The sequence below is a fragment of the Juglans microcarpa x Juglans regia genome, chromosome 1S, assembly GCF_004785595.1.
Source record: "Juglans microcarpa x Juglans regia isolate MS1-56 chromosome 1S, Jm3101_v1.0, whole genome shotgun sequence".
In the NCBI taxonomy this organism is placed as follows: Eukaryota; Viridiplantae; Streptophyta; class Magnoliopsida; order Fagales; family Juglandaceae; genus Juglans; species Juglans microcarpa x Juglans regia.
Genome location: NC_054595.1, coordinates 2,135,036 through 2,207,124, shown reverse-complemented (window position 1 = coordinate 2,207,124; position 72,089 = coordinate 2,135,036). Strand labels below are relative to the sequence as shown.

At 34.7% G+C, this 72,089-nt stretch overlaps 5 protein-coding genes and 1 non-coding gene across 9 annotated transcripts; 4 read left to right on the top strand and 2 right to left on the bottom strand.

Moving 5' to 3' along the window:
- Window positions 1–12,892: 12,892 nt before the first annotated feature.
- On the bottom strand, window positions 12,893–12,964 carry TRNAD-GUC. Its single transcript has one exon. It is a non-coding gene; the product is annotated as a tRNA-Asp (tRNA).
- Window positions 12,965–14,287: 1,323 nt separating this feature from the next.
- LOC121247052 (UPF0496 protein At2g18630-like) lies at window positions 14,288–16,626 on the top strand. Of its 2 annotated transcripts, none has more exons than XM_041145382.1 (2): window positions 14,288–14,801; window positions 15,194–16,626. In XM_041145382.1, exon 2 carries the CDS (start codon window positions 15,203–15,205, stop codon window positions 16,361–16,363), a length of 1,161 nt encoding a protein of 386 aa, XP_041001316.1. In that variant the 5' UTR covers window positions 14,288–14,801; window positions 15,194–15,202; the 3' UTR covers window positions 16,364–16,626. The 2 variants fall into 2 exon arrangements, with proteins under 2 accessions (XP_041001316.1, XP_041001315.1); XM_041145381.1 differs by having other exon boundaries at window positions 14,290–14,801; window positions 15,185–16,626.
- Window positions 16,627–22,853: 6,227 nt separating this feature from the next.
- Window positions 22,854–24,314, top strand: LOC121247069 (calcium uniporter protein 2, mitochondrial-like). The gene is made up of 2 exons (XM_041145403.1): window positions 22,854–23,472; window positions 23,794–24,314. The coding sequence occupies exons 1-2, from the start codon at window positions 22,924–22,926 to the stop codon at window positions 24,262–24,264; spliced, it is 1,020 nt and encodes a 339-aa protein (XP_041001337.1). The 5' UTR covers window positions 22,854–22,923; the 3' UTR covers window positions 24,265–24,314.
- A 6,555-nt stretch (window positions 24,315–30,869) lies between these two features.
- On the top strand, window positions 30,870–32,385 carry LOC121247070 (E3 ubiquitin-protein ligase RNF185-like). Its single transcript, XM_041145404.1, has 3 exons — window positions 30,870–30,985; window positions 31,023–31,041; window positions 31,492–32,385. Exon 3 carries the CDS (start codon window positions 31,528–31,530, stop codon window positions 32,218–32,220), a length of 693 nt encoding a protein of 230 aa, XP_041001338.1. The 5' UTR covers window positions 30,870–30,985; window positions 31,023–31,041; window positions 31,492–31,527; the 3' UTR covers window positions 32,221–32,385.
- Window positions 32,386–41,295: 8,910 nt separating this feature from the next.
- On the top strand, window positions 41,296–42,643 carry LOC121245452 (probable galacturonosyltransferase-like 1). Its single transcript, XM_041143530.1, has one exon. The coding sequence runs from the start codon at window positions 41,319–41,321 to the stop codon at window positions 42,372–42,374; it is 1,056 nt and encodes a 351-aa protein (XP_040999464.1). The 5' UTR covers window positions 41,296–41,318; the 3' UTR covers window positions 42,375–42,643.
- Window positions 42,644–64,637: 21,994 nt separating this feature from the next.
- On the bottom strand, window positions 64,638–69,224 carry LOC121247852 (probable vacuolar amino acid transporter YPQ1). Of its 3 annotated transcripts, XM_041146314.1 has the most exons (12): window positions 68,941–69,220; window positions 68,745–68,787; window positions 68,457–68,483; window positions 67,609–67,707; window positions 67,384–67,505; window positions 66,946–67,120; window positions 65,811–65,915; window positions 65,625–65,717; window positions 65,437–65,457; window positions 65,278–65,336; window positions 65,103–65,193; window positions 64,638–64,932 (listed from the first exon to the last, which is right to left on the bottom strand). In XM_041146314.1, the coding sequence occupies exons 1-12, from the start codon at window positions 69,162–69,164 to the stop codon at window positions 64,816–64,818; spliced, it is 1,176 nt and encodes a 391-aa protein (XP_041002248.1). In that variant the 5' UTR covers window positions 69,165–69,220; the 3' UTR covers window positions 64,638–64,815. The 3 variants fall into 3 exon arrangements, with proteins under 3 accessions (XP_041002248.1, XP_041002250.1, XP_041002249.1); XM_041146316.1 differs by lacking the exon at window positions 65,103–65,193 and having other exon boundaries at window positions 68,941–69,224; XM_041146315.1 differs by lacking the exon at window positions 68,457–68,483 and having other exon boundaries at window positions 68,941–69,221.
- Between the last annotated feature and the right edge of the window lie 2,865 nt (window positions 69,225–72,089).

Sequence of the window (72,089 nt, the reverse complement as noted above, 5' to 3'; positions counted from 1 at the left end):
TGACTGGATTTGAGGGTATGATCTCCATATCTAAGGTTCAAATTTTATTGGATGCAAATAATCTCTAGGAATCATTAGATTGAGAGGTTTTTTTCTTGAATTATCTGATGTGCACTTGTGAGAAACTCATTGCTGAGGACAAGTACATTCCAAAAATTAATCAAAACACTATTACCAGACATCCAATAAAAAAAATTATAGAGGATTGGGCATGTGCGTATCCAACTAAGTTTGGGCAACTAGAGAAACCATGAAAGGCAATAGTACCTGACACATGTGCATGGGCAGCTTGGAAGGGACTCAGGGGAGACACTCGTTGGTGCGGGGACCACCCTTCCCAACATTGCAAGCCCGGATTACTCAGTTTTCTTAGTAATTTAATAAAGCAAATTGTTTCATAACAGTGTTTTTTTTTCTCAATTTCACTATCGGCCACGGAGAGTGTGATCTACCCTTGCACTTGGTATGCGTTTATGCTCACTTTATCAACACATATACACATTAAGATGACTGAAAATATCGTGAGAGGTGGATGTGATATACACTCTCCACCGCGGCAAGTGAAATAGAAGCAAAACAACATCTAGAGCCAAAATGAAGCCCACACGCGTAGGAGGCACGTGGGGGCACGTGGGACGTCTTCTCATGTCCAATTTTTTACACGTATGGCACGTGTACTCTTGTGTTGGTGTCGAAAGTTGATTCATATATTTTTTTTGTTGACATAAAGAGTCAAAAAAATATTTTAAATCATTTTTTGAAAGATTTTTTTTTTATAATACTGAAAAATTATTTTTCAGACACTTTTCATACTTCCTCAAGTCTAATTTTTGTGTGTTATGTGTACATTTATATAGATTAGTTGTGGATGCATCTATTGAATTATTGCTAAATGCATGTTCATATTGAATATGTGCCCCTAGATTTGATGACCTATTAAACCCTTTTCATTAATTGAGAATGTGAGTTCGCTATCCATTGAACCATCATGCATACCACTATGATTGAATGTTTGAGTTCATTGGTATTTTTATTATAATGGATAGAGTTGGCATTGGTAATTTGTTGGGCTTATCTGTAATGTATGTATTTATTTTTATGTGAATGGATAAGGTGTAGCTTATAAGTATATCGATGACGTGGTATCCCTGTTTATTTATTATTTTACTAGAAAATTTGTAGTAGGGCTTTTTTTGGAAATCTAATATTGAGAATGTAATTTTATTATTGAAGTCATGTAAAGAGATGTGTTTTACGTCTATCGATATACTTTAAGATCACATTAACATAATGCACTAAATTATCAATGAGGCTTTCGGTGGAACCTATGCACAATGTGTTTAGCGCAATAATTATGGATTTTTCATATTTGGTGAATGGATTATATGTGTATAAGTTTTGAGTATTTTTTAAAAAAAAAAAAAAACTCCTCTATAAAATTTATTCAAAATTCAATAGATATAGTATTTGGACTTATATAGTGAGAGATAATTACTAGCTTTTTACAAAATTTTCGATCTCACTATGTAGGAAGAAATTCTATGGTCTAGTTAGATTTTGGAATAAAAGTAAATGTGTGCTAATGTCAATCTCACGCAATGAATGTAGTGATAATGGCTACTAAGAACGTAATTGCTTATCTTACTAAATGAGAGAAACTAGATAGAACTAACTATGACATGTGGCATAGAAAAATTCAATATCTACTTAATGAACAAGAGGTCTTTGAAAATCTGTCCCACCTTATAATACAACATGAGGAAGGGAATACTTCCCAACATTGTCGTGATATGGAAACCTGTCACACTTGTGCAAATAAAGATCGGTGTGCGCGCTTTACCATACTTAGCTGCATGCACAATGATCTCATTGGGGAGTTTGGGAACTACCCAACCGCCCAAGATATGTGGAATCGGTTGAAAATTGCTGATGAGGGGACATCGACTACTAGATTCCGTGCTCTCACTTTAAGGTTTGAGCAGTATGCTATCGACCCTAAACATACCATGCTGAGCATTTGAGGTCGATGTCTGCCTTGACTCGTGATCTAAAGGCTATTGACAATAATCTCACTTATTGCTGTGATACGAGTTTTGCCAGAGTCAACATGGGGCAAATGAAACTTATTTTGATGCACATTCAGAATATTAAAACTTTTGTTGATATATCTTGTCATTTGGAGCTAGAGGTGGAGCACATAGATGCGCACCTTAATACTCTTTTTGTTGCCCAAACTAGAAAGTGTAAGGCATTCAGACCTAAGCACAAATAACATGGGAGATCTACAGGAGCTAGAGGGTGAGCAAAAGCTCCAACCACTCCAACCCTGTCTGAGCTCCGACGGTACTCTGATTGCAACAAAGTCGGAGTTTTCGAAAATGGAGTCGAAATTACTCCGAACTCCGACACTTTTTTTAAAAAAATTGGCCTAACTAAAACAACGTCATTCAGTTTAAATGGAACGACGTCATTTTATTCACAAGAGAGTCCAAAACGCAGGACCCCTTTCGTTTCGTTCTTACTTCTCCCCCTCATTCTTGCACTGGAACTCTCTCTCCTCTTTGGTTCTCCTTTTCCAACATCTTCTCTCCCCATCGGCTGCACCGCGGCTAGCCACCCTAGAGGAAACTCCATCCGCCGTTCTTTCTTTGTAAGGCTTACATCTTATATTTAGTTATAAGGATTTTGATTGTTTGTTAATTAAATGATTTAGGATTCAAAATTTGTTGAAATTATTTGTGAAATTTGTTTTTTTTTTTGTAGTTTTGTTGTTGATTTATTGTTTGAATGGAGTGATTTCTATTTTTAGAGTTTCAGTCATGAGATTTGTGGGATTTTGTTTGAGAAATATCAAATGGTGCCCTTCAGACAACGTCTGCTCGACTGTGGCTTGAGCGAACATCACACAGATTGTTCGCTCGAGTGTGGCTTGAGCGAACGTCACACAGATTGCTCGCTTGAGACTTCACTCGAGTGTGGCTCAAGTGAACGTTCAGTTTTTGTATTTTATTTATTTTTAAAACCACAAACACGACTAGACACATATGTTTTTCCTTTTCAATGTGCTTCTAATGTGTAGATAATTTTCATAACATTTTAAATGATGAATGTTTGTTAATTGTTTCAGATTATTTTTATAGCAAATTATGGATGCTACACCATCTCGCCGCGATTCTCCAAGAGAGGATGACGCACAGCCATTGGTGTCACTAACAGGTACTTCGGGCTGTAGACCCCTATCTAGAGCAGCTACCTTCTATGCAAGTAGTCGAGTCCTAATAGATTTAAAAGATATTAATATGCTTAATGGGGAGGAGGAGTGATGCATGTTGAGATCAATCGACCAGCACGACCTAGTAAAAAAAGGTCATGGACAAGGGAACATTTCACCAAAGTTTTCAGTGATTGTGAGAACCCGCAGGCTTGATACCACTACTGTGGGCAACTATGTTGTTGTCATTCGAAGAAGAAGGACACGTTAGTATTAATAGCATATCTTACGAGCGATCAGCGGTATAATATACAAAAAGGGTTGGTGGAAATTGCTAAGATGAAGCTGAGTTATGAGACTTTTACAGCCACTGATGACACACAGATTAAGAAGCTTTTAATCCCTTAATACAGTGAGAATATGTTGAGGGATGTTCTTGCGAAGATGATCATCACTGATGGGATGCCTTTTACCATGCTTGACAAGGTAGGCTTCCGCAAATTTGTGCACACTTTACAGCCACGATTTTTCATGCCTTCACGGTATACGGTGATGCGTAATTGTTTGAAGAAGCATGCCAAAGAGAAGGTAGCGATGAAGAAAATGTTTGTAACCATTAGTCAAAGTGTTATTTACGACTTATTCATGAACCTCTGTACAAATTGTGGGCTACATGTGCATCACAACTCACTTTTTTGACAATAAGTAGATATGGCATAAGCGGATTATTAGGTTCAAAGAAATTGTTGATCACAATGGTTCATTCATTAGTAATGAAATGGACGATTGTATAAAAGATTGGGGGATCAAAAAAGTACTTTGTATCACTGTTGATAATGCTAGTGCGAATCACACTACTTCAAATGGAATATGATGGTAAAAGATGATATCATTCGTGAGCACCAATTTATCCATGTTTGATGTTGTACCCATATCATCAATCTCATAGTTTTTGAGGGGTTGAAGGAGGTTGATGATTTCATTATTAAAGCCCAAAACCTTATGAGATATGTGAGGGGTTCACCCAAACGACTCTACCAGTTTAAGGCAATAGCCAAACAACTTGAGATCTCATCTTCCAGTATGTTGAAACTGGATGTTCTGACTCGATAGAACTCTACATACATGATGTTGGATGTAGCTGGGAAGTACTAAAGAGAGTTCGAGTGGATGGATGTTGAGGATGGGGGCATGATGTATGCTTTGCTAGAGTCAATTGGGGGGAGAAGGGGGCTTGGTGCGCCGGAAAAAGTTTATTGGGCCAATATCAGGTATTTTGTTTAATCTTTGAAGTTATTTTATGAAATAACTATCTGGTATCTAAGAAAAAATACCCTACTACGAACATGTACTTCGAGGAGCTCTTGGGGCTTTATGAACACTTGCAATAGAGTTGTGTTAACAGTGTGAGTTTGTTGAATGCAATGACTATGAGGATTAAATACAAGTATAATAAATATTGGGGGATATGGATAAGATAAATAGATTATTATTTGTGACTGCGATCCTTGACCCCTATATAAGTTGGCGATTGTAGAATCTTCAATTAGGGACGTCCTCAATGATGAGGACGCTAATCAATTTATTACATTACTTAAATATGATATAGATTATTTATATAGCCATTAAAACAACAATGGTCATTCTTCAACCGAAGGTGGTAAATCCTCACGCTCGACCGACTCAACATTTTCCTGGGATGACACACATGCACAGAGTTTAGATATTTTAATGCTACGACGATTTCATCAAAACCGTATATCGAAGAATATTATGCAGTCTAAGTCTGAGGCTAAGCATTACTTTATAGAAGAGTTCGAGATACCTAGTGATACATTCCAGATATTAACTTGGTAGAATGTGAATACTGGCAAGTTTCCATTACTTTCTCGAATAGCCAAGGATGTGCTAGCCATTCCTATCACTACAATTGCCTCTGAGTCGGCGTTTAGCACTAAAGGTTGTGTCTTGGATGTTTATCGAAGTTCATTGTCTCCGACCACCGTCGAGTCCCTCGTTTGCACACAAAATTAGTTAAGTTCAACACCAATAGGAGTAGATACATTTGATGTCGAGAGCTATAGGCTTCAATCGGGTAACTTTATGATTTTAAATAATTATTTACATAATTTTAATTTTTTTATTATTTAATTTATAATTTATATGATTTTGTAGACCTAATTATAAATTCTAGACTAATTGTGGATGACTGAGACAGAAGTACCGTTGGATGGAGAACCCTGTGATCCTTTTATTGGTGAGAAACTCAATACCATTATGCAAAACTCGTCAGAGTTAGAGGTGGAGATGAGTTCATAATGTAAATGTGTTCTATTTATATCATGTATCACTTGACTGATGGTTTAGAAGTTTATAGTTAAATGACTATAGAAAAGATAGTACATCTGATTAGTAAAACTTCATGTGGGAAATCAGTGATAACTATCGAGTCATCAACTCAAATGTATGGACTATTGGGACTAATGTGGGATTGGGCTATTTAAATCAAATCCTGATTATTATTTATATTTTTGTTAGGGGTGTAACCGGTTACCCTACTAAACCGGTACCTCTAGTTTTACCGATTCCGGTCTGATTTTTTAGTTTTAATAGTATTAATATCATAGCATAAAATGTAATTAATATATTAATATACATTAGTATAGTAATGTATACTAAATAATTCAAGCGAAATGTAATTAATATACTAATGTATATTAGTATTACTAATGTATTATGTATTTATTAAAATGAATATGTTGAGAATTTATTAAGTCATAAAATGTTATTAATATATATATTATGATTAAAGCGTATGATCAAATAAATTTTCATGTCTAAGATTAAAATTTTATATTATAAATTATAATAATATTATCTTATATATAATTATAATTTATATTATTATATATATAAATTATATATAATATAAAAAACATTATATATAATATTAAAAAAATTAATTAAAAATATGTGATATAGTGAACCGGTCTGGTCCGATCCGGTCCTAAAAAGCATAGAACCAGACTGGTGCTGGCCAGTTTTGGAACTAAGGGATCCGGTCCTAAACATTCCACCGGTTCGAGCCGATCCAATCCGATTTTCTGGTTTTTCGATTATTTTTACACCCCTAATTTTGATGCTGTAAATTTAACTTTATTGCGAATTTTTAGTTGAGAATTTAAATTTATCATTTGCACTTTGCACACATTAAATCACCTATTTTTGTATTGTACATGATTTATCATTGTATTTAAATTTTAACTTGTTAAATTATTTTTTTACACTATTTTAGATTTTTTAATTATCTTTTTACATTATTTTATCTTTTTTAAAGAGTTTTAAACAGGGGTTAATTTCAGATTGGGTCGTTGGTCCAGGCCCAATCTGAGTAGGGCAAAGCCCATTCCAACTCCGATTGGAGCTTTGAACTCCGACTCCAGTCAAAGTCGAAAGACATTTTGACCTCCGCCCCCAATAGGAGCCCCCATTCTAACTTTTTCAGAGTTGGAGCCCACTCCTAACTAGAGCGACAAATAGTCTTGGCCTAGGGATGAAAAAGTAATATAGGGCTACAGAGGCAAGTATGCTAGCAAGGACAAGTCAAGTTGAAGTGTTATAAATGTGAAAAAGTGTGACACTTTGCTCGTGAGTGCACTGAAGCAAAGAAGGTATCCACTAAACATAACTCTCTCATTACTTATGTTTGTTCACATATTTTTGTAACTTACTCAATCCTTGTATGGATTGTAGACACAGGTTTAACTAAACATATATCTCGAGATTGAGTTAGGTTCATAGATTATAAAAGAATACTAATTGACAGAAAGTACGTTATATTGGGTAACATAACTAGGGAGGAAGTGCTTGGAGTTAGCGCCTACCAACTCAAGATGCGTCTGGGGCGCTTGTTACTTCTACATAATGTGCTATATGCACCTGGTGTTCTATGTAATCTATTTTTAGTTATTTCTATGTTGGAACTTGGTTTTACTTTTTACTTTAATGGCCCTCAGCTAGACTTTTATTTGGATAGGGTTTTGTATGGACATGATTTTCTTTCAAATGGTTTCTTTATATTAGATTTAGATAATTCCTTATTTTCTTTTATGGCTTCAAATGATGATGATGATGATTTCTAATTCATTGAAATGACATACTAGACTAGGCCACATAGAAAAAAATAAAATGACTAGACTAGCTAGAAAATGCCTGTTGGGGTCTCTCGCTAATGTAAGCCTACCTGTGTGTGGGCCTTGTTTAGCTGGTAAGGCCCGTAGGAAGCCTTTTGGAAAGCCTCCTAGAGCATTTTATCCTTTAGAGTTAGTCCATTCTGATATTTGTGGACGTATAAATGTGAAGATATGCCATGGCGCCTCTTATTTTCTCACATTTACAGACGATTACTCACGTTTCAGTTATGTCTATCTGATCTCGCATCGCTTTGAAGTATCAGACTGATTCAAGCGCTTTGTGGCCGAGGTTGAGAAGTAGAAAGAAATGAATTTAAAAATTCTACAAATTGATCGAGGTCGAGAGTACTTGTCTAAAGTTTTTCAAAGACTATGCAAGCAAAAAGGAATACACAGGCAATTAACGATTCCTGGCACACTACATCAACATGGTGTTGCAGAAAGGAGGAATCATACCTTATTGAAAAGGGTTTGATCAATGATGGCGCAAACTAACTCGCCAATATCATTTTTGGGGGATGCTCTTCTAGTTGCTGCCTACATTTTGAATCGCGTGCTTCTAAGACAGTTCCTTCAACCCATATGAAGTATGAAATGACAACCAAATTTGGAACATTTATGGCATTGGGGTTCTACAGGTCATATTCACACCACTTCCCATAAATATGGAAAACTTGGCCTTGTAAATAAGGATATCTTCATAAGATATTCAGAGAACTCGAAAGGCTATGTAATGTTTAGTGAACATCCTAATGGAGGGATAACAAAAATAGAGTCGCGTGATGTCACATTTATCGATAATGATTTTTCCAATATTGATAAAATAAAAAATGATCTTTTTGAGTTGCAAGAACTTGAGGGAGTTACACCATCTTTTGGCAAGGGTGGAGAATTATTACATTCTAGAATCGTAAAAGATAGTGGGAGTGACTTGTCTCCTAGTGGGAGTGACTTGTCTCCTAGTGGGAGTGTACCGCTAGAAAGTAACTGACAAGAGTCTCATTTACGTAGAAGCGAACGTGGAACCATTCCTCGTTGTAGTTTTGAGATTGAAGGAGAATCTTTCATGTGTGCTCCGTGTGACTTCGATGAACCTTCTTCTTTTGAGGAAGCACTAAGTTCACCTGTTTCAAATAAAGGGTTGGCTGCTATTAGAGATAAGATGAGTTCTACGGCAAACAACCAAGTTTGGAAGTTGGTTAATCTTCTACCTGGGCGCAAATCTATTGGAAACAAATGAATTTTAAAAATTAAGCTTCAGGCTAATGGATCAATTGACAAGTATAAGGCCTGACTTGTGGTGAAGGGCTATACCCAAAGAGAGGGTATAGGTTATAAGGAAACATTCTCCCCTGTGGTGAGATTTGTTTCCATTTACCTCATTCTACCTATAGTTGCACTTCTAGATTTAGAACTTTTTTAAATATATGTCAAAATTGCATTTCTCAATGAAGAACTAGACGAGGAGATCTATATGGATCAACTTGTTGGTTTTGAGGTTAAGGGACAAGAGCACAAAATATGCCAGTTGAAACGTTCTATTTATGGCCTTAAACAATCGTCTAGATAATGGGACTTCAAATTTCATGAGGCCATTACTTCAATTGGCTTTGAGATGTTAGAAGAAGACCATTGTGTGTATGTCAAATGTACAGGGAAGAGTTTTCTAATTTTGTCTTTGTACGTGGATGACATCTTATTAGCTAAAAATGATATAGAGATAATTGGCGCCACAAAAGAGTGGTTGTCCTCTACTTTTGAGATGAAGACCATGGGTGAAACAAATTATGTACTAAGAGTTAAAATTTTAAGGGATCGTTTCTTGGTTTGTCTCAAGAGACTTATATTAAGAAAATTTTAGAACGATTTCGTATGCACAACTCCAAACCCATTGACACTCCAATTGAGAATGGTTATACATTGAGCCTAGAACATTGCCTTAAGAATGATGAGGAAAAGAAACAAATGACCAGAGTTTTTTATGCAAGTGCAATTGGAAGTCTAATGTACGCTATGTTGTGTATACGACTTGACATTTGCTTTGCAATTGGATTGGTTAGTTGTTACCAGAGTAACCTAGGACCTGTTCATTGACAAGCAGTTAAGAGGATTTTTCAATACCTTCGTATGACAGCAGATCTTGTTCTTTGCTATCCAGGGTGGAGACATGAGATTGAAGGGTTATAGCGATGTTAATTGAGCTAGTGACAAAGATAAGCGAAAATTCACGACGAGTTACGCATTTATGCTTAGTGGGGTGGGTAGTAAGAAATAATCATGGATTGCTTTGTCTACGATGGAGTCAGAGTACGTTGCTTGTTTAGCAATTGTACAAGAGGCTGTTTAGTTGATGATATTTTTTCATCACCTAGATGTTACGGCTCTTGCAGATGAAGCCGTTAAGATATACAGTGATAGTATGGTAGCTTTGGCATATGCCAAGAATCCCAAATACCATGGCAAAACCAAACACATAGATATTCATTTTCACTACATTTGAGATGTTGTTACACGAGGTGAGATGATCCTACAACATATCTCTACAAGATGGTAGTTGATCCTCTTAAGGTTACTAGTAAAAATGTTTTCCAAACTCATGTTAGGAGTTTGAGATTTCATCGGATTTGATATATTTTGTATTGAAGATACCTTAGATTTTATTGTATATTTGGCACTGTTAGTATCTATTGCAGTGAGATTATTGTGTTTATTTCATATTATTAATTAACTGATACTAAGTGAAAAGTACACATTATAAAGATGTCACTAGGCAAAGATTAGTCCACTCCCATGGATGATCACCTTGGCGCTTAAATAGTGAGCAAGATGAGACAAATCAATTATTTTGACGCTTGGAAAGCGAGCAAGTAAACATCTTAATGCTTTTGGAGCATTCAAGATAAATTTAAAGAATGTTGCCTTAGCTTGGCTAAGATGAGACTTTCAAGAGTCGTATATGAAATATTTGCACAACTTTATGAAGCCTAATTAAAGCGGAATGTGAGATCTTAGGCAGGCGCTAGATTTGTGATTGTGCCAAGAAACTTAAGTTAAAGTGCCTTTGTGGTGACTAGAGTAATATTCCTACGGTGTTTAAATGTGACAAACCCAATTAAGTGAGAGTTCCATCGTATCATACATTTCATACTGTATGTACTATAGACGACCATATGAGGGAGTGATTGAATAGGCCCTTGCCATCAATATGTGAGCCCTAATGGATCAATAAATGATCTATTCCTGGGCCATTGAACCTGGAACTATGTCATGAGATGAAAACTTGATGTTTCTACTCTAGCATGTTTTCTTAAGGCCACGAATAATACAGTCTCGTAGAGCATGTCTAGAAAAGTAGTCAAGTTTAATTGAATTGACATGAGTGTCTAGGGAAGATAGTTTGGATTCATACTTGTTATGTGTCTCAAAGCTGATTATATTATTTTGACTTGATATAATCATGAGCATATTTATATATAATGTGAGATCAAGAATTGCTTTGAGTTATAAACCCGTGAAGGATTAAGGACCCTTGACCTAATGAGATCAAATAGTTTGGAGCATAGACAAGATGTTATGAGTGATGTATTGTGTTAGTAAGATGGTGACTTAATATAGTACTCATACCATTTGCTTTCTGGTCAAGTCGCACACTTCATTTTCTCTATAAGGGATAACCGGTTGAGAGATAAGGAGGAGATTGTTAATGGGCATTACACCCTTTGTACATAAGTGAGAGATATTGGTAGTAGATACCCCATGACCCAGGATGTGTCCACATGGGTGGGGGAGGTTATTAATTAACTCCCCACCACTATCACAACTTAGGGAAGTTAATTAACTTTCCATGTGAAAACTCTTTAAATAAGAGTTTACGTACATTAAAATTAAGTGTGGAAAAAGTCTACGTACCAAAAAAAAAAAAAAATACAAAAGCTCTCATCTCTCTCTATATTTCCTTATAGAAACCATCTAGATCTCTTGATCTTAAAGCGTATAATTTTTTAGGAAACTCTAGTTGCCTCTTTGGCGACATAGAGTTGCAAACAAAAAAGTGACATGAACTGTAAGACGAGCAAATATTTGGCACTGTGGGAATTCCTCTCCTTGAGGTAATTCGAATTAACCTCTTTTAACAGGTTGTTCCTTTACTCCATCTTACTTTTGCAGGATTTTATCATAATAGTATAGCTGATAGCAACTCTCCTAAAGGAATGGCTATTTCTTCACCTTTGTTGTTACTCTCCTTCCAATGGCCAAACCATCATCTGGAATGCCACTGCTGCAAATGACCCTATATATATATATATATATATATATATATATATATATATATATATATATATATATTTGCTGAGGCAGGAACGGACCTGATTTATCCGTTTGATTGTGCTTTTGAAGATTATTCTCTTCTTTTGCTGCTCCCTTGTTTGGTCTTCTTTTGTAGAAGATATATGGTTATATATGATTCAAAATCTGTGGATCCAGTTTCAGAGTCTGCAGCAAGGGAGGCTTTGGCATTGTCTAAGTCCTAATTCATGAGAATAGATATATATTACTGCAATCTTTTTAAATTTCCAAGATTTTGGGGACTTCTCTCGAGAAGAATTGGGATTGAAGGAAATCCTGAAGGATGATCCTTTCTTGGCTTTGATGAGAAACACACCTCATCCAGTGTTTGTCCAATTTGAACCATCTCCTACACAAGTGGGCCGTCGGTTATGTAGCAATGCAAACATACTAAAATGGACAAGTGAGAATTTACATCTAGAAAGCCTAGCTAGCTCGTTAAGGAACAATGAAGCTGCTAAACGTGCACATTCCTTGAGGCATTCTGCTCTGATGTTTCTGCACTTTAGGCTTATTCTGACAATTCTTCCCATGTAATGATCTGCATTTTGAATGCATTATTTCGGAAAACATGGTGGTACACTATATCATGATCATTCTGGTAAGCAAGAGTACGTTCTGCATGCATTGAATGAAAAAGTTGCTCACAAGATATTGCATGCTCTTGTAACTTACTATCTGCTAGATATAAAGTGATCTATATGGGCTGTATTCAAATATTTAAAGCACATTCAAATGTTCTTGAAAGCTGATTATATTCTTTGTGTATTGTACATCTTATTGGCAATAGGAAGATATATAGTGAGATCCCGGCTCACAATCAGGCAGTTTTTTCAAGATCTTCTTGACCTGAACTTCATCATTCTACTGATCTTGTCCACCATCTCCTTGCAATCTGATCCCTTGAGTCTCAGTTTCTTTGCGCTCGGGAATGTCAGCCAAGCCGATCTTCAAAAGTGACCCACAATGATTTCTTTCACACTCCTTTCCTTTACTTGATCGATCTCTCCTACTCTGCATATATAGTTTTGAGAAGCTTTTATTAGGATTTGAAAAGGGATCTCCGATATAGTTGCATCCAGATCGATAGCCGTATATTGAAGCATCCTCAAGCTAAAAAGAGATTGTCAAAATAAAAAAGCGCCGTTGCCGGGGATCGAACCCGGGTCACCCGCGTGACAGGCGGGAATACTTACCACTATACTACAACGACTTTGTTGGAATTTTTGCTCATAGAAATAATTAGTACTTCTTTTGTATCCGGCAGGAAATTGAAATCATGTTTGTCCTATCAGCATTGAACATTGGTTTTAATGATTAAGGTAAGATAGGATGTCACCAGGTTGGAAGAGTTTTAGGTGAGATTGAAAAATCAAGAATGAAAATTAGAATTGAGATTAGTGGTATTTTTTTTTTCTGAAAAAAATGAGAGTACAATTAGATTAGAGTTTGGTATTTTATTATGAAAAATATTTTAGCTACAAAAAGTGACGTGATTTGCTATTATACGTTAAATTATAAAATTATTTTTATCATAAAATATATCTAATAAATCACATAAAATCGCGTTAATTTATAAATTTATTTTTATATAATTTTTTTTTATGTCTGTAGTACTTGCTTTTTGTTACAAGCAACTTAACTATGGGGTCACCTTTATGAAAAATGATTTATATTGATGTTTTCATAAGACAATTGAAATCATAGGCTAGGTAAATTATAACCCTATTTTAATTTTATAATTTTTTTTCTTCATTTTTTTCCTCCTTTCTCAAAACTCTATAAAGATCTTAACTTAAATCATTTTACTATTATTAATAAATTATCTTACTATTATTTATAAATTTTTTATCTTATTTTATCTATGCAACTAAACAAGACCTAAGTCATAGCTCGATTCAAATGCATCAAGAGAATAAAATAGGAAAGACGATTAGAAAAATCAATAACATTAATGAGAGGAAAATGAAATGTATGGTATTTTATAGTTTAGATGAATAATTAAAGTTAATAATGATATTATGTAGCATTTATTATTGATAATAGGTTCAATCTCATAGAAACTTGTTAACGACTGGATTGACTTATTTGGATTGACTTATCGCAAGTTCAACATCCAAACGAAACTATGAAAATAAAAATTAGAAAACAGATATTTATAATTGTAATTTGTATAACTGTAATTTATGTAATTATTGCATAATATGAGATATACATTAAAAAAAAATAGTTCTTTTTCAAGTTCAAAATAGAGAAAAAAAATATAAAACCACATTCAAACTCAAAATGTGACATTTACATTGTTTTAAGGACTTCCGCAAAAGTGCATGGGAATCCAATGCAGGACAAACACATTGTGTCAAACCAGTTTTCGAGGTATCCGCACCACTTTCGTCGACTACTTTATAATTTGCGTTTTGTATTGCACTATTTATTGAATATATATAATAATATTCTCTAAACATTTATACGGAATTATAAATACTTCATTCGTATTGATTTTTTTTAACGTGAAATCTTAAAATTTCTGAAACTTAGAAACTTCTTCGAAATTTCTAAAACAGTATTCTTTTTTCCAATAACTACATTAAGTTCGAGTAGCTTGGCTTGATTTGCGAGTCAGAAACGGAATATCTCGATTGTAGCACTGCTGGAGTTTCTTGAAACTATGTAGAGAATGCACGGTTGACGACATTCGTCTTCCCTCTCTTTCCTCATCCTTTCCCGTGCTGAAAAACCCTCTCTACAAGCCGCCTCCGTGCTCTTTCGTTTTTCTTCCCCGCATAGCCCTCGTCGTTATTGCTTTTAAGAACCTGTTCTTTCTTGATAGTTTTGTCCTGTTTCAAAGCATTTCTTTAATTTACGGGCGTCTTTCCGTAATTGTTTGTTCATTTCCTAAATATTATTTCTTGAAGATCGTGTACTACTTCACAGAGATCTTAGTTTTTAAAATTATTACTGGGGTGGAGGATAGAAGTGAGAGAAGCCCGTCTAATTATTGTGATTTCAGCTGAAGTTCAGGTACCCAACACTCCATAAACAGAAAGCAGGTAAGATTTGCCCGGAAATTTGGCATTTTGATCTTGGAGCCTTGCATTTGTTTTCGTTTGGGTCTAGCTTGTGTCGCTATCTGAAGAGTAAGCTTTTGGGTTCTCAAATTCTTATCGAAAGGATTAGAATTTAGCTATTTTCTTCTTCCCCAAGCGCAATCGACACCTGATTTTGCTGAATTTAGTTAAACTTTAGTGTATTATTTCTTTGGATAGTGTGATCTGGTTAGCTGGATTACTGTGCTTTTCGTAGAGTTGAAATTGCTTCAATCTAATTGAAGTGAAAAAAAAAAAAACTGAATTTTCTTTTTCGGTTTACAATAAAGTGATCATTTGTATAGAAAGCACAGTTTTGGCTCTCCTGAGGTTTTTCTCGTTATTAGCTGTAAAAGCTGCATGTGATGGGAGGAAAATTTAGCAAAAAGACTGATGTTGATGTCCCACCAGCCCAATCCCTCCAAATACAAAACAATACCCAATTCACGCCCGATCTGAGCTCCTATGAGGCGGCGTGTATGCTTGATCCAGATTTGCAGTCCTTTGATGCCACCCTCCAAGAACGAACCGGCCGGGTCATCAGCTCGCTTGCTTCGGGGGTTGAGGTTCGGTCCTTATCTTTTGACTCACTCAGAGAGGTCACCAATAGTCTGCTTGAAATGAACCAGGAAGTTGTTAAAGTCATTCTAGAGTGTAAAAGAGATATATGGAACAATCAAGAATTGTTCTCATTGGTGGAAGATTTTTTTGAGAACAGTCTAAAGACATTGGACTTCTGTGCTGCCCTTGAGAACTGCCTGAAGCGCACACGTGATAAACAGTTGATAATTCAAGTTGCTGTTAAGCATTTTGAAGAAGTAGAAGATGGGATTGATGGGGTGAGGTATGCAAAGACATTGCAAGAACTAAGGAAATTTAAGGCTGCTGGGGACCCATTTACTGACGAGTTTTTTGCACTGTTTCAATCAGTTTATCAGCACCATGTATCAATGTTGGAAAAGTTGCAGCTTAGGAAACGAAAGCTAGATAAGAAATTGAAAAATCTAAAGACTTGGAGGAGAGTGTCCAATGTCCTTTTTGTGGCTGCTTTTGTTTCGGTGTTGGTTCTCTCGGTGGTAGCAGCTGCCATTGCAGCTCCTCCCGTTGTAACCGCTTTGGCAGGTGCATTGGTTGTTCCCATAGGTTCAGTGGGAAAATGGTGCAACGCTCTTTGGAAGCGCTATGAAAATGCAGTGAAAGGACAAAGGGAGGTAATCAGCTCAATGCTGGTTGGCACATACATTACCATGAAGGACTTGGAAACCATTCGGGTAATGGTCAACAAACTGGAAATTGAGATTGAGTCAATGTTGCAGAATGCTGATTTTGCCCTCAGAGAAGAGGAGGCAGTGAACCTGGCAATGGATGAGATCAAGAAGAAGCTGGAAGTGTTTATGGATACCATTGATAATTTAAGTAAGCATGCTGATAAGTGTAGCCGGGATATAAGGAGGGCAAGGACAGTGATTTTGCAGCGGATAATAAGACATCCGACAACTGAAAAGCCCTCTGGTATGTTGTTCTGATAAAGCTTCCCATGTTAGTGTTTATACTAATTTCATACAGCAGTTAAATAATTTCTGAGCTACACCTGGATTGATTGACGTTGTCTCAAAGAATCTAAAGAGAGAGTTTTTCTTGCTGAGCAGGCTTTTCTTTTCCTTTTTTCTTCTTTTCTTTTGGGGAAAGGGGGGAGGGAGGTGGCTTTGTAAGATGTCTATGTGTATGATTAATTTCTGTGTTACCTACTTGCTAATACAGATATATAAAACATAATTATGCAATCTTATAGCTGACTGTTGTACTATGAATTTGAATTGATGATAGATTAAAAATATATTATTATTATTTGGAGAAAAATAGATAGATCACTTCAACTACAATTGGAGTTACAATCTTCAACATTTTATGGGAAACTGCAAGATTGACATAGGAGCAAGATTGATGTGCGCTCTTCATCATTTTCTTTGGAAGAATTGCATTTATAATAGTAACAGGGTAAAGGAGAAGCAATCAGATTGTCATAATAGATTATCTTAAGTGACTAGAACCACCATACAAAGACTGAAAAAAGTAAATTACTCAAAACTATGTCTATTAAACGAGCCCGAGAGGTGGCTACTCTATCGATGTGGATCTGTAACATTCTTCCAGCATTGATTAACGGCCAAAATACCAAAGAGGTCCTTAGATTAACTTCCAAATAACATTCTTCTCACATCCAACGCACAAACAAGCAGGATTCTCTGTGGGCTGGTTATGGGAAAACCAACTGGCTCTCTACCTTCCCTGTTGCCTTTGTCTTTAAATGACAAAGGTAGAGGTCCATGGTTCAGGAATCATAGAGAATGGGAAACTTTTGGTTTTAGGTGATGCAAATTACTGATAGTTTTGGTTGGTTTTCTGCTACTAGCCTTTTTAATTTCATAATTATGTTTACTGTTTTTTATATTAAGCGTTGGCTTGTTTCCATTTCTCATAATTCTTCTCCTCTGCCGCAATTTCCCTTGACTATAAGGCTAAAGAGCACCACTGAATTTTCCATTCTGGGGCAGCTAAAAAGCATTTCAATCCTGTAAAGGTAGTAGAAAGCAGAGCAAACTAGAACACATTGGGACTTAAAGAGGCTTCCCAATAGAGATTGAGAGTTGGATCAACTTAGTTGGATACTATGACTTTGGATCGAATTAGTTGTGATCGCATGACTATATTTTATGATTGATGTTTAAGGGCCATGACCCATGAAAGGGGAATTGTTTCATTTATTCTCTGGCTGTTTCTTCACGGCTCAGAGCTCTGGTCATTCTCGTAGTAGATTTTCATGGCTCCCTCTTCACCTATGCCTTCAACTTCTTTTCCTCATCTTCCTCTTCTACACCCTTCTTGGTCATGAATATAAAGAATTTATGTCCCCATTAAACTCACTTATAGGGTCTGAATGTTTGCTGGGTCTGGTTGTTTGTTACACAACCAAATTCTAGGCATCCAAAACTCCCCTAGAAGCAGCCTAGTAAGAGTTCTTCTCATCCTCTTTGTTAGGGTGCTTCGGCCTCTTTAGGGTTTGGAATGCGGAGGCCAGATTGTGGGAGTGGAGAACCCGCCTGTCTGTCCAGTGGGGGCGGGTGGTTAGGTGATTGTGCAGGGCCAGGGACGTGGTGGAAAATTGCCTCCCAGTCGAGGTGGGGTTGGGGGCCAGGTGGGGGGTGCTAGCCCCCTACTGCAAAGGGAAGGGAAGTTTGAGTTTGTGGCTTGGGTTTAGGCTTATGGTTTGCCCAAAGTGGGTGAAGTGGTCTGAAGGGAGGAGGGTGGATGGGGGCCGGAGTTTGATTCTGGCCCCAAGTTGGTGGGAGTTAGGTTGAGGAAGGGTAATGTTGTTTGAGTGTGCGTATGGGTTGTTGGAAGAAAACGTAGGGCTAGGCCATGAGGAAGGGCGGGTTGGTTGGTTGGATTATTAGGGGCTAGTGTTGGGTTAAAAGGGTATGCATCAAATTTTATATGGATTGAGTCAGATCGATTAAAAATTTAAAAGAAGTTGGAATGGATTGAGTTTGAGGACCGAGCAAGATTGAGGTACTTGGACAAGAATTATATATAGGGGAAATTTAGAGCTTGGACACCTGAACATATATACCATCTGTTTTCATAACATACTCTTCAAACTCTCAACAGAACTGATGGCAGGTTATGAATCACTTGCATTCACTAGCTTGCTTGCTTCTTGTCATTCCACTTCCGTCTTCTGCTCCTAATCTGTGCTCGGAATACAAATAATGGCAGTAACCTCAAATCTTCCACCTAGCTAGAGAGAAAGATAATGATACTTTTTTAAGAAGTGAATGGTATTCCAATTTTTATAATAAGTTCTATTTTTGGAAAGAGCTTGGGGTTACTACATAACAATTTAATATTAAATAACTAAATCTATCCCTTTCTATTAATTTTGACTTTTAGATCAAGGAGTGATTATGAATGGTGTTGGACCTGATGACTTGAGTTCGAATACTATCTCTACACTTTATTCCATTAATTAAATATTTCATATATTGAGTCCGCTTATTTTGGAGGAGTTTGCCCTACACAACAACACCCCAAAATCAAGATCATATAAAAAACTATATAAAATCATTATTAATAAAACTCAAAGATCCAGTTACATGAGTAAGAGAAAGATGATAATAAGATATAGGAAACTGAATATGTAGGTTGAATACACGATAAGGATGGTTACTACGCCAACTTATGCCAGCTCACCAAGATGGTAGTGTTGGTTGGATGCTTGCTTAATGTCCCATAAAAAATAAGGAAAATGATAGGATCCCGCTGGGGGATCCGTTCATTTATTCCATTCTAATTTTTTTTATTTCTTAATTTTTTTTGTGGTGATTAAGAAAATATTATTTAATAATATTGTAAATTTTTTTTCTTTTTTTAAAAAAAAATATTTAAAAGTGTTAAAAAAATTATGTGAAAAAAATATTTAAAATTTTTTTTTTCACATTATTTTTTAACACTTCTAAATATTTTTAAAAATAGAAAAAATTCACAATATTATTAAACAATATTTTCTTAATCACTATGTAATAAAAACTAAAAAAAAAAAAAAAAGAAGCGGGATGCTTGAACGAGATCCCCAGCGGGATCCCTAGAAAAAATAAATGCCAACTCAATATTAATAAAGGAAAATGATAGGGATCCCCTTCATTTTTCCCGTTACAATTGTTTTTTAGTTTTTTTTTTGGTAGTGATTAAGAAAATATTGTTTAATAATATTATGAATTTTATTTTTTATTAAAAAAATATTTTAAAATGTTAAAAAATGATGTGAAAAAATATTTAAAAGTGTTTTTTTTTTCTCATGTCATTTTTTTAACACTTTTCAATATTTAAAAAAAAATAAAATTTATAATATTATTAAATAATATTTTCTTAATCATTAAAAAAAAATTATAACGGGATGCTTGAATGGGAACACCTAGCGAGATCCCTAACATTGCCCATTAATGAATGCCACGTGCTCCAATCATACTTTGAAGGATTACTAATATTTTGGACTTGGTACAGGAAACGTTATAGAATGAGATGCTGCATTACTTTTTAAAAGGAGAAATATTTGTGGCTTATAATAACGTAGCTATAATCTTAACATTTATTATTTTTGTTAGAATATAGGATAATAATAAACTTACTACCATCCTATTATACTTTTACTACTCTATATTGCATTTGAAATTTTTATTTTTTAAATATTTTTTAACATCCTTAATCAGTAAAAAAAAAAAATTTTAAAAATATATAATTTCACTAATAATCATTTTCTTAACTATTAAATAAAAAAAAGTACTAAATAAGTGATTGGAAATAGTAAACCTATCATTATCCTCAAATATAAGTCCGAAAGAGTGCTAGATAATTCACATTGTGCTCGTAGTGTAAGTGCTGAATTTCACATAGATTAGTATATAGATGAAACTGAACTTTATAAGTTGGATAATGCTGGAGTGACTATCAAATGTGCACACTAGTACAAATGAGTATTTTTTTTCTTTAATCATTTTTTAAACATCCTTAACTATTAAGAAAAAAATAAAAAAAATAAATATAAATCTACTAATAGTCACTTTCTTAATCATTAAAAAAAATAAAATAAAATAAAATAAAATGAAACATTTGGTAGGCATATTTGGTAGTCATACTATTATTTTCTTTAAAATAACTAAATTACCTACACTTGCCTGATATTGTCATTACTATTTTATTTTAATATTGAAAATTTGATCATTTCAGACCTCTAAAAACAAAAACCAAAAAACTAAGCCATATTATAACTGAAGTTTGAATGTTGATGTAAAATGCTAGAGGTTGATAGCATGAATGTCATAGTACAAAAAGATTGTAATTCTATTTGTAGATATATAATTCCGAAATGATTTGTACGGTTCTATAATATGTAACCATTGCACACTTCCTTTAAAAATGCGAGTAATTTTTGTTTTGTTTTATTTTATTACGAATTTCAGTATTTAAATCTTGGTAATTTCATTTCATTTTATTTTTTATTAGTGATACATAAATATATAAGAAATAAAATTTTGACAATGCTAGGGCATACCAAATATGCTTTCTAAATATGCACACCAATATAAATGATTTTTTCTCTTTTTCTAAAATATTTTTAAAACATCTTTAATTATTAAGAAAAAAAAATCATTGATAGTCTCACTTCTTTAACTATTAAAAAAAATATATGAACATATTTAATAGATATATTTAAAAGTCATACTATATTTTCAATAGAATTTATGCTATTTATTATCTCAAACTACATACTTTACATATTTTTTAAAAAAATTATTATTTTTTATTTTTATTAAGTTAATTGAGGGTACGTTTAGAAACTAAACTAAACTCAACTCATCATTACAATTTTTTTAAATTTTAATACAAAATATAATAAATAATTCAATGTTTTTAAATCTCAAAATAATAATAATATTAAAAAATAATATTTTAATAATATTTTATCATTTTAATTTAACTTAACTCAATTCAATTTAATTTAACACCTAAACATAATCTTAAAGTACATATTTGTTATAAAAAAAAAAAAAAGGAAAATATATAATGTATGAAATGACGAGTAGAATCTTTTTTCCATAAAATTTATCTGGACGGTGAGGAAACCTCGTGAAACAGCAACTACTTTGTCTTTTATTTAAAGAAAAGAATTCCAGATGCGCGTAGTGGTGATGGACAGTGAAAAGGCATATGTGGCGACACGTTTTCGCGTTTAAAAAAAAAAAAAAAAGAAAAAGAAAAAGAAACAACCAGGTTCTGAAATTATTCGTGTCAGGTTCTGTAACGACGGAGACCGGTCTATAAACCTCATCCATCCACGTATTCCGTTTTTATATTTCATGTTGCGCGCGCCACCCGTGATTAACACTTTTTTTTTTTAAATAATATTAAAAAAAATAACATTACACCCACCAAAAAAATTCCGAAAGTGCATTTTATTTTTTTATTTTTTTTATTTTTCATATATTTTTTTAATCATCATAAATATTTTTAAAAAAAATAAAAAATTCACAATATTATTAAAAAATATTTCTTTAATTAATAAGTAAAAATAAAATTATTTCGGGACACACTTTCTGATAAAGAAATTTATTACTAGACAACGTGTGGAAGATATATAGCTAATACGATTTGGATTGTGTAAAATTAGATTGAAATTTAAAGCACAAAGCAAATTAAAAGTTCATTAATTTATTTTATGAGTCTCATTTTTTATTCAACGATTTACATATTCAAAATGTGTATAAATTGTATTGTTGTTTAAAATCATACTATGAATATTATTTTTCATCCCGTATAATTAATTATATACGTAAAATTGTAAATATAAATTACATATTATTTATCTTATATCTTTTTATTAAAAGAGATATATATTTATCACACCTTCAAAAAACGCATTACAACTTTTTAATTTAGTGGGAAGAATTTCTTCCAAATTGAATTGAGGAAAACTATGTTTTAATTTAATTTGTAGAGGAAAAAGAAAACTTCTAGGCGTTCTCGCAATAGATTAAACAAGAATAAAGAGCAGTCATTCGGAAAATGTAATAATTTTTTTAGGCGGACTTAGGAGTGTGAGAAAAAATCGAAAATCGGTTGATACTACTTATATTATATTATTATAATTGAATATTAAAAAATTAATAATTAATAATAATAAATATTAAATTCTCACAATTAGGTTTAGCATTAAAAATTTCCTATTAAAAAAATTTAGTATTAAAAAAATTATAATATTAAATATATATATAATGTCATAAATGATAAACCGAAAAATTGGACTGAAATTAAAAAAATCGAAAATTTTAATTTTGATAATTAATCGATCCTTATCAATTTTTAAATTTAAAAACGGATATATATCGATTCGTTCCAAAATTTCTCCAAAACCCGTTAGGCCTAGGCGGAATCGTTGTCATCTCCCCGGATGCGCATATAAGAAGCCTCAGGAGCAGTTTCCCCTGTACGTCAGACGACACTTCAACTCTCCCTCACTTCTGTATGATCAATGGCGTTCAGGAAAGCTCGGCGTCTCTTCAATATAACCAAGGCCTCCGCCCAAACCCTCGCCAATTCCCGTGTCTCTTTGTCCTCTGTGGTCCGGAGGGTCCCACCCGATCCTAACGAAGCCTCCATCGCTCCCGACCCCTGTCACAACGGCATTATCCGGTGTTTCCTTCACAAGAGAGCGTCCTCCCAGCCGGAGCTACGACTGCTTCCTCTCGGGGAGAACCTGATGGAGAAGCTGAAGTCCATAGGCGTTGCCCAGAACCGGATCCAACTTGACGGCCTGATGCCTCTGGCGGAGAGTACTTCGGAAGCGACGGAAGGCCTGACGGTTGAAGATGCGAGGAAGTTGCTGAGGGTGGCGCAGCTGGAAAAGGTGAAGGAGAGGCTGAGAAAAATCCATAAAAACTGGATACCTTATTCGGACTTCATTCGGATCTGCACAGAAGTCTGCTCCGATCCTGATCAAGGTCTCGCCTTGGCCAAGATGCTCGATGAGTCCGGAACCGTAATCGTCTTGGGAAACGCTGTCTTCCTAAGGCCTGAGCAGGTAAAAATTTCTGCTTTCTTTTCCAATTTTCCATTTCTTCATTTCGGGAATCGAGGGAAAAGGGAGAATTTAGCCGCTGTAACTTAATTCAGGCTTGGTTTGATTATTTAGATGCGATGTCATGTTGGGTTGAAAATTAAATAATATATTATTAAGTAGTTTAATTTGATGTAATCAAACCAACAGTAGATGAATTTTGGGAACAGGAGGAGAGGCCAAGAAGGAGGATATATCTGATTCTCAAAATTAAAGCTATAAAAAAATCCCATATTTTCTCATCAAGGTTTTCAGTTAATGTATTTTCAAAACCTTTGATTGCAGATAACAAAAGCCATCCAAAGCCTTGTTCCTCTATTGGGAGCCAACCCGGGTTACAGGCAACAAAAGGAGCTGGAGGAGATGGAGAAGCAGAAGGTGGCCATCGACAAAGAGGCGGATGCCTTGGTGCGCCGGGAACTCTGGTGCGGGCTGGGATTGATGGTGGTCCAGACAGCAGGGTGCATGAGGCTAACGTTTTGGGAGCTGTCATGGGATGTGATGGAGCCAGTTTGCTTCTACGTAACGTCAATGTACTGTATGGCTGGCTATGCCTTCTTCCTTAGGACCTCCAAAGAGCCTTCTTTCCAAGGTTTCTATCTGGGCAGGTTTGAAGTAAAGCAGAAGCGTCTCATGGGGTTTCATGGTTTTGACATTGCTAGGTATAATGAGCTCCGGAGAGCATGTTATCCCAATTCATCTTCTTCACAACAAGCAGCTTCTTCAGGTGGTACTGCTCCAATGTTCAATCGATAGTTTAACATATAGCTACGGCTTTCAATGAACATAATCTTTGTGAGTCTTAATTGTAGGTTAATATTTAAAATTACCAAGTCATTAATATCATTCCGGATTGAAAAAATGCTTTAGTCACAAACAAATTTTATAAAAATAAATTTATAAATTGACGTAATTTTTTTATAATAAATTAGATTGTAAAATAATTTTTATTATAAAATAAATTTAATATTTTACATAAAATTATATTAATTTATAAATTTACTTTTATAGAATTAGAAAAACAAAACAATAGATTTGCGGATAGCAAAAGATGGGTATCAATTCTTCAAAAGTAGAAAAACATGGCAGGTATCAACTCCATTCCAATTTGGGCCCAAAACCCTAGTAGCATTTGAAAGGAGTAACAAGCAATATAACAATATCTTATTTGGAAGCATCACGCGAACAGTTATGAACATAAAAGTCTACTTTTCTTCAAACTAGATCAACTAACCCAAGAGACGAGTTATAACGGACGTAATTATAACGCAACATGTCTTTTTTTGATAAAATTATAACCCAACGTACGTTTGATGTGTACAAGTTTGCATCTTCTTGCTTCATCGGGAAGGAGTATGGGCCAGTCAGACAACAGCCGTGACGTCTACTAGGCTTGCAACCCGAGCTCAAAATATTGGATTTGTGCTCGATCCGACTTGAATACCTCAATTTGAAGTGGTAACCTGATCCGAACCGACAATTCAAAATAAAAATCGGGTCGAACTCGTATGATCCGACTGATCTTAAAAAAAAATTTTTTAAAAAAACAAAAGTTTTGGCTTAGATATTTCGAGACCACGTGTAGCTGAAATTATCGACTTATTGATGGATGGGCTCACGTAGCCGTTGATTTGACGCTGGCTCAGACTACTCTCGACCCTCCGATTACAATGATGTTCGCTACTACTGTCGCCAAAAAGTTTGAGTGAACGAACTAGGGATGGGTCTATGAGTTATCCTACCGGTCGGCAGTCGGTTTCGACCGATATAATACTTAGCAAACCCGTTGTTTCACTTGATCCGATGAACCCGACTTTTATCGGACGGGTCAATAGCAAGTCTTGTGGACGGATCAGTTTAGGGCTTTTTATGCACAGCCCTAACGTCTACCAAAAGTTAAAAAGTAGCCAAATTTCAAGTCCCACGCCCAATTAGCAGTTTCAATATCCCGCTTCATTTTGATAGTTCATTATTTAATTTTTTTAATTATTTTTTATTGAATGATTAAAAAAGTAATTTTTAGTATATTAGCGTATTTTTTTATTTTTAAAAAATATTTAAATATATTAAAAAAATATGAAAACAAAAAAAATAAAAAAATAAATTTATACTACGACACACAGCCGCGGTAATTGTTAAGCAGCAGCCTAACATTACTTTATTCAAATTGTACCTCCAATGACCCAAAAAAAGAAAAAAAAAAGTTCAAATTATAGGTAATACTTTCGAGCAGTTTTGCTTGAAAGGAAAGGTAAAGAATAAAGAATATGAAAGTACAATAGTTTAAATTTCACTAATTAACGAAGTTTTTCTTATTCCTTATCAAACTAGCTCCATTGTATATGATCATGAAATCTGAAACTTTCTATACGAATTAAACCCATAATTAGCACATTCACTGAAGGGAACGTCACAAGAATTATAAAACCCTCGAAATTATTGTCACAAAATGTAATAAGACTCGGACTACTTCAAGTGCTCTGCAACTGACCATGGCAATTAATGTCTATGGTATCTCCGATCTCGTACCCATGATACCATGATATGGGGCATCCTTATGTTTGGTATCCAGCGAGCTTTGAGATCATGTCTTCTACAAGTACTAATAGCAATTAGACCGATCAGGGGCATTCCTGTTAAGGGCTGAGCTAGTCTAGTGACTCTCTCAAACTTGTATTTGCAAGCCTAATTTTTGACATATTCAACCATCACTGAAGTGGGTCATAAAAATATTGGAATTTTAAATTTTTTTTTTTTTTTTTTAATACCCTACAATAAGTGGTGTCTCGACAGACCACGTTTCCAAAAAGCAAAACTCAAAGAAGAGTTTTTCCTTGAAAGCCCAAGACTCTATCATGTGTATCTCAAATCTTAATTACCCTTGTAATCCACCTCTCTCTAAATCCACCAACGATCTGTAAGGTAAAAGAATCGGCGCTTCAAAATGATGTACGCGTGTGCCTTGTGCACCACCCAACCTCACTTGCTGCCCGTCTCCATGGCTCATAAAAGCCACGCATGTTGCTCTATGATCAGATTCCTAGGCCTGAGATCCTCATATATTTCTCATCAGACGCCCATGAGACTGATCAAGTCCACCTTTTATTCCCATTTATTATACTACTTTCATTCACTAAAACACAAAATAGACGTACTCCCCTATATGTGAAACCAGGTTGTAGGCTTGAGACATTGTCGCCCATTTGCCACCATCACCCTCTAGACTATTTGGCAACTTCTACAGTTCTACTGGCCGCCTATTATACATTATATTATTATTAATAAAATAATTTGCTTATTAAAAAAAATGTCTTTACGACCTTGATTAGGCTGAGGCTTAAATGGCATTAAAATCATACAAAAGTGACGTGTTGTTTAATCCACAAAGTACTGTTGCATGTTCAATGGTGTTTGTTGTCATGATCTTAAACCATCCACCACCTTCTATTATTGTTGCTGCTCACCAGCATAAATTCTCTACCTATTCAGCTACAATGCATGTTCAATTTTCTCATCATTACGAAATACAACGTTAACAATAGTGCCGTCTGTGAGATCCTTTATAGATCTTACGTGTACTTTGTATGCCTGCAACAACTCGTTCCAGACAATTCGGAAGGGACACGGAGGAAGTTGCCATGGAGGCGAGACTGAAAGTTATGGAGGAATGGGTAACAAAGTTAACCGGCAAAGTGTAAAAACTTTGCAAGAAGAATGAGGAGCTCAGAAAACCTCAACAAGAACAAAACAAAGAGGCGGAGCCCAGTAAAAGCGAGCACATGGAGTCTTGAAACGCGAGAGCTGGAGCGATTTCACCCCTCTGCACCGGATAAAAGTACTTGGTCGGTCTCGATTTTGGACCAAAACCGAACTGAGAGGTTCGATTTTCAGCCTTACCCATGGGATACCAGAGGAAAAGGTAAGCCAAAAGGTTACCTTATCCCTCCTGCGGCGGAGTGCAGGTTAGTCCTCAACTACTCGAAGGCAAAGACTTACCTTCCTCGTAAGCAATAATAGGTGGGAGCGGGTTTAATAGCAGACTGCCCGAACCACCTACCTCCTTGTGGACCAAGTAGACGGGTTGAGATAGATGTCGTCTTGTCTCCTAGCGGTGGAGAGCGGGACCAGCCCCATGGCTACCGAATAACTTACCCAGACCTCTGCTACGACGAAGAGTGGGTTTAGCGCCAGCCTAACCCAAAACTTACCAACGAGTGGGAGCAAGTCCAGTAGCAAATTGCTTGAATAACCTACCTCCAGCGGGGAAGAAAGGGACTGGTTGAGCTAGAGGTCATCTTGTCCCTCCCATGACAAAGAGCTGGTCTAGCCCCAAAGTTATCCAGAAACATATCTCGACCCCCATTACGGCGAATGAGCGGACCAGCCATATCGTTGTCTGAATTACCTCCTCGAGAGGCAAAGAGGCAGTTTGGCTTTAGACATTCCAACCCCTCCTCGGCGGAGTGCGAGTAGTCCTCAGCTACTTGAAGACGAAGACATACCTTCCTGGTAAGTGTTAATAGGCGGGAGCGAGTCCAGTTACAAACTGCCAGAACAATTTACCTCCCTGTGAATCGAGGAGACAGGTAGAGCTCTAGGCCACCTTATTTCCCCGCGACGGAAAGAGGGAACATCATTGGCTATCTTAATAACTTACCTCGACATCCGTTACGACGAAGTATGAGATCAGCACCAGCCTATCCCAATCTTACCATTCCTTGTGATGCCAACGGACGAGAGCAAATCCAATTACAAACTGCTTGAACAACCTACCACCTACGGGGATGAAAGCGACATGTTGAGCCAGAGGCTACCTTGTCCCTCCCACGACGGAGAACGGGTCCAACTCACTAGGTGCTCGGCCGAGAGTAATGGGTTTCGCCCCGATACTCAACTCCAAGGCCCAAACTTGCCCACGAAACAACTCGCCTGCGAGGGAAAGTAAGCAATGATGGTTGATGGGGCGGACAGGCCTGATGCTGCTTGGCCGCATCCCGCTCATGGGGACTCATACAGGCCAGAGTGGGAAAGACGGAGAACCTTTGATCTTTTGATAAGGGAACATCGATGAACAACCAACCAGGCCCGCAAAATAAAGCGATCAGGAAGCCACACCGCATTTATGGCGTTATCGCAGAGGCACGGCGCATTTAAAGGACTCTAACAAAAAGAACATTCAAAAGGACATAGGCCCTATGGGGTAGACAGGATCTATTCCCCAAACTCTCAGTATAAATAGTAATTTTTAAATACGAAAAAGCTTTCTAGACTTTCTCATTATTTACAAACTTCAAAAATATTTTATTGATTTTAACATCGAAGACTCCCTGCCTCCAAGACCGCCTTCTCCCAACTTTTTTTTTTTTTTTCGTTTTCGCAAGTCTAACTTTAAATATCCGAATTGCTAGAACCAAACTAAAAAACGTACAAAATACGACTAACGAATTGTATCTCAAATCTTAATTACTCTTGTAATCCACCTCTCTCTCTCTCTCTCTCTCTCTAAACCATCATTCTCTCTAAATCCACCAATGATTTATAAGGTAAAAGAATCGGCGCTTCAAAATGATGTACGCGTGTGCCGTATGCACTACCCAACCTCACGTGCTGCCCATCTCCGCTCATAAAAGCCACGCATGATGTCGCTCTTTGATCAGATTCCTAGGCCTCAGGATCTTCATAATTTGACCATCTACATTCGATGCGTTGTGCACCCATATACTTCTCATCAGACGCCCATTAGACTGATCAAGTCCACCTTTTACTCCCATTTATTAAACTACTTTCATTCACTAAAACACAAAATACACGTACTCCCCCCTATTTGTGAAACCAGGTTGTAGGCTTGAGACATTGTCACCCATTTACCACCATCGCCCTCTAGGCTATCTGGCAACTTCTACAGTTCTACTGGCCACCTATTATACATTATATTATTATTTATAAAATAATTTGCTTATTAAAAAAAATGTCTTTACGACCTTGATTAGGCTGAGGCTTAAATGGCATTAAAATCATAGAAAAGTGACGTGTTGTTTAATCCACAAGGTACTGTTGCATGTTCAATGGTGTTTATTCATTATAGTCATGATCTTAAACCATCTACCACCTCCTACTATTAATATTGTTGTTGCTCACCGGCATAAATTCTCCACCCATTCAGCTACAAACAAACATTTATGGTTTGGATTCTGAAAATATTTATCTCATTTTATTATTATAATTTTATTAAATTTTTATAAATATAATAAATAATTTAATTTTTTAAAATTTGAATTTAATTTTTTTAAATTTTTAAATAATAATAATATTAAAAAATAATATTTTTTTTATATTTTATATTTTATTTAAAATCTCTCTTCTCATCGTTAAATTTAAATCTAAATTTAAAGGAGAAACACGTTCTCCTATTAGATTATGCCCATTGCTACGAAGGAAAGTATAGCTGGAGTTGGTATTGATAAGACGGGTGATTGAACCGGACAATAAAAGCGTAATTATGAAAGTATGGCATGTAACTAATTGACACTTGACAGGTTCAATTTGGCAAGAAAATGATAAATGCATATTATACAATTCTATTTTAAAATGGAAGGTATTTTTATAAAATACATTATAAAAATAAAATTATTTTATTTTATAAAAATAATTTCATTTTAAGACATGTGATTATTTGATTTTGAATTAAAGTGATTTTGAATTGTAATGATAAATTGAGATAAATTAAGAAGAATTAAACATCCAAACTAAGCCTTAAATCTTATAAATTAAATATTAAAATATTACTATATAAGAAGTAGGAATGATGTACTATCTAAACAGTCAATAACATTTAACAGTCAATAACTTTTAAAAACTAAATCTCAATTCATCTTATCTAATCATTATAATTTTTTAAATTTTAATATAAAATATAATAAATAATTTAATTTTTTTAAATTTTAAAATAATTATAATATTAAAAAAATAATATTTTATTTAATTTTAATTTTTATCTCAACTTAACTCAATTCAAATCAATTTACAAATCGCAAAACTTAAGGTGTGTGTGGATATTAAAGTGAGTTGAGTTGAGTTAAGTTGTGATGATAAAATATTGTTAAAATATTATTTTTTAATATTATTATTATTTTAAAATTTAAAAAAGTTAAATTGTTTATTATATTTTGTATTGGAATTTGAAAAAATTGTAATGATAAGTTGAGATGAATTGAGATGAGTTTGATAACCAAACGCACCCTTAAAATACTGTAGCCCCTGCTATTAGTTTATATGTGGATGGAAAAATGGCCTTTATTCTATAATTATATAGCAAGACTCTGAAACGATCACAACCGTCGGATCCTTTTCTTGAAACGATAAAATTCGACCGCAGGCATGAGAAAAATGGAAAACTTCAAGAATTCTCTTCTCGTCTTCGCACCTTGTCACCTACCCCTTCCCCAGAGATTAGCTCACTTCTCAGAAACTACGCTGTTGTTCCCAATTTGATATTCTATCAACATCAGTTTTTGTACACACTAATCGGAAAAGGTCAGTGTTGTGTTATTCCAATCTCAGCCCAATTCCTTTTTGTTTTTATTCAGTCTCTCCGAATATCGTTGATTAAAATGAGCTTGTTTTTCTTAATTGTTTCTCATCTCCCTGATTTCATTTGAGGTTTCACATTTGGAAATGTAGAGACTTTTCTGCTTTGTTCAACATGTGGCGATCGCTTATTCACTTTTGATCTGATTGTTTCGGTTTGATTATTAGAAAAGTTCCTGATTTTCTTCTTATTCCGGATTCAACAACGGGCATTTCTTCAGCAAACTTTGTCTGTGTTATTTTGATCGCAAGTCTATATTTTTAGTTCTTTTTAGTAATCCTTGGTTATCTCCGTTTATATGATGTCAATGACGTTCGATCCTTTTGTTCTTGCCTTCAAAAAGCTTTTGAGCAATTTGTCTCCTCTGCTAATCAGGATTGGTAACATTCTTGCAGGGGCGGTTGAATTTTAAACTTTTAGAGGTTAGGGAGATGGCCAGTGGATTTGGGGAATCAACAAGTGTGCCACGGCAAAACTCGTCTTGCTCGGGCAATATTGGGAATGATGCAGGAGATTTTGAATGCAATATCTGTTTCGAATTACCTCAGGACCCAATTGTTACTCTTTGCGGCCACCTCTTCTGTTGGCCATGTCTATACAGATGGCTCCATCATCACTCTCAGTGCCAGGAATGCCCGGTCTGCAAGGCCTTAATACAGGAGGAGAAATTGGTTCCTCTCTACGGAAGGGGCAAAATACAGAGTGACCCAAGATCAAAGTCGTATCCGGGTATCGATATTCCTCGCCGCCCGGTGGGGCCGAGGCCCCAAACTACCCCGCCTCCGCCTGATGCAACTCGGTTTAACTTTAGCAGTCATGGATTTGGATTTATGGGTGGTCTTATGCCAATGATGACAGCTAGGATTGGTAACTTCACCTTGGCTACTGCTTTTGGTGGTTTGATTCCATCATTATTCAATATTCAGTTTCAAGGCTACCCTGATGCCACTGTGTACGGGCAGACTTCTGGTAATTTTCCCTATGGGTTTCATACGTTTCATGGGGGCCATGCTCATCACAGGTTCCATCAGCAAACAAGTCGAGTACAGCGGGCTGATAATGTTTTGAAGAACATTTTTATGCTGATTAGCATATTTGTGATCATTGCTCTTCTTTGTTGGTAATTTGTGTTTGCTTCTTATACTTAAAGCTGATCATGAGTTTCTACACTGGTTGATGTTATGTCTCTATATGCACTAGCTGCGTGCTGATTTCATTTTGTAATATTCATTTCACCCTTTCTGAAATCTGAAAAATGGAATTTAAATGAAATGCAAACTTCTCTCTAATTCTTCTTCATCTCAAGGATTGTGATTCAGATCAGTGTGATTTAGTTTTTCATCTTTATTACAGAGGTAAAGCAATTTGCACTCTCGGTTTAGATTTGACCCTTATCATCAATGTAAAAAAATAAGTACATATGGCACAATCTAGAGAATTAAATCGTAATTGAGGGTATAAATTACCAAAATGTGGAAGTTTGATATGTAAATTGATAATTTTTATAGCTTTAAATGTAAATTGAAAAGAATGTTGTGATTTGGGATTTGGAATGTTCTCTTCCCTATTATACTATAGTATTATTATAAGGAGCTCATTGCGATGGACACGCTTCTACAGGAAAGCATCAAGCACAAAGATGTTGATCTTTATTTCATATGCCCAACTTCTTGTAGCAGATAACTTTATTGAAAAAATGCTTTTGGAATAAAGCAAACTAATCAAGAATGGCAAAGTCATACATATATTCTAATAATATTTTATTCAACTTTCAATTTTTATTTCAATTCAATTCATCTCATCTGTGAAAACAAACGAGACCTAAACCTATGTAACTGATATCATTATTCCTCGACATAGATCAAGATTATGAGAGAGAAGGGTGATCCATCATTGTTGGTTTTCATAGTCTCATGTTTTGTTTGTCTTCATTATTGATCTTGTTCTATCATTTCTTTTACATGTCATAGGTCTGAATAACACTTTAGATCATACGGTGAAGGATTTATATATCATACTCCCTTGATAAAAGTTGTATGTAAAGTTGAGGTTTTAGATCTATCAATGTTGGATTCCCTTTGAAACTGATCTAGGCAGCGAGGTTTTAGCATGCTTGAAGCCTTGAAAATCCTTATTGTTGTCATTTTTTTTTTCTAATTATATGCATGGCCTAAATCGGTTTACTTTGCCTTATTGTCACTGAAATTTCTTTAGCAAACTTGAGCTTTCACTTCTCATCTGTCCCAAGTTGGATTTTGAAGAGTCCTAAAACCAAGATCTCATATAAAACTATTGAATAAAATCCGGATTGAGACATACTTATAGCAATTTGGAGAAGAAAGCACATTGGATTTGTTTTCAAGGTCGAAGTCGATGTCCATTTCTTCTGTTTCTGCAAGGTTGTAACAAAGGTTAGGCAATGTTGTAGAGAAATGATTGAACTACTTCTTCCCTCTTGATTTTTCAAAGGAGTGACAAATTCAGCTTAATGGGTCAGCTGCAACTCATATATAGGGCAGAAATAGTTGAATCTCCTCAATGTATGAACAGATTGGCCCACCCCATCGTGGGCACAAAATACTTGTGCCAATTCACAAATGGACTAAAAGCCCAATAACACATTTAGATTTAGAGACTTAACCATACAACAAGTGGTACCCAAATGGATGTCGGGAGTAATGCTATATATAATTATGGATTGTGTAAATGTCGCATATTTATTTTGGAAAAAAGTGAGATCTATTATTAAAAAATTAATTTTTTCATGTGAATCTCATATTTACTCATTTTTTTAAAAATGATTACGCGGTACTTGCGCACTCAATGACTGCAAATATAATTTCTCAAAATTAAAATAATATTAAACTAAGAATTTGATTTGATAGTATTTCTAACAAGGTTAACAGAGGTGAAGGGTTAGTGACTGTTATTTCAATTGAGAAGTAACTTCGGATAATTATATTAGCAGAAGAAATTTATCGAGGGATGGAAAGAGGACTTAATTAGGTACCTTGAAAAGAACGTACAACATAGCCATGTGCCCAAATCCAAATTATTATTTTTAATTATTTGCAATTATCTGTCCTCTTGTTTGTAATGAACAATCACATCTGCACATGCAAATGCAGATGGGGAGGATTGTCAGCATGCTAAACAAATGGCATGATCTTCCTCTATCATCGTTCTTTGCCGGGTATTCAAATCATGATATTGCTATAACATGAAAGAAAATGTCCCCAGGATGTGTTACCTTCCTTTTTAACACAAGTTTCAAGTTCCATATGTGTGGACTTTTTCTTTTCTTCTTCTTCTTTTCTCTTTATTTTTTTTAACTTCTTTTGTATAAATTTTTCAATAGAACTCACAAAATATTACTATTCACAGATCAACTTAGATAATCGATCTGAAATTATCTGAACATCCAAATGCATTAATTGAACTTTGGTGAAAATAGCCTCCCCTCAAACAAAAGGTGGAGGTTTTGCATTAGACCAGTTTGGACCGTTTTGATCTTCCGGCCGGAGGTCCCTGAACATTATGGTACTGAGAATTAAGAAATTTTTCAAGATTAAAGACTGTTCTAACATGGAAAAGAAATCCATGTTGGCTCTGCTGGACATGGCTGTAATTGGACTCTGAAGGTTCTGTAAATTTACAAGAGTGTGGCTCCCTTTATAGTTCATGCTCATCATGATCATCAGGCGCCGTGATTCCAGGCTCGGGTATAGTTAAACTATAGATGATTAAAGTATTAAACTTTGAAAAACAAAAGAGAAAATAAAGAAAGCCTGTAAATCTGGGATCAGCTTTGCACTGATATGGGTGATATACATCACCAGCTTGGTGAAACTCCAAAGCATTTATATATATATATAAATGAAGAGACAGTGGGTCCAAGTTCTGGCATTCCAGACATCTATGACGACGACTTCATTTGTCTGCAACTTTCGGGGAACCTTTTTCTCGCTCATGAATTCGATTTATAATCTGTATGTTAATTTCCATAATCTGTATTTCGATTTTTAGATCACGTTTACTTATAATTCTATTTTATTGGTCTGATTTACTGCTTTTACGATATAAATCTGCATCACCTTTACTTCTTCTGATAAGTCGACACACAAGGCCGACAGTATAGATAAATTAAGGTGTGCTTAATTAGTTTTTCACACCTTAGTTATTTTTTAAGATTTCTATAATATGAACAAGGTACGTACATATATATTCCGGTCTCTATGCATATAAGTGAGAATTATTAATAAAATTAGTAACATTATATACTACACTATATTTATTCTACTATTTAAGTGCGACATTTTTCATCATCATTTTATATCAGCAATCTCTTATTTTTTTCAAAAAAAGTTAAAGATTGTTGGGTAATATATACCAGTATCTTATTATATTAAGATAAGAGTGAGATGATAGTATAGTATATATGTAAATCTTTTTTAATAAATCTATTATATATATATAACTATATAGTTATGTATAAAAAAAAATCAAAATATTAATAATTTTTTATATATTTAATGATATGAAAAACTTTCATATTAATATTATTTATGTCTATATAATAATAATAATAATAATAATAATAATAATAATAATAATAATTATACTTTATGCTTAATTGCACTCAAGGCCGTGGTATTGCTTTAAAACATCATGTGAACATGTTCAATGCCTCAACGGTTACTTTGCTTTATTCCAAGTTGGTGGGAGCAAAAAACTTCATGTCCAGCTTTCAATTCCATCAATTTCCAACATTATTATATATAAACATCAATATATATCATTTTCTATTAATTTCAAGTATGACAAGTGATATAACTCATTTTCATGTAAGAAGATTTCCAAATCCAATGTAAGGCTGTATGTACAGTAAGTGCTACAGAGAAGCCGAAGTACTCATATTGAAATGTGAACATATTTTTATACGTAGAGATCAGATATGATCGACCAATATCATTTTCATGATGTATATATCGAGTCATGACTTGCCGAATATAATATGGTACTTTTTATTCTTTATTTATTTCTCTGTCCCTTGAAGTTTTGCAAACGGACAAAGATTAAGAACTTAAATGAAAGAGGTGATCAGCACGCCATGTTTGGCTGACCTTTTCGGCCATTCTTCATGACCCACCACTAGTGTCGGCGAGTGAGACGTTGGGCGTAATAATCGCTGATCACAATCATCAAGATAAAAGCTAGCTAGATGATCATCTCATGTAGTAGTACATGATAGAGATAAATGTCAAAAAGAACTGTAATATATATATATATATATATAAAAAGGGACAGAAATCTCTCTTTTCTTCTGTTTTCCATTCTTTTTTTGTTTTTTTATTCCCTTGTCATGTTAAGATGGTGGTAAATGAAATTTAATAATGAATTTCGCGAGATTCTAATTATAGTATGTCGACCCGAGCTTCCCTTATGGTACAAATTAATGATATTATATATAGTCAATTATAAAATGAGTTTTTTTTTTTTATTATTGAGATTGAAACGTCAATAAAAAAAGAGTGGGAAAAAAAAAGTTATTGAGATTGAAAAGTCACCCTAATTATTAATTAACAATTCGAGGGCGTTAGTCGTGCTAAGCACATGGTACAGTTGATCTGATGCATAGTCAAATTAAGTGCATGGATGAAGCTTTTGAGTGACACTGACACACCTAAAAAATATTAATATAGAATTAATTACAAGATCATTTGGTATTTTACATGGTAGAATATCAGATATATCATTGATTATCGTTTGCATGTGGATTATTGAGCAACTAGTCTATATTTATAAACTAAGATCATTAAAAAAACCCTTAAAAAATGATGAAGATCACTCTCAGGATAATTCAAAGTAATAAAAATATTCAAATAAAAATATGGAAATAAACTTTTTGAAGATAAAAGGCATAAAATAAAAATTTAAAATAATTTTTTTAAGTGTTCCATATTTCTCAAATTTAAAATTGTATAATATTTCTATTCTTTTATATATGCTAGCCTGGATGAGTACTGATTAATATCGTTTGGTTACGTAATTCAGATGACATGAGATGATATGTTTTGATGAAAGTTGAATAAAATATTATTATAATATTATTTTTTAATATTATTTTTATTTTAAGATTTGAAAAAGTTAAATTGTTTATTATTTTTGTGTGAAAGTTTAAAAAAATTGTAATGATTATATGAGATGAGATGAGATAGTTTAGTTTTGTATAATCAAACTAGCCAGAATCACTTATTATATATATGAACAGTAATGCTAGATACGTATGAGTAACTAGATATTATGTTTAGTCATAATATAGTGTGTAAGTCTCGTGCAGTAGAATCTATTATTAAAAAATGAATTTTTTTACGTGAATTTCATGTATTTTTTTTTTTTTTTTTTACATAGACTGCGAAATTTGTGCATCATCGGACTATATTACAAATTATCTTCCTATTTTACTATATATATATATATATATATATATATATATATTTCCAAGAATACCTCATGATGATCCAAAAGAACAGAACTAGCTAGCTAGTTTTGCCGTCAAACTAATATTGAAGTAATACACACATACATCAACGAACCCATAATAATGAAGGATCGATGTATACACGGCCACCTTTTCCGTCTCAACAAATATCAAAATACTGATTGATGGGCATGCCATGTGAGGTGCACATGCAATTCAATGATATATTATAGTTGAGTTTGTACTTTAGCAATTAATTAAACGTTTAAGATCAACTGTACAGTCTACCAATCGAATCCATTAATTAAAGATTATGTTACATTTGGATAGTGAATATTCTGTAAATAGAAATGAAAAGTAATAATAAAATATTAAATAATAATAAATATTAATAATAAATAAATAAATAATAATAATAAAATAATAAATAATAATGTGGTAGAATACCTAAATATCTAAACTAGACCTTAATTTCCGTATCCAAACTAGACCTTAATTTCCATATATACAATCGAACTCTACCCATGAATTTCTTATATTAGGACTATAAGTAGGATCATATATATGTTCAGTTTGTTTTGGTATAGTTTTCCCTTTACTTTTTTCAAATCCGACCTTAGTTTGATAACCTTGTAGTCGGCAATGAAAGGAAATGTTTAGGTCAAGAGTATGATGGAAAGGAAAGGAAAATATGTCAGATATTGAGGTTGGCTGTCTGTCTCTTTCCATCTTAAAAGAACAAGAAACCCGCTTTTCCTCCTTCATTAAAGATAATTTGCCCAGGAGGCATCGTGTGCGTCCCACTTGTGCACTACGTGGCAGCTCTCTCATTGTATGTACGTCTACGGTCTATCCCTCCAAGCCAATTCCCTGTTGTTTAGGGTGAGGTGTACAATTAAACACACTCAGATGATGTCGCCGGATTTTGGTGCACAAATGTCGGGTAACCAAATTACTTGACTGCCCTGTCCAAGGATGATCATTTTCTTGAATTTTATCCAGTTTTTACAATTGATAGAAAATATCCGGAGCAAGGAGAAAATGTTCCCAAATTAGCATATTTTCTAGACACATATTCGTTCTTAGTTTATAAAGTTTTTACAATTAATGCTAGTTTATTTGTTTTTTTCTTTTTTTTGACTTGAGGGATGAGGGTTTCGATCTTCAAATTTTTATTTTAAAAGTTTAAAATTATGTCACTCAGATCACAAGCATTTGACGTAAGTTTATTTGTTCTTGTTCATTCACTGCCCTGATCTAGTTCACATGCACCCACGTCAGTGATTTATTTCTCTACTAGTACGTCGTGTTTTATCTCCATCCTCATCTCTATCATCTTGCTCGCCGACGTACAAGTTATGTACATCTTTTCATAAATGAGTTTCACACGCCACTTATCTTTTATATTGTCTGTCTTATTTCTGATTTAATACTACACACAACTTTCTTATCAAAATTCCATTTCTTGATCAAAATGGTAATCTCGTAGTCAAAGAAAGCAAGTGATGGGATCCATTTAGGGTCTCCACTTCTGTGTATCATCAGCAACGAATGACCCTAAAATTGTTTGAATAAAAACAAAAAGGTCAAAGGATGAGTCAGTCGGGGCGTTTCCAAACGTGGATGGCTCAACGAGAGAGTGAGAGAATCTGAGAGTAAGATATGTTATTTAATTTTGGATTGGGACTTTTCATGTCGAGTACCAACTCCTGTATCCTGATATCAACTAATATCTTCAAACTAACCACAATAACGGATCAAAAGGAAATAATTAATTAAAACTCTGTTCAGCCCACTTTTTTTTTTCCCCTCAACAAGTTTAGTAATGGAAAGATAAACTAAACGGTTATAAGAATACAGGATACAGTGAGGTGGGAGTTTCTGACAATCTTTCTAAAACAAACAAAAGCAACACCTAAAATAAAAATAAAAAAGTAAGATAAGTAAAAAACTTGACTTCAACCCAATTCCACAAGAGGAGGCCACTCAAAAACGGTTTTTAATATAGTCTGATAAACAGACTATAATCTTACAACTAAACGCCACAGTCGAGAGGAGTGTGCTGCATTTTGTTGATCTGGTCCAACTGTAAGAGACTATCACGATCATATTGTCTTGATCGCTGATTAGGAAAAACAGAAATATAGGAGAATAGCAACTAGAAGATGACCTGATACATCAGTGAAAGACCACCACCGATGATGGTGGCGTGTGCAGGACACGTGTCATACTGAGCAAAAAAGGGGCACCCATATCTGAAAGATCCGAAGCCGCTAGCTTCAATAGTGCCGCACGTGGCGGCAGGAAACCCCTTCTAGTGTGGTTGCGCGTGAGGCCCACGCGCATTGTAAGCCGCGTGTGAGTCACACGCGCCACTCGCTTGTACAGACTTCTTCCTTTGTCCGACAGATCGGCGACTGGGGAGACCGTTGGAGGAGCGCGTGGCGATCCGATATTGCAAATAAGTAGTAGATCGGAACAACTTATTACTATCATCGAAAAATTTACAGAGAATATTGGAAATAAACATAATAACGAAGACTGGGCGAGTGGAGGGGCGAAGGAGACGAAGCTCCACCCCTCCTAGGCGGCAACATTGTGATGGCGAGAGAAAAAACTCTGGGAGAAAACAGAGAAAAAAAGTGAGTGCTATGCTCTGTTAGATGTTTTCCACTTCACTCCATACTCATCTCAACTTTTATTGTTATGGTTCATAGATAAGTAAACTGAATGTTGTGATATGCTATTAGCATCCCAATTTCACGAAGGGCATACCATGTCTATTGCATATTACCTTTGTAAATGTGCTAAAATTAAGAAGATTTGCTATTTTCTATCATCACTCACATCATTACTTACTTGACATCAAGTGATTGAAAGATAAGCAGAGGATGATAAATAGTCTTCCGGTCATGTGATGCCACATTAAGAGTATGTTTAGATATTGAAGTGAGTTGAGTTGAGTTGAATTGAGATGATAAAATATTATTAAAATATTATTTTTTAATATTATTATTATTTTAAAATTTAAAAAAATTGAATTGTTTAGTATATTTTGTATTGAAATTTAAAAAAGTTGTAATAATGAATTGAGATGAGTTGATGGGAGTTGAAGTTCCAAACTAAACCTAAAAATGATGATACAAGAATAATAATATTTAAAATGACGTAAATATTACTTCTCTAAAAATAATACATACATCATTACATTGTATGCTAATTGTTTATTGTAGACTACTAGCGTCGTTTTTCGAATTTTGTCATCTCCGATTGTACTGGTTGATGTATCATACTTTAAATCTTAATGAATCAAACATTTTAGATTGGTCGGTTTGGATACTAAAATATTTTCAAGAATTTTAAGATATTTTAAGTATTATCAGATATCAAATATTACTTAAAACACAAAATATTTTTTAATTTTAATTTTTTAATTTTTTCATCTAATCATTATATAACTATTACAACTTTTTCTAAAGTTAAAAAAAAAAAAAATCAATACAAATTTTCAAAATAAAAATTATATTTAAACAGTTTGTTAATTAACTTCGTAATATTTTATTTTTTAAAATTCAATAAAACATTTTAAATCAAACCGAGGAAAACGAGGAATTAAATGGAGAGCTAGCTACTAAGAGATTATATATGCAGCTTACATTTTTTTTTCCAATTTTGTTGTGGGTATAGGAACAGATCGAGAGATATATACTATAAAGAGCTTTCGTGACTTTCACTCTCAACATGACCACTCATAACATGCCAATACCGGAACCAACAAAGCACCACCACCACCACCTCTCACTCCTCCTGATCCTCTTCCTCCTCTGCTTCAATGCCACCGCTACTCAACAATTCCGGGAAGCCCCCAAGTTCTACAATTCCCTTACCTGTCCTTCTATTCCTGCTACCGCCGAGCAGAGCTCAGATGAGGCTGTTCACGTCGCAATGACCCTCGACGCCGCTTACCTCCGTGGCTCAATGGCCGCCATTCTCTCCGTCCTCCAACACTCTTCCTGCCCTGAGAACATCATTTTCCACTTCGTCTCCTCCTCCTCCGCTTCCTCTAACCTTCTCAGCACCACCATCTCCAACTCTTTCCCATACTTGAAGTTGCGGGTCTACGCCTTCGACTACTCGGCCGTGTCGGGACTCATCTCCACCTCGATCCGAGCCGCCTTGGACTGTCCTCTCAACTACGCCCGAAACTACTTGGCCAATATCCTCCCTCTAAGCGTCAGGCGCGTCGTCTATCTCGATTCTGACTTGGTCCTGGTCGACGACGTTGCCAAGCTCGCTGCGACCCCGCTAGGTGACCGAGCTGTCCTCGCCGCACCCGAGTACTGCAACGCGAACTTCACTTCATACTTCACACCGACGTTTTGGTCCAACCCGTCTCTGTCCATGACCTTCGCGGGTCGCGACGCGTGTTACTTCAACACCGGCGTGATGGTCATTGACTTGCAGCGGTGGCGAGCGGGAGACTACACGACTAAGATAGTGGATTGGATGGAGCTCCAGAAACGAATGCGGATCTACGAGCTGGGCTCGCTGCCACCATTTTTGTTGGTTTTCGCCGGGAATATAGCTCCGGTGGATCACAAATGGAACCAGCACGGTCTTGGTGGAGACAACTTTCGTGGGCTGTGCCGGGATTTGCATCCCGGTCCGGTGAGTCTGTTGCATTGGAGCGGGAAGGGAAAGCCGTGGGATCGGCTAGACGCGAACCTGCCATGCCCGTTGGACGCGTTGTGGGCTCCTTACGATCTCTTAAAGACACAGTTTGCTCTCGAGTCTTAGAAATTATATATATTGTATATCAATCTTCACTTAATAAGGTTTTTTCCATTTTTACTTTTGAGACTTTCATGAGAGGAATTAGGCAATGGTTTAGTCTAATATCAGGTGAATAGAAATCTTAAAACAGATCTCTTCACTCTGAGCCTCGTTTGCAGATTGATACATATACATATACATATCAGTGAGTGAAGTTCGACGTTTTTGTACATTTAATTATACTGTGTATTAACATTATATCTTACAGAATGATCAAGCTTTTTGTTTTTCCACTACCTCTGTTGCTTGGAACTGGAAATTACAATATATGACAGCTACTACACTGTTATTAAAGTACGTGAACATAAACATCGCGGAATCACTTTGAAATCTATTTTATTTGACACAAATATAATATATATATATATATATATATATATATATATATATATATATATATATACACACCTGTTATAAACAAACTGTGATGATCAAGTCCATGCATCTAAAATCATGCTCTCAAATGAGCAACAATGTTTTATGTTGATGTAATGTGAAATCGAATTGGGCAATTAATTATATATGAAGGTAATTGATTGCACTCATCAGCAGCAGGCCTTCATGTCCAGTCTTTTTCCAACTTTAATTCGAATACAATGCGAAGATGGATCTTTTTGGTCTTGAATTCTTACAATATCTTACATGATCTCTTTGCCTAGCTTTGGAAGTTCATTTCTGTGTGTATGGTCTGGCCAAAGCCAAACATTACTTTAGGGGATTGACGAATTAATGATGAACCTTCTTAATTATTCTTAGCAACAAAGTGCCAGTACTACATATATATTATATCTATTAATTGGCAGTTTAATTTTGGTCTGATTTAATTGAGAATAATTAAAGTTCTACGATCTATAATTAATATTAGTAACTGTTGCTTTTTTGGCTAATTTGTCTACCATTACATGAGATTTCAAAATTTCTCACACCCTAAGTTATTTTGTAAATTAATATAAATATGCTCTCTTTATTGTAATTTTCGAGTTCTTTCTAATTTATATTGTCCTTGTGTGGTCATAAAAGTCACCTGCATATACTTTAGTACAACTGCCCTTTTCAAATAAGTAGTTTTTTTTTTTTGGACGAAATATATTTGGAAGAACTTTTGGTAATATGTGCTACGTTTAGAAGTTAAACTTGTCTCAACTCATCATTATAATTTTTTCAAATTCTAATACAAAATATAATAAATAATTTAATTTTTTTAAATTCTAAAATAATAATAATATTAAAAAATAATATTTTAACAATATTTTATCATCTTAACTCAACTCAACTCAACTCAGTTCAACGTCCAACTTAATCATATCAAACTGCATGACATCACGTGACATATTTATTTACCTGGCCAGATGAAAACGACAATTAATTACATCGATCAGAGATCACATGATGTTCATATATACATGGCGCCTATGGATGATCGATCCATCGTTGCTGAATTTGCTTCGTTTATGTATTTTATTTTTTATTTTTATTTTTTATACTTAATGATTAAGAAAGTAACTTTTAGTGTATTAATATATTTTTTTATTTTTTAAAAATATTTAAATATGTCAAAAAAATATGAAAAAAAAAGATAAATTTATACTAAGTGGCATGGCCAGCTATCATTGCTGGACGGCAGCCCAGCACTACTCATATGTAATACCTACATAATGTTAGCTTTTAGCTCATACAAATGATACACACATTACAAGAAAAAGGGGTATTGGTGACATTTTTTTGTGACGAAAACAAACTCATTTTAGTTAAAAATAATCATTTCGTTGGAAATAACTAGTTGTAAATAATCAGTTTTTTTGTAGTGATATATATGTGTGTGTATATATTATGTATATATTGAGATTTACTATGCATCAAATACTATTCATTCTCACACCCCACACCTATAACTTTTTCATAGGGCGTGGATGTCTTTTTTATAGGGTATGGAGGGTGTTTTTTATAGGGTCTAAAGTGTGAAATTGTGAATAGTGAATGATGAGAAGAATTTTTCATATACATTTTGATGAAAAAATTCTATACATCAACTACTATTTATTATCTCACACCCCATATCCTATAAAAAAAATACCTCCACACCCTATGAAAAAAAAATTATAGATATAAGATATAAAAATAAATAGTAACTTATGCATAAAATTCATATCTTTTGATGATCTCCTAGATCTACATTCAATTTTTTTTTTATTTTTTTTTTTTATTTTTTATTTTTTTATTGATTCAATTAATGCTTCAAGTTAACCACGTTGAAGGAAACGTACGTCTTCTGGGGGGAGAGATTCATGAAAAAATGCAAACGCCAAAAATGCATCTGCATCTGCACCAAGTAGTTGAGGTTGCTAGCAGCTTGGGGTTAAAGACAATAATGTTCCAATCTTGCGACAGGCTCCAAACACCTATACCTACAAGAAATAACGTATTTTCATGGGAAAGAGAATCTCCGTTAACAAGACGGACAACCCCAACATAGGGAACTACATATGAGCTGAGAAGTCAGTCGTAAGCTAGCCGTTTTTCTTGACCAGCATCAACCACCTGGAGTACTTACTTTGGAAGATCGATATTATTTGAGTATATGTATATATAAATTCTTATCTTTTTTTTTTTTTTTTGATATATAACTTTTGAGTATTATGAAAGAGAAAATTGCTAATTAATCATCATTTTAACTTTTGATTATTAATCTGATTATATTAATTATATGAATAGACAATTATAAAATGATGATAAACTTTAATAATCTGCATGCTATAATGGCTTTGGCCATGCACGCATTCGACTCTGTTAAATTAATACGAAGGCTATATAGATCTTAAGAATCCCATGTGATAGTCAAGTCATGTGGATACCCAATGAATTATGCTAGCTAGCTAGTCTCCTTAATTATTAAAGTGGGAGGATATGACTTCCTAATTTGTCCATACTTGAGACATTTCCCATTTCGCAGCTTTCTGTACCTTTCATGACTACCCCATTTCTGATCAACTTCCATGAATCTACTACATCCACAAAATATGTTTCCAAATCCGTTCTTTTATTTTTTATTTTTATTTTTTAATAGAAATAGCTCGTCATTGTAATATTATAAAAGAAACGAGAAGTACTACAGTAATAAAGAAATTTCACAAAATTCTTGGCTGATGATGCATTAAATCATGCATACCTTATAATCAGATGAAATTGGAAAATTTTGATTTTATTTTGAAAAAACCCATGAATATTGTATAGTCAATTATTTTTATTTGGTCCAGTTTATTAAACCTAGGATCGAGAAATGATCTGATCATGTGGTTTCCCGTGGGATTAAAGTCTTGGCTGACTGACAATCCGGTAAATGTGAGTGCATGAGAGATATATATATAATCTCTGTTGCAATATTAATGGAGAATTGGAGATCTGTAAGTGTCGATCGAGCATGAGACTACGTGTATATATATATATGCATCGATGCATGAGACTCGTAGTCGTCGAAGCTTTTACACATGATGATATAATTATATATATAGGAAAATGTGACATTGGAATTAAGTTATATGGATTATAATGGCTTATCTACCTTAATTTAATGCAGTGGGTCAAATACCACTTTCAGTACTAGCTGTTAATTATTAATTAATAGTTGATGGTCCAACCAGAACATGGGGGAGTTTGGACTGCTTGGTGCTGATCTCTCTCTCTCTCTCTCTCTCACGCGCACACACACCTCTTTGTGGCTTGTGGAACATGCATGCAAGATAACATTAAGTCCGATAGTAAAATGAGATGAGATATTAATTTTAATTAAAAATTAAAAGTTAAATAAAATATTGTTAAAATATTATTTTTTAATATTATTTTTTTAGATTTGAAAAAATTAAAGTGAAATTCGAAAAAATCGAATTGTTTATTATATTTTGTGTAAGAATTTAAAAAAATTGTAATGATGAAATGAGATGATATGAGTTGAAATGGTTTTTCAATCCAAACGGGACATCTAAAGTCATATATGCTAGCTAGGATATGAAATTAGGTAATTTTCACATGAAATAGGGAGTGAGTAGATCAAATGAAGCTTTCTAGTGAATATATATTGCTTTCATTCTTTTTTTTTTGTGGGTTTATTTCACTCTGCAAAAAAGATAGAAATTCAAGTAGCCCATTCATCTAGACAGAAATGAGCTCTCTCTCTCTTTCTGAAGTTCACTTCCCCACAGGGTTCATGACGATTCATTTATGACAGACGACGCTTAATTATGGGTAGCTCACATGCATGAAGCTTACATTCAAAACTCATGCGAGAATCGACATCAACGTGATTGCGCTTTATTTTACTATTAAATTAAGTTTTCTTCTCTTAGTCATCTCATTGAATCGTGACACATGAAACGAACCAGTTTGAAAATGAAAAAACTGTAGGAGTTAAAATAAAAATGAAGAGCAAAAAAACAAAAATAAGAAAAAAAAAAGAGAGAAAAATGAAGGGAAAACTTAATCCTCTAATATGTAGGATCCATTTTGTAAATTCCTTGTCCTTTGAACTTATTGGTTATAGACTATTTAGTCACACGGATACACACAAGGCATTAAATGGGAATATGAGTCCCGATACATGTAAATTAAATATAACAAGTTGGATATAGCAAAGCATTAAACAGAATATGCATCACAGTAATTATGAAAATTACATCAACTTTAATACTTATCCTTGATGTATTTTTAAGAAACACCAAGCATCATTTGAAGAAATTGAAACTTGACTATAGGAAGTGTTTTAGTAAATATATCAGCCATCTGTTCGGTACAGTATTTCAGATTAACTTCACCGTTTGTTTCAGCTTCTCCAAAAAAATAATACTTGATTGAAATGTGCTTTGTTCTACTATGATAAACAGGATTTTTAATCAGTTATGGTTGACTTGTTGTCACAAAATACATCAACTAGTCCTGGTTGTTTCTCACCCATGTCCTCCAGAATTTTCCTTAGCCAAATAGCTTGACTAACAACCCTTGCAGCAGCCACATACTCAACTTCTGCTGTTGATTGGGCCACTGTTGGTTGCTTCCTTAAACCCCATGAAAAAACTCCTGTTCCTAGATTGAAACAAAAGTCTGAGGTGCTTCTCATGTCATCAAGTGATCCTGCCTAATTAGTATCTGTAAAACCTGTTAACTTTGGTTGTGAGCATGGCTTGTACCAAACTTTCTGTTATGAGGTGGCTTGAATTCTGATTGAACAGTGCAAGTGTCGTACGTTCGCTCGAGCGGATGTTCACTCAGCTCGAGCGAAGTCAAACAGAGAGCTTCGCTCAACATTCGCTCGACGTTCAGCTCGAGCGAATTCAGACAGAGAGCTTCGCTCAAGTATTGCTCGACATTCAGCTCGAGCAATATCCAAGTCAGAGAGCTTCGCTCGACCCTCGCTCGACACACAGCTCGAGCGAGTTCAGGCAGAGAGCTTCGCTCGACTCTCGCACAACTGTTTGCTTGAGCGAAGTACAGAATATCTACGTTCGCTCGACACTCGCTCGACGTTCGCTCGAGCCAATGTTCACAAAAGTGAATTCTCACTTTTTGCTATAAATATCAAACGGCGCCCCCTCTCATAATTCACTTCTTCAGAATTCATTTGAGTTGTTTTTAGTGTTTTCTTGAGAGAGAAGTCTAGAGTGAGTTTGAGAGATAACTTCCTTGTGAAGTTTTGTTGTATTGATTTGTACTCCATCTTTGTTGATAGTGAAATCTTCGATACCGACCCCACCAGTGGACGTAGGCTCGTTTTGAGTCGAACCACTTAATTCTTGGTGTTCATTCTGTGTGATTGTCATCAATTTCTTTCGTTTTAGTTCCGCTACTATACTTCGTGTTAGTCCCAGCTACACTTATTCCCAACAAACTGGTATCAGAGCTTTGCTCAGGATCTGGAGGGATGGCTATGGCTAAGTTCGAAGTGGAGAAATTTGACGGTCAGAACAGTTTCAGTCTATGGCGCATCAAGATGAAGGCTTTACTGCGACAACAGGGCTTGTCAAAAGTATTAGAAGCATCAGTATCTGAAGATTCTCCGGCTCCTTCGAAAGAAGAAGAAGAAAAGGTACACAGTACTATTCTTTTGTCACTATCTGATGGAGTTTTAAGAGAGGTTGCTGATGAGGAAACAGCAATTGGTCTCTGGTCTGCACTTGAGAATCTGTACATGAAGAGATCTCTCACTAACCGGTTGTATTTGAAACAACGGTTATACACTCTCAAAATGAAGGAAGGTACTCTTATTTCTGAACACCTAGATGAGTTTAATAAACTCATTATGGATATGAGGAACATAGATATTAAGCTTGAAGAAGAAGATCAAGCGTTAATTATTTTATGTTCATTACCCACATCTTTTGAGAACTTTGTGAATTCCATGTTGTATGGTAGAAATACAATTTCCTTGGTAGATGTAAAGTCTGCTTTGAATTCTAAGGAGTTGAGGAATAAATTGAGTGTGAAGAACACTAATGAACAAGCTAGTGGTTTGTTTGTTAAGGGGTCCTCAAGCAGGGGTAGATCGAATGACAGGGGTTCAGAGAAGAATAAGGGGAAATCCAGGGGCAGTTCACAAACAACGTTCAGTAAGAAAAACGTCAAATGTCATTACTGCCATAAGTTTGGTCACTACAAGAACGAGTGTCCAAAATTGAAAAACAAAGAGGACGGCACTAGTTCATCTAATGCCGTTAGTGTTGCTGATGATAGGTCTAACGACCTAGATCTTGTTCTAGCAATAAGCGACTCCAATAGTCGCTTTAGTGACAAGTGGGTTTTGGACTCAGCTTGCACTTTCCATATGTGTCCCAAGAGGGACTGGTTCACTAACTATGAATCGGTCAACGGAGGTTCTGTTTTGTTAGGAAATGATATGGGTTGTAAAATTGCTGGAATTGGTTCAGTCAGAATCAAGATGTTTGATGGAATTGTCCGGACTTTGTCTAATGTTCGACATATTCCAGATTTGAAAAAGAATCTTATTTCTTTGGGTACTCTTGATTCTCTGGACTACAAGTACACTGGTGAAGGTGGAGCTATCAGAGTCAGTAAGGGCTCTATGGTTGTGATGAAAGGAGATAAGACAAATGGTCTTTATTTCCTTCAGGGCTCTACCGTGACAGGTGCAGCTGCAGTGTCAGTTTCTGATGATCCAGATTCAGATGTCACTCGTTTGTGGCATATGCGGTTGGGTCATATGAGTGAAAAGGGAATGTCAATTCTGAGTAAGCAGGGTTTGTTATGTGATCAGAAGATAGGGAAACTGGATTTCTGTGAGCACTGCGTGTTTGGCAAACAGTGCAAAGTTCAGTTCTCTACAGGGGTTCACAGAACCAAAAGTTCTGTGGACTACATTCATTCTGATCTTTGGGGCCCATCTTCCGTCCCGTCAAAAGGTGGAGCTCAATATTTGCTTACGTTCATTGATGATTTCTCTCGGAAGGTTTGGGTCTATTTTTTGAAGCAGAAAAGTGATGTGTTTGTCAACTTCAAACAGTGGAAAGCTTTGATTGAAAATCAGACGGGCAAGAAAATCAAGCGACTTCGCACTGACAACGGTATGGAGTTCTGCGGAGGTGAGTTTGATGAATTTTGCAAAAATGAGGGTATTTCCAGACATCGTACAGTTAGACATACTCCACAGCAAAATGGGGTAGCTGAACGGATGAACAGGACCCTCTTGGAGAGAGCTCGCAGCATGCTTTCTAATGCAGGCTTGGCTAAGGATTTCTGGGCTGAAGCAATCAACACGGCCTGTTACTTGGTCAATCGCTCTCCAGCCACAGCGATTGGTTTGAAGACTCCGAATCAGGTATGGTCTGATACTCCTGCTGATTATTCAAATTTGAAAATTTTTGGTTGTCCTGCATATTTTCATGTTAATGATGGAAAACTTGAGCCAAGGGCAAAGAAGGGCATATTCATTGGGTATGCCAGTGGGGTGAAGGGATTCAGGTTGTGGTGTACTGATCCTAGATCACCCAAGTTTGTAATCAGTAGGGATGTCACTTTTGATGAAAAATCCATGCTTAGACCGAGGAAGGAGAATTCTGAGTCTACAGGACAAGAACAGGATGTTAGAAAGCAGGTGGAGTTTCAGGTGGAAGCATCACAAGGGCTGCCCAACGGTGCCCAAGATCATGCGATTGAAGATGAGCATGATTCTGATTCAAGTAGCGGCGCACAAGGTGAGCAAGACTACAGTATAGCGACTGGTAGACAGAGGAGGCAGATTAGACCACCTCAGAGATATGCTCATGCAGATATGGTTATGTATGCTCTTACTACGGCAGAGAATTTTGTTGGTCAGGAACCTTCCAGTTATTCAGAAGCTGTCAAGAGCGTAGAATCTGCACAGTGGTGCGCAGCTATGACTGAAGAGATTGAGTCTCTTCACAAAAACCAAACATGGGATTTGGTTCTGTTGCCAAAGAAGGTAAAGACTGTTGGCTGCAAATGGGTTTTCAAAAGAAAAGAGGGAATCCAGGGTGATACAGATGCAAGGTACAAGGCACGCTTAGTTGCTAAGGGCTTCAGTCAGAGAGAAGGCATTGACTTCACTGAAGTCTTCTCTCCAGTGGTGAAACACAGTTCTATCAGAATACTACTAGCTTTAGTAGCATTGTATGACTTAGAGCTACAGCAACTTGATGTTAAAACAGCGTTCCTACATGGTGAACTTGAAGAGACCATTTACATGCATCAGCCAGAGGGATTCATTGTTGAAAACAAGGAAGATCATGTGTGCAGATTGAAGAAGTCTTTATATGGTTTGAAGCAGTCGCCAAGGCAATGGTATAAGCGGTTTGATTCCTTTATGATTGATCATGGTTATTTGAGAAGTAACTATGATAGTTGTGTTTATCATAAGGAATTATCTGATAAGTCTTTCATTTATTTGCTATTATATGTTGATGATATGCTTATTGCTGCTAGAAGCATATTTGACATAGGTTTGTTAAAGACCCAACTCAGAAATGAGTTTGAAATGAAAGACTTAGGTGCTGCAAAGAAGATTTTGGGAATGGAAATCTTCAGAGATAGGAAAGCTGGAAAGTTGTACTTGTCCCAGGGAAAGTATATTGAGAAAGTGCTTCAGAGATTTGGGATGTTTGATTCCAAACCAGTAAGTACACCACTTGCTACGCACTTTAAGCTTTCAGCTTGCCTATCTCCTCAGACAGATGAAGAGGAACAGTTCATGGCTAGTGTTCCTTATTCAAATGCAGTTGGCAGCATCATGTATGCAATGGTTTGCACCCGCCCAGACATTTCACAGGCAGTGAGCGTAGTTAGCAGGTATATGGCTAACCCAGGTAAGACTCATTGGCAGGCTGTGAAATGGATACTCAGGTATTTGAGGGGAACCCTGAACTTTGGGTTAATATTTGATAGAGATGTCGATCTCAGTCCCAAAGTTACTGGTTTTGTTGATTCAGATTATGCTGGAGACTTAGATAAAAGAAGATCATTGACAGGTTATGTTTTCACTCTGTGTGGGTCAGCTATTAGTTGGAAAGCAACACTACAATCCACTGTTGCTTTATCAACTACCGAAGCAGAGTACATGGCAGCAGCAGAGGCTGTTAAGGAGGCCATTTGGTTGAAAGGCTTGGTCAATGACTTGGGTTTACAACAAGATAGGATCTCAGTATTCTGTGACAGTCAGAGTGCAATACATTTGACCAAAAATCAAATGTATCATGAAAGAACGAAGCACATTGATGTCAGGTACCATTTTCTCAGAGAGATTGTTATAAAGGGTGCTATACAGATTCTGAAGATTGCTACTACAGAGAATCCAGCAGATATGATGACTAAGCCCGTTGCAGTATACAAGTTCAAACTTTGTTTGGACTTGATTGGTGTTCGCATTTTGTTATTCCCGTAAGGGATTTGGTGGTGGGGTTTGGTTTTGTGGTCGGAGGTTTTTTGGTGTTTTGGCAGAGTTCAAGCCAAGGTGGAGATTTGTTATGAGGTGGCTTGAATTCTGATTGAACAGTGCAAGTGTCGTACGTTCGCTCGAGCGGATGTTCACTCAGCTCGAGCGAAGTCAAACAGAGAGCTTCGCTCAACATTCGCTCGACGTTCAGCTCGAGCGAATTCAGACAGAGAGCTTCGCTCAAGTATTGCTCGACATTCAGCTCGAGCAATATCCAAGTCAGAGAGCTTCGCTCGACCCTCGCTCGACACACAGCTCGAGCGAGTTCAGGCAGAGAGCTTCGCTCGACTCTCGCACAACTGTTTGCTTGAGCGAAGTACAGAATATCTACGTTCGCTCGACACTCGCTCGACGTTCGCTCGAGCCAATGTTCACAAAAGTGAATTCTCACTTTTTGCTATAAATATCAAACGGCGCCCCCTCTCATAATTCACTTCTTCAGAATTCATTTGAGTTGTTTTTAGTGTTTTCTTGAGAGAGAAGTCTAGAGTGAGTTTGAGAGATAACTTCCTTGTGAAGTTTTGTTGTATTGATTTGTACTCCATCTTTGTTGATAGTGAAATCTTCGATACCGACCCCACCAGTGGACGTAGGCTCGTTTTGAGTCGAACCACTTAATTCTTGGTGTTCATTCTGTGTGATTGTCATCAATTTCTTTCGTTTTAGTTCCGCTACTATACTTCGTGTTAGTCCCAGCTACACTTATTCCCAACACTTTCCAAGTCCATGGTTCCTTGCACATATCTAAGAACCCTCTTAGCTGCTCCAAGATAAATTTGACTTGGACTTTGCATAAACCTGGATAGCAAACTAGAAGCAAACATCAAATCTGGTAGAGTAGCAGTTAGATACAACAAACTGCCAATTAGACTTCTATAAATGCCTACATCAACCTTCTTTGCTCCATCTTCCTTTTTGAGTTTCTCATTAGCAATAAGAGGTGTAGCCATAGCTTTGCATCCAAACATTTGAAACTTTTTCAACATATTTTTAGAATACTTTTTCTGTGAAATAAAAATCCCACATTCTTGATGAACTTCCATTCCAAGAAAATAGTGCATAAGTCCCAAGTCACTCATCTCAAAAGTGCTCATCATATCTCTTTTGAATTCTTCCATCATCACTATATTGTTTCCAGTAAAAATTAAATCATCAACATATAGAGAGACAAGCAAAATACCTCCACTTTTGGCTTTGACATAGAGTGTAGGATCACTCTTACTTTTGCTGAACTCTTTTTTATTGAAATAATTGTCAATTCTGCGATACTAGGCCCTTGGAGCTTGTTTAAGCCCATATAGAGCTTTTTTAATCGAAACACTTTGCCTTTTTCTTTTGTGAAGCCCTCTGGCTGATTAACATATATTTCTTCTTCTAAAACTCCATTTAAGAAAGCTGATTTAACATCAAATTGAAAAATCTTCCAACTGTTTCGAGCTGCAAGTGCACAAATGGTTCGAATGGTGTCCAACCTTGCAACTGGTGCAAAGGTCTCGTTATAATCAATACCAGGTTGTTGTGAATAGGCTTTACCCACAAGTCTTGCCTTGCATTTCTTCAAAAAACCATCAGAGTTAAGCTTCTTTTTGTAGATCCACTTAACCCCAATGATGTCTTTTTTGTTAGGACAATCCACCAACTCCCATGTTTTGTTCTTTTCAATCATTCGAATCTCCTCCTCCATTGCATGAATCCATACTTTGTCTTTCACAGATTCATCGAAACTTTGAGGCTCAACTGAAACAAAGTTGCATGATTCATAAATTTCAGCCAAAAGTCTTAACCTTCTTGGTGGGGATTCAGGTGAGGAAATTGAAATTGAAAGAGATATTGGTTTAGCTCTTGGTGATACTAGGACTGGCATTTTCTTCATCTTCTATTGCTTCTCTTCTTCCATTCTGATCTTCAGAATTGAATGGTATTGTTTCCAACACTTCTGGTATAGAAACAGATTCAATATTTATCTTTTCTTCATTCCAGTTTCGGCTAGCATTTTCATTGAATTCAACATCTCGACTAGTTATAAGTTGCTTTGAATCCAAATTATAGATTCTATATCCATTGGACTGAGAACTGTAATCCAGAAAGACTCATTTTTCAGATTTGTCTTCAAGCTTGTGCCTCTTCTATGGTGGTACATGAATATAACACATACACCCAAAAATCTTTAAGTGACCTGCAGCAGGTTTTTGACCACTCCAAGCTTCTATTGGAGTTTGATTTGGCACAGCCTTTGTTGGACATTTATTGAGCAAATAGACTGATGTGTTAACAGCCTCTGCCCAAAATCTTTTTGGAAGTCCCATTTCCAAGCTTCACTTTTACTTTGACAGATCTATCAATCTTTAAAAACATACCTTCATTTGGAGTCATGTGATTGCTGTAGCCATTATCAAGGAACCATTCTTCACTTTTCTGGTCAACAATGGCTTGACATGCATGGAACAATGGCTCCTCCTTTTTCTTTTGTGTAGTTGGCTTACTGATTTTTATTCTTGAATCTACAATCTTTTTCAACATGGCCAAACTTCTTGCAATTAGTGCATTGAGGCTTCCCTTGATGATAACAATCATTTTCAAGGTGATTGTTCTTTTTACAAATACCACGAGGAGGAAAATCTCCTTTCGAGTTTCATTTTCTTTGAGAACTTTCTCATCCTTTTGTTCCACTTTTGTACTTCTTTTTAAAATCTCTTGGTTTCTGATTTTTCAAGTTAACCTTAGATTGAAATGCATTCTCTAAGGAACTTTCACCTCTTCTATCAATTCTTTGTTCATAGGCATACAAGGATCCCATTAATTTAGTAACATAAAGAGTAGAAAGGTCTCTAATCTCTTCAATAGCAGCAACCATATGTTCATATTTCTCTGTGAGACTAATAAGAATTTTTTGAACTATTCTTGCATCTGTTATTTCTTCTCGATAAACTCTCATCTGATTTATGATCTCAATAAGCCTAGAACAATAATCTTTTACATTATCAGACTGTTTCATTTTCAGATTCTCAAGTTCTCTTCTTAAACCTTGAAACTTAATGGTTTTAACTTTGAGATTACCTTGAAACTCTTGTTGCAAGATCTCCCAGGCTTGCTTTGAAGTCATGGCCCTCATCAATCTTGGAAAGATAGCTTCACTGACAGCTTGTTGTAGAGTAAACAAAGTTTTAGCATCTCTTTGTCTGTCTTTCTTGGTTTGATTTGTTTCGGAGATTACTTTTGCAGTAACAATGACTCCATTTTCTACCACATCTCAAAGATCAAGTGACATGACGACAGTCTTCATTTTGATATTCCACTAGTCATAGTTTTCTCCATTGAATATTGTAACAGTAAGAGAAGAACTGCCATATCGCCCTTTTTCATATCAAACCAAGGTCTGATGCCAATTATTGGAGTTAAAAGGAAAATGAATAGTAAAAAGGAAAAAAAAAAAAAAAAGAAGAGAAAAATGATGGGAAAACTTAATCCTCTAATCTGTAGGATCGATTCTATAAATTCCTTGTCCTTTAAACTTCTGGGTTACAGACTATTTAGAAACATGGATACACACAAGGCATTAAATGGGAATATGAGTCCCGATACGTGTAAATTAAATATAACAAGCTAAATATAGCAAAGTATTAAACAGAACATGCATAACAGTAATTTTAAAAATTACATCAACTTTAATAAAAACAGGGCGTACTAATGCATAAACATTTACATAGCCAAGCTGTTTGGAACAAATTAACAGCTTTACAAAACCAATTAGAACCTTTTTCATCATCAGTAGTGTTTTTTTTGCGGTATATATAGGGCTGTAAAGAAATAAAACTATTGGATAAATCATTCGAGTTTCATTGATCGTATCAGACTAAAGTTCGGCTTGGTTAATTTATTAAACACTTAATGATCGATTGTTTGACAATATAACTCGCATGAAGCTTGTTTACACTCATATAAACTGAATAACTTTGTACGTATTTACTCTAGTGAACAGCTTTATAATGAAAATATCTTAGAGTATTTAAAAATGGAAAATGCTACTATGTCTCCTAATTTATATCACTCACTTTGTCTTCTTGACGTGATGCCACGTGACTTATTAAAAAATTTTAAAAATATATATTTAATACAAAATAACGTCCGAAAACACAAAAAAAGGAAGGCTACTAGCTAAAAGCCTAAAACTCTAAACCCCCTCTATCATTTTATGTTTATATTTCTAATTTTTTTTAAGTCACGTGTCTCATCAATGGAGTAAAGTGAATGGTCTAAATTAGAAGGCACGTAGCATCACGCTTTTAAAATATAGAGGAAATCATATTTATAATATAATATTATGCCTCTTGTGCGAATCCTTATAGATATAATTATTGATATAAACAAAAACTGAGAGTTTATTTATGAAGATTTGCAGATAAAGTTATAAGATAAAGCATGAATAACTTAATTTGTCAAAAGTGGGTCTTTGAAAATGGGTCTTTGCATGCCTGAACAGAGTAAATACTCAAGCTCATTTGTAAAGACCCTCCCCCAAGCTCACAAGTCCTAATATAAAACGTGGTTATTCTCCTGTATGCCCAACAAATCCATATATAAAACCATTAGAATTTTGGGCCTTTTCCTTGCCTTTATTATTGGGCCATTATGTTTATGGATTTCTGATTAATTTATTTGCATTTGTTGCTGGACAAAGGAGTGGATTTCATTTTCTTTACTTGAAGATGAAGTTTGTTTTGAAAATTTCTTAACAATATATTTTTATCTCACTTTTTTTTTGTTTTTTTAATAAAAATTAATCTAAAGACGATAAAACTATCACATTTTATATAATGAGATAAAAATGGTATATAAATATATTACTGGTTTGTTTTTACTACTTAATTACCTATTAATTCCAAACCGAAATAAAATATTAGTCTAATTTTCCATAAATTTCCTAAAAAGGAAAGTTTGGCTTAAATTGCAAAGCTGGAAAGGCAAATTATTATCTCAAGGAGGGCGGGAGATTCTTATTAAAGCAGTAGCATTATCCATCCCTAATTATGCCATGAGTTATTTCAAATTACAGGTAGGTTTGTGTCGAGATTTGGAACGGATGATGGCTAGATTCTGGTGGGGGCAAAAGGAAGATGAGAGGAAAGTGCATTGGATGAGTTGGCAAAGGCTGTGCATATCTAAATTTAGAGGTGGAATGGGTTTTAAGAATTTACAAATTTTCAATATGGCTTTGTTAGCAAAACAAGGGTGGGGGATTCTGCAGAATACTAGCTCTTTGCTCCAAAAAATTTACAAAGCTAAATACTTTCCACAAGTTCCTTTCTTCCAAGCTCAGCTCGGTCACAATCCTTCTTATGCATGGATAGGGATTTTTGAAGCTAAAAAATGGTTATGGGTAGGGTGTTGGTAGAGAGTTGGGAATGGGGAGTGTATCAAAATATGGAAGGACTTTTGGGTGCCAGGCCATATAAGTTTACAGCCACCTCTAGTTGGGAATTTAGTAACTGCTTCACAACAGGATGCTACAGTAGCTTCTCTTATTGACCAAACTACAAGATTGTGGAATACAAGTGAAGTTAGAGCTCTCTTCAATCCAAACGTGGCAGACCAGATTTTACAGATTAGGTTGTCCGAGAATGTTTGTATGGATAAGTGGATTTCGAATGAAGAATCAAATGGGAACTTTACTGTGAAGAGTGTATACCGTCTCGTTCAAAATTTAAGTAATGGTGATAGCGGAGAGAGTTCATCTCTTATGGCTGAGAAGCGGATATGGAAGGGTATATAGCAAATGAAAGTTCCACGAAAAATAAAAATTTTTGCGTGGCGAGCTTGCAAAAAATATCCTACCAACTTTGTATAATTTGAGGACTAAAAGTATTGACGTGGCTACTGTTTTCTTTTTTGTCAGTCGCATAGAGAGGATGTGGAACATGCCATTTTTTACTGTCCTTGGATTAGAAGTGTATGTCAGCATTTTTTCCTTGTGTTGCAGTCCGTACCGAGTAATCTTACTTTCATGAGAATTGTTAAGCTGGGAATGGACAGAGGCAGTGTGGCGGATTTCACTATGTTTTTTCTGATTGGATGGAGTTTATGGTTCAGACGGAACAAGATGGTTATGGAGAAACTTGTGATAGACCCTCTGGCAGCAGTAATCATGCGCTTTCCCTTCATCAAGTTTTTCTGCAGTTGCAGATTTCTAGTGAAAAGGAGAGGCAACATATCTATAGATGGAAACCTCCTCCATCAAGTTTTTTGAAATTAAATCTTGATGGTACTGTTTTTGCAGATGGTAAGAAAGCTGGTGTTGGTTTGGTTTTGAGAGATGAAACTGGTAAAGTGGTCTAGGCAGCGACTAAAGTTGAAGATGCTGTGGATGCACCCGTTACTATTGAACTGCTTGCTGTGTTAAGAGGTCTACAACTGTGTTTACCACTTGGTATTCCTAATCTGGTGGTAGAAACATACTGCTTATCTTTGGTTCAAGAGTTGCGAGGTACTCACGAGTCTTTCTCGCCAAACGGAAATCTGATCAAGGATGCACAGGATTTAATGAGGCATTTTCCAGAGTTGCAAGTTCAACATGTTTATATGGATGGTAATAGGGTAGCTCATATTTTGGCACGTTTTGCTTGGAATGTTGATGATATTATTATGTGGTGGGACTCTGTCCCGGGTTTTGTCGATCATGCCCTTTGGTTTGATCAAGCTGCTATGTTTTGATTCATCTATTAATGAAAGTTTTGGTTATCAAAAAAGAAATAAAATATGAATATAAGACATAAATTATTCATATTTAAATCTAAACCAACTACTTATTTACTTATTAATTCCAAACTTAAATAAAATATTAGTCTCATTTTCCATAAATTACCTAATTGAAATAAAATATGAATCTAAACCAACTACTTAATTACTTATTAATTCAAAACCCAAATAAAATATTAGTCTCATTTTCCATAAATTATCTAATAAAATGTTATTGTTTTTGCATGATTGAGCTCTTGTCTAATTCAACCTTAGATCCGTTCGAGAGTTGTGCCCTATTGTTCTCAAAGAATGTTTGGGTACAACTTTTGAATTGTCCAAAGTGGACAGTTTGAGATTCTATCATCTATATGGTAGATATATTCAGTTTAAACTCACGTTTAGTTTTGAAAATTTTGGTTCAGTGTTTCCTTTCATTCTTCGAGTGTGTGGTCCGTAAGTTGCTCAGCTCAGGCGGGCCATCCGCCATCCAATACTCAAGATGTTTGGTACACGGATATAGATTTCACATGGATGACAGAGAACGATATAAAAAAATTCAAAATTGTAGGGTCGTAGTCGAAGGAAGCCACGGAGAGGATAACATTGACTTCTACAAAATCGTCGAAAATATCATAGGGTTAAAGTACGTGAGGGGACATATGATCTGGTTGTTTAAATGTAATTGATGCGATATCTCAAATCTTAGGTTGGGAGTGTGTAATGATGAACATTTTGTGAGTGTCAATTCATCTTGCACATGGTATAAGGACGATCCTTTCGTTCTTGCTTGCCAAACAAATTAAGTATTTTTTTATTTAAATGATCTGGAGTACGTAAACCCATGACGAGTAGTAAAAAAGTTTGCACTAAGAAACGTATATGATTACATTTCAGAGGCAAATGAACAACATGAAGAATTTGATGATCCGGCAAATGAAGAAGCATATCAAGAAAACGAATCAAATATCAATCTATTTGTTAATCTCAACTAATATGACATAGTTCCATTGGGTAGAGAAAATGTTGAACCAGAAGTAATTAAGGGTAAATTGTTAGAAGAGCATGAGTCAACTGAAGTGTCTAATGAGAATGAGGCCGACTGGTCCAGGAAAACTGATAATGAATGAAATTAAATTTTGTGTAAGTATTATTGTTATAAATATAATGGTATTTTTTTGAAAAATAATTTTTACACTTTAAAACAAATATGTCTTCTAAACGCAAAACAACTCGTATGCCATCTCCATTCATTACCGACTCCCTAATTGGTTTGCCTACCGTGAATGGTAGGCCAACATCACCAGACCTAAAACAAGGTATTTTACCAAAGTAAACTTGATTTTATGTGATGATTTAAGTATTAATTGTTTTAAGGATAAAATAATTTTTTTATTATGTGCTTTAATTACTATATAGCTATTGTAAGCCATCGCCGATGTCAAGGTACTACTAGGAGTGTTTGCATAGGAAAGCGGAAAAAATTAAAGTTGATATTTCTAATGATCATACTGATGGCTCTATCGATTCGGTAACTTGGTTTGCTTCTTATGTTGGTACCCTTACTTACATATATGCACCGATGATTACATCTTCTTGAGTTAAAGTTCTCCAAGATGTGAAAGACTACATAAAAACTCATTATCTGGTAATAAGTTACTTAGAAAATAATTAAGTATAACATGTTAATTTATAATTAGTTTGTATTTAGACTAATCGTTTATAATTTTTTCAAGAATGAGTTTGAACTTAATTTTGGTCGGCGAGAGGATCGACTAACGGTTGGGTAGCTATTGTCCAATGTATTTCGAAGGTACGAAGATAGATGTCATGCACACTATTAGAAGTTCAATAGTGCAATAGAGGCACGCCAAAATCCATTCCAAGAAATGTCATTAAACGAATGAGAGAAATTTTGTGATATGTTTGAAGATCCTGCATATCAGGTAATTTTGCTGCTATCTTTCTTTATGATATATGATAGATGCATTAAAAATATACAGTAATAATGTTTTTTCATTGTTTTTGGCAATGAAGTATTGTGAACAAAGCGAATAGAGCAAATTTAACTATACACCATCATACATGTTCTCACTCTTTTCATTGACTATCTAAAAAATTGGTAATGTTATACTAGTCCCCGTTAAATATTAACATATATATATTTCTGATTGAAGTTATAATATAAATTTTCCTTTTACAGGAACAAGAAAGTCCTACTGATTATAATTTAACCCAATTATATGCTAAATCACATATAAATCGTGATATGTTTGGATCAGTCCCAAAGCAAAAGCAAATTATGTAAATTTAAGTTTTTTATTTGCATTATCTAATAATATTTTTGTTATTTATATTATCTACAATATTTTTTTATAGGACAAGATGGTATCACTTAAGAAAAATGTTGCGGCTCCATTTGATGAATCATCTGTCAAAGATGTTCAGATCTTTTCTCAAGTTCTTAGATCACGTTTTGGATATTTGAGGGGCATAAGACGTTGCGTGAAGCCTTCCTCAACATTATCATCATCTTCTCAAGTCAGATCAAATAACAACTCTCGAAAATTAGATGAAGCAATGCTCGAGATAGAACATTTGAGGTCTACACAAAGAGAGTTGCAGACTCAATTAGATCATACAGCAGATCTAGAGGCGAGATTAGAACCAAACATGCAGAAGAAGTTGGAGATTCAATCCCAAAAAATGTTCGAATAGTAGCAATCAATGATGTCTCGAAACTTTATGCAACTATAATCCTAGAATTTATTTTATTTACTTGACTTTTTATTATTCTAACTTAAACATTTGAACAAATGTGATGTTTTAATTACAATATTTTATATTAGTTTCATATTTTGAATTAAGAGTTCTGAATCATGAGTACCGTTCGAATGTAAAATATCCAGTTCGAATGGTAAATTGCAATTTATTAACCTTCGAACGCATTTTAACGTCCGTTCAAACTAGCAACCAAAACCATTCGTGTGATTTGAGAACAATCAACTCTATTCGAATATATAAATTTTTTGTTCAAACAGATTGCATATCTTAATATTCGAACAAATAATATTTTGTTCGAACACATTTGTTATTATTCGAATGTACCATACACCAGTCAAACACAAACATTGAACCACTCATTAGACCATATGTTTTCAATTCGAATGTATATAAATTGTGTTCGATTAGATTAGTTTTGTTTGAACACTAAAAAAAAATCGCGTCCAAATGCCTTCGACCGGTTCTGTCTGATTTCACTCCTAAAAGTTTTTTTTAGGACAAAATTCAAATTTCATCCCAGTTAGACAAGCCTTTAAGGACAAATTAGAGACGAAAATTTTCATCTCTAATAATCTTTTGGAACGAAATTGTATTTTTTGGGACGAAACATTTCATCCAAAATATCCCATTCTCTTGTAGTGATATGTTAGCTAGGATATGTAATTAGGTAATTTTCACATGAAATAGGGAGTGAGTAGATGAAATGAAGCTTTCTAGTAAATATATATTGCTTTCATTTTTTTTTTTTTTTTTTTTTTTGTGGTTTGTTTCACTCTGCAAAAAAGATAGAAATTCAAGTGGCCCAATATTCATCTAGACAGAAATGAGCTCTCTCTCTCTCTCTCTTCTATGAAGTTCTCTTCCTCGTATATGTATTCCACATGATGTCTCAAAAACTACATTTGATAAAGATATCGAAATCAGACTGATGGAACTTTACTCCACGTTGTGCGGTGAGACCCTCTAATTGAAATCCGAGTACTTGCTTGTACATTAAATCCAAAGTTTATGTTTTGGGATAACCATTTTCATTTTACTTCAACAATTATGGTACCTCTAAAAAGGAGGGAAATGTATAGTTTAATTGTTGATCTTTGATGGCATTAGCGTTAAGTTGGATCTTGCGCGGTTGTGATTTTAAGATAGTCTCTCTCTTTTTTTAGCGTAATTTTAAGATGAGAGTAATTCTAATTATATATAAATTTATAGTGTGCAAATCCTATAAAAGTCTTTTAAAAAATAGCATAATATACTATAAAAAAATGAGTTTCTTTTTTTATTTTTTTATTTTTTATTTTTTATAAATGGGTCTTTGCATGTTTTAACTAGTACGAATTACTCTCCTTTTTTAAGATAATCAACTTGTCATGGGAATTGGAATCATTTGTGAAAGAACCTCCCCCAAGCTCACAAGTCATAATATATAACGTGGTTATTCTCCTGTAAGCCCAACAAATCCATATACAAAACCATCAGAATTTTGGGCTTTTCCTTGCCTCTTATTATTGGGCCATTGTGTTTATGGATTTTTATTTGCATAATTTGCTGGACAAAGGGGTGGATTTCATTTTCTTTACTTGAAGATGAACTTTGTTTTGAAAAATTCTTAATAATATTATATTCTTATCTCACTTTTGTATTTTTTTTTCTAAAAAAAAATAAAAACTAATCTAACGAAGATAAAAATATCACATTTTATATAATGAGATAAAAAATAGTATATAAATATGAGAAAAGATATTTACAACCGACAATTGTACAATTGTCGCGTAGTTGCTTTGAAAAAAGTGAATAAAACATGAGACCCACATAAAAAAATTAATTTTTTAATAGTGAATCCCACTCTTTTTCAAAGTGATTACGCAGTGTTTACGTACTTCACAGTTGTATATAGAATTACTCTATAAATATATATATATATAATGTAACATTACTGGTTTGTTTTTACTCATTATTTTGTCTTGAGGAAATTATAAATGTACGTATATAGCAAGCTGAGAGCGAGGTATAATTTACCTAGGTGATGATGCAATGATGGACCTTAAAAGATCCACCAGAGATCGATAAAGGGATTAACGATAATAATTAAAAGGATAATGATACTGATCTTCATCATCTTAGTTTTTATTACTCTTAGTCATATACTTTTATTTAATGTTGATGTAACATATATATTTTAAATAATTTGTCCTTTTAAGTACTGGTGAAAAACAAACCAGTCCTTTTAAGTACGTGTGACTCAAATAATAAAACTTATGATGAAAAACATCATATTCTCTCTAATATTCCATGATCACTGATCATAAAGAAATCCATGTTATATATCTGCATGCGTCCAGATTTTTCTTGATTACTGATCTCCATGCAGCATGCACTCTCGTTAACACGAAAGCTATTGGATTTGCAGTACCTTTGATGCATACAAAAAAAAGAAAAATTTATTTTAGTTCACACTACAAGAAAAATGAGCATTTATGATAAGTTATTTGATATAAAAATGACTATTGATCATGATGAGAATAGACTCATTTTAATAGAAAATAGATATCAATGAATAAACAGTTTTCTTATAGTGAATTAATTCTTATTATTGTGAGTGTTTTGTAATTACCAAGACCCAAATATCCCCACCTCTTAATAATAATTTTATTTCAATTTCATACAATATAACTCAAATCACCTGAAAAATATAAAAGAAAACACAATGTTTGCACTTGGTAAAATCCATATATATATATATATAATCATTAAAGAAATCAACGGGGAATTATAACTCTTAACTTAAGAGCTATATAATTATTATATAATTACAACACGGACATATAATACAAGCACATCTACCTAATTGCGTGCAAGTAAGGATCATAAATTAGATTAATATGGTTCATCAAGATGGCTTTGCAGATATCAATGGAGTACATGATGAATAATGCTCAATATTTAAGAAACAGCAGCTTTAGTACTGGCAGCAGCTTCCACATAGTCTCCACAATTATCTCCATTAATAGTACTTCTTGTCCTCCCGAAGTTTTTGTAATAGACATACTGTAGTATGATCTGTAATGTTTGGTTCTGTTAAGGTTTCTGTATATATATATGGTACTAGCACTCGCACTCGCACTCGACAACGAGAGGGATGAAGATGATGATCATGATCACGATCATGATGACAGTAATGATATTAATTTGGGGCAATCGAAAATAAAGAATTGGCAAATTAAGGATACAAATAAGTCAAGCGCCACGCATACTATAGCATCCAGCAACCAAGGCATATTAGCTTTGATTTTTTTCCATTCAGTGGTCCTTACGAGAATACTGCCAAGTAGTGGTATCAAAGTTGAACATGATGATCAGGGAACAAATAAACAAAGAATTAACTTGAGAGAGAGAGAGAGAGACCTTGCCACGTAAGTAGCATTGGCGACCAGTGCAAAAATGAACATGAGAGGATTCAAGCCCTATAAAATAACAAGGCAAAAAGATCTTAGATTGTTGAACAATCACTGCAAGATATAATAATCTAAAAGCAAGAGAGTGGTAAGACCATATATGTCTCACCTCTACACTCCCCCTTTTAATCTGTCCAATTAATACGTTCAATAACTTTGTTAGAGACAGTTTCATAGAATTAAAAAAGTAGACGACAGATATATATATATATATATATATATATATATATATATATATTTAAGTATGCAGGTTATGAAACAGTTCTTTCAAAGATTAAAAATGATAGTGCTAATTACATTTAACCATATCTGAGGGAGTCGACCGCCCATGTAAATAGCAGCCATCAGCCATCCCAGCCATTGCCCATAAACATTCTCTCCCCCTTGTTCCTGTTATATAAAGTTCCTAAAGTAAGAAATCATGAAATAGCATTTGAGGGTCTTGATATGGTTAATGTGAAGTACTACCAGTACTAATGATACATGGAAGAGATTCCTCCCAGTGAGTCCCACGTATGCTTCTGTCAAACCCTTAGTTTGTAGCGGCAAGTTGACTGATGCAGCTAGAAATGTTCCATAACCTGCTGCCTGTTAAATGTCCATGCCATGCATGGTGATCAACCAACGTGCAAGAAAGGTGAGTTTAAGGCAAACTTAAGCGTTCTCAATGGCTTATGTATAATCCAAAAAATGTAAATTATTTAAAAAATTGTCCATAAAATGAGTTCCTTCCGATTATATAAAAGAACAAATTGCTACAGTAACCCACTTCATGTAGTGGGTACTGTTCATCATTCAAACAAGTTTTTTATGATTTATATTTCATTTACTCCCTCATTTACTTTTACTTTTACATTTCAATACAAATTCTTTTTTATTGTTCATCATTTAAAACGCTATTTTACTTTTTTTTTTAAATATATTGGAAATATTATTTATCCAATTTTTCATATTTTGATTTTATTTTTAATTTTTATTTAGCTTATATATTTTTATTTTGTGTATAGGACTAAATTATATTACATTTTATATAATAATATATTACAAATATAAAAAAGTATATGGATATATATTACAAATTTATTTGTAGAAAGGAAATTTTTAAAAAGACTAAAAAAATATTATTTAAATTATATAAAAAAATAGATAAGTTAATATATGATATATTGTAAAAATTAATATGTAAAATAAAAAATTAAAATTTAATAATATATTTTAAAGGATAAAATAAAAGATCTGAGATGACATATTTGCATAATGACTATGACCGACAAAAATCTAGAGACATTACATTCTTCATTCTGAATTTCATTGTCTCCAGTCAAATGACCAGTTAATAATGTGTAACGTCCTTTTAAGTACTCATGAGCTTTTTATATAAATAATTGACTTGTATATATGGCCCACTTATAATATTCCACGTCTATTAATGGTGTGAAAATAACAAAATCGATATAACAATATTGCTAAAAAGAATATAAAGCTCGGTCATTTTGTCCTGAAAGGCATGTTTGTTTGTATAATAATTAAGTAGAGAAAGAGCAAATTAGTCATTGCCATCTAGCTACCACTCCTGCTAGCTGCTTGATTTGGTAAATTAATTAGTTGGAAGACTCACAGATCTTGGTATTGGCCTAGGCCGGCTAACGGACTTGTTAGACGGAATTGGAGCTGCCTCATCCTCAGACGATGAATCGTTGTGCAGTGCTTCCATGGCTGAAGGACCGCTCTTGGCCGCCCTGAGATAGCTCCGAAAGGGAGGGGTACCGCTGCCAGCCAAAGATCTGGGTGACCTGAAAAACTCAAGAACATATATTAATTATTTGTTAATCATGCATATATATTAATAAACAGACTATAAATATATGCAATACATTATATAAAAATGTTATTACAAGAAAACTGCTTATTTGTGACTAGTTAATTCTAGCAAAATGATTATTTATAGTTAAAATGAGTCTGTTTTGATCACAAATAATCTTTTTATCGCAATTAAATAGTCACAAAAGCTCATTTTTCTTGTAATGCGTGTAACAGAAAAATGATATGTACGTACATGTAGTAGTGGTACTGATCTCTTCGTGGAGTAGTACTGCCTTTTGGTGTAGCTGATCTAGGTATTTGAATACGGCCTGGATCATCTGATTTAGATCTCAATGGTTTTTCCTCTTCTTCAGCCTAAAATAACGGAAGAATTGAACTTTTATGGTCCATTTATTTCTATGTTTTTAGAGGATATACTAACTCATGATCAAGTTGAAGGAAATTAAACTGTACGGACAGCTTGGTTAACATTGATCTGTCGACACTTGAACCATCTGCGGATGTGCTCATAGTACACGCTCTGCAATACCAATACTACAGTACTGGTTGTGTAAAGCTACAAGAAAATACAAAAGATGGTATTATATATTATTAAAGAAAAACATAACAAGCTAGTGAACAAGACATCCTCCGATCTAAACTGGGTATGTATGTATATAATATATATGCAACAGTACAAAAGTTTTAAATTGCAAACAGCTGGGAGACAGGCAGAACCTAATCTCAAGCCAATCACTGATCAGCGAGTGTAGGTTGAAGTTCTTGGCATAAGTCCAGACGTTAAGGTTGGGTTAGGCTTGGAAAGGAACGCTGATTGGTAGCAACTTTTGTCTGATATATATAGGATGTCGTTTAGTATCTGACCCTTTTGTCTACAGTTTTCCTAGCCACTAGCACCAGTGCCCAAACCATAAAATGGTCTAATATTATAAAAAAGATTCTGTCACAATTGTAGGAGAATATTAGGATGAGAAGTACTGTTATACCAAATAATCTTATAAAAGTAATTTTATAAGAATAATTTTACAATTTAAAGTATTGTATTTTATGAATTTACTTTTTTGTGAGATTTGTTTTTTTAACTAAAGTATTTCTCCATTTGGATTGAGGGGGGACTACTGATCTAAACCTTTGTGTCGGCTTCTTGAAATGATCCAGCAGGACCTACCCCAGTTGCTACCTTAACTTATTGCAATGCAGTCAGGCTTACTCATGGTACCATTAATTGCAGAAGAAAGTGAGATTATGAGAAATGCAGTGTTCATAGACATATATACATTCCAAAGCCAACGGTACTGCTATTACCAGAGCCGTGTAGTACTGTGTAGGCAGCTGCATCAAAAGCAAAACAAATTCAGAAGATTAATTTGTTTTGATCTTTATGGGGGAAAAAAAGAAAGGAAAGGAACGGAAGAAACTGCTTGTGAGGACCAAAATAATGCACAAGTTGATGGAATACTGCATTTTGATGTAATTACAGATAGGGTCACAACCAGAACCACCCAAACTCTGGCCGTTCCCTGGACCACGTCGAAACTACCAAACAACAGATCGAAAACAATGAGTCTAAGTTTCTCAGGCGTTCATACTCACCGTTGCTGGTTCCAGAACGCAACCCACCAGATTAAAAACATCACTGCATTAAGAAAATTAAAGAGGAAAACTAGTTGAAAGTGAATCATCGTAGTGAGGACTGAAGAAATAAAAAAAGTGAAGAGCAGAAAAGCTAGCTGTGCATGTTTGCATGGACACGTTTTTGTCACTTGGCCGGGGAATTAAGAGAATATACCCAACAACCCAAGTGAGCAGAAAAGCAAGAGAAACTCCATGGCCGGACTTCGTCTGGAAATTGGTGATGATTTGTGGGATTTCAGCCACTCCCCAACAGACTAGACTAATAAACCCAAAACCGAAGGACAAATCATCTCTTAGGTTGCAAAGGCAGTCTTTAAAATATTTCTCAATCCAGCGCACACAGGGCTTCTGCTCCTTTACACAGTAAGAGAACTGCATTATTCTCTCTCGGCTCTAGCTATCTCGCCGTGGGTGTTGTGGTTGGGACGGTTGGCGATGATTTTAAAGTAGTAGAAGGCTAGGACCAGTACTTTTATTGACTCTTGTCATTTTATGGGTTAGATGTAAATATGTACCTTAAAGTAAACACAAAGCTATAATGTTGGTAAGCATATGCTGTTTTTTTTCTGCCGATGCTCTGAATATCTGTGTCTCTGTGCTAGAGGCAATGAAGCACAAAATTTTCAGCATCTGTGGTACACTTGTACGCATATTCTTCTTGATCATGATGATGCTTGCATGGCCGTCATAGCCAAACCAAATTGACGGTGGAGATCAGTCGGAAAAAGGAGTAACATGTACAAAAGGAAAATGGGAACAAGGTGTCGAGAACATGACGACATTTTCAGAAAACATATAAAATTATTTTATTTCTTGAATGTCGACCTTCATAGATAACATGAAGTGATTGTGCTCTCGAAACTTGCACTGATATTAGTTTCTTATCTATATGGATATGTAAAATCATATTTTTTTGAGATTAATTTTGTATATTAAAAAAATTATCACATTGAATTATGTATTTTTAAATTAAATAATTATTTTTTTTATTTTTTTTCTAGATATGCTTCAAATAAGCAATTATATATATTATCAAATTACGTACTTTTTCTTGATATACTTCAAATAAGCAATTATTAATCTCGTTCGGTCCTCTTTGATTTCTTTATTTGCTTTGCTGTTGAGAGAGAAGGGGTAGGAGAGAAAATAGTAAAATCATATTTGGAGAGTAAATAATATTTTTTTTTAAAATAATTTGAAAAAATATTATTCATTATTATGTAAAATTTTAAAGATACATAATTTAATGTAAACTAATTTAAAAAGATATTATATAAATATAAAAATGAATATAAAGATGTATAAGCTAGCTACTACCATGCTCTAAGCATGAGAATTTACCTACATAAAATGAGTACCTGTCTTGACAGGATGTAACATATACAGAACTACTGCTTTTTTTGCAAAATCCAGATCAATGGTTTGATTTTTCCATGCATTGAGTACTGTAGCCTTTTGATCTTTCCAATCTCAACTTTGTGTGGTTCTCCTTTTGCAGCGATTGTGCATGTGTCATTTCATGTGAAAACTTAATAATTTAAGAAATGTGCATGCGTGTGATCTGTCTCCCTGCATGCATGGTATGTTCGTTTTACGAAACTTATCATCAACTGTCGTAAGATCAGGATTTGACATTAATGCATTAATGCAGATTCAGTATTATTTTCTAAAGGATGTTGAGTATAAGCATGTAATTACCAAATCCTCATTTAATTAGTTTAAGAAGAGCATTATCGTAAATCAGTGCCCGAAGCTTCTCATGAACTTCTCAATGTCCGGATCGATCGGTACGAGATATTAATGCATAATTAGCTCAACAATATTATTTTCTAGCTAAACGCGCCCATGGCATAATCATCATACATCATGATCATGTTACATGCACAACTTCTTTCGATTCCTTTTTTTCCCTACAAGATCATACAGTACTACTAGTACGTAAGTACGTACTACATCATCTAATAATGTAAAACGTGGACTAGTTTGAATTGCCAGTGAACACGATGGCATGCATACTAGGAATCATATAATTAACCGAAATGATATTTAAAAAAAGTGAATAAATATAGAATATATGTGAAAAAATTAATTTTTTAATAGTAGATCTGACCATTTTTTTTCAGAAAGAATGCGCAATGCTAGCTTGCACAACCTATGAATATATCTAAAACGTAATATTATATATATACAGTAGTAGAGTGCGTAAGTAATACATAATCATTTCGAAAAAATGTAGAGTTCATATATTTTAAAAATGATTTTTTTATATAGATATTGTATTTACTCATTTTTTTCAAAAAAATTATGTAATACTTGCACACTCTACGCTGCAAATATAATTTCTCATATCTAAATTACTCTATAATTAAACCCAATAGTCAGTTGAACCTTGACTTTTCAATGATCGGCCTCCAGGTTCACGCTTCATACCCTAAATTGAAGGAAGCATTAATGAATGCCTTCATAGTATTATTCGTTCATGCAGAATCTATAAGAATCGCTCCAAGTACTATTCCCTAGCTATAAATTAGGCATTAATAAGCTGTGATCATTTTCTCATGGGGTAATGCCAAATAAAAAATCTACCCATCATCTTCTCACACCACATGAACTTATCAAGCACATACATTGAATCCCAAGCAGGAAATAAAGACAATGAATTTTCACTTACTTGACACGTCATCATTTGCCTCATTTACGAAAGAGTTTAACTACTCATTGATCATCCTCATGACATATCACATACCACACTTATTTCTATTATTTTTTAGTAGTTTTTAATTTCTTTTGGCTTTATTCTTCTTAAATTAATTGATTTCTTCTGCTGATCATCATCCATACATTACATATTTAATAAGAAAAAAAAATTAAAAATTAAAAATTAAATGTGGTGTATGGTGTGAGGATAATGAGTAGAATTATTCTTTACGAAATGAGTGCTACCATGCATATAAATAAATGACGGGTCTATGTGCATGAATACCCGTATGCCAAGCATTTTTGTTTACCAAGATAGAAAAATTCTTCTTATCATTTTCTATACCACACACCAATATGTGTGTTTAAATAGAAGAAAAAAATAGACAAATAACATATTTGTGTGTGATATAAAGATGATAAGTAACATTTCTCTCAGAAGATATAGTGACATTTTCAAATGTTCATTAAGAGAGTCCGCCAACCCGCAATATTAGTGATCATATAATAGTCGCTAGCGGCCTTAACGTGGCCAGGACATTAGAGATCACCATATAAATCTTAGATACCATCCTACAATTATCAATATTCTCTCTAATTTATATT

Excerpts from the sequence above, each read along its gene's own strand:
- LOC121245452 (XM_041143530.1), top strand. The coding sequence starts at position 41,319 with ATGACCACTCATAACATGCCAATACCGGAACCAACAAAGCACCACCAC.
- LOC121247852 (XM_041146314.1), bottom strand. The coding sequence starts at position 69,164 with ATGCAGTTCTCTTACTGTGTAAAGGAGCAGAAGCCCTGTGTGCGCTGG. Across the intron at positions 68,788-68,940 it reads CTGCTCACTTGGGTTGTTGG|TGATGTTTTTAATCTGGTGG; the intron begins GTATATTCTCTT and ends TTCTTAATGCAG. Across the intron at positions 64,933-65,102 it reads GCGTGGCGCTTGACTTATTT|ATCATACTACAGTATGTCTA; the intron begins GTATCCTTAATT and ends CAAACATTACAG.
- LOC121247069 (XM_041145403.1), top strand. The coding sequence starts at position 22,924 with ATGGCGTTCAGGAAAGCTCGGCGTCTCTTCAATATAACCAAGGCCTCC. Across the intron at positions 23,473-23,793 it reads TCTTCCTAAGGCCTGAGCAG|ATAACAAAAGCCATCCAAAG; the intron begins GTAAAAATTTCT and ends CTTTGATTGCAG.
- LOC121247052 (XM_041145382.1), top strand. The coding sequence starts at position 15,203 with ATGGGAGGAAAATTTAGCAAAAAGACTGATGTTGATGTCCCACCAGCC.
- LOC121247070 (XM_041145404.1), top strand. The coding sequence starts at position 31,528 with ATGGCCAGTGGATTTGGGGAATCAACAAGTGTGCCACGGCAAAACTCG.